At 49.6% G+C, this 72,089-nt stretch overlaps 1 protein-coding gene, 1 non-coding gene and 1 pseudogene across 2 annotated transcripts in view; all 3 read right to left on the bottom strand.

Moving 5' to 3' along the window:
• Positions 1 to 21,076: 21,076 nt before the first annotated feature.
• LOC124039068 lies at positions 21,077 to 47,240 on the bottom strand (annotated as a pseudogene).
• Positions 47,241 to 47,897: 657 nt separating this feature from the next.
• On the bottom strand, positions 47,898 to 47,969 carry trnah-gug. The gene has a single exon. It is a non-coding gene; the product is annotated as a tRNA-His (tRNA).
• Positions 47,970 to 59,999: 12,030 nt separating this feature from the next.
• The window catches only part of LOC124039067 (striatin-like), an 84,788-nt gene continuing 72,698 nt past the window's right edge, over positions 60,000 to 72,089 (bottom strand). Inside the window, exons 12-19 of the mRNA XM_046354948.1 lie at positions 70,689 to 70,825; positions 67,378 to 67,553; positions 66,205 to 66,374; positions 65,372 to 65,536; positions 65,124 to 65,264; positions 64,383 to 64,484; positions 63,595 to 63,681; positions 60,000 to 61,277 (exon numbers count right to left, since the gene is read on the bottom strand). Coding sequence (XP_046210904.1) covers positions 61,108 to 61,277; positions 63,595 to 63,681; positions 64,383 to 64,484; positions 65,124 to 65,264; positions 65,372 to 65,536; positions 66,205 to 66,374; positions 67,378 to 67,553; positions 70,689 to 70,825 — 1,148 coding nt within the window. The 3' untranslated portion in view covers positions 60,000 to 61,107. The remainder of the gene's footprint in view (positions 61,278 to 63,594; positions 63,682 to 64,382; positions 64,485 to 65,123; positions 65,265 to 65,371; positions 65,537 to 66,204; positions 66,375 to 67,377; positions 67,554 to 70,688; positions 70,826 to 72,089) is intronic.

Here is a 72,089-nt window from a genome sequence, read left to right as displayed (position 1 = left end):
TGGCTTCGCTCTCATCCTTACTCGAAAGCTGAACAATTATTCTCGGCCAAGCTCGCTCCTAAATGGCAAGGACCATATAGGATTGTGGAGCAGATGGGCCCTTTGAACTACCGAGTGGTGAAAGAGGACACAGGTGAAGATATGCGCGTTGTTCATGTCTCACGCCTTAAGGCCTGTTACCCCTCGGCTGAGGAAATGGAGGCGATTGAGCGCCGCAAGGTCCTGGATATCTTTGAAGAGGAAAGTGAGGAGACTTTTCTCGGATTCCCAGACCCAGAAGTCTCGCACCTTAAGGCCTGTGACCCCTCAGCTGAGGAGCGTGAGCTCCAAAAAGTAATGAATATTTTTGTAGAGGAAAGCGATGAGGAGACCTTTCTCGGTTTCCCCGACCAAGATGTGCCTTCCAGGGCAATGGTCGGCTTTTTCCAGGGGAGGGGGTGTGTGACGGCCCTGAATTTTTCTGAACCGTCTCAGTGCAGCTCCTTCCAATAGGGCGCTTTCCCTTTAATTCCCAATTAAATAGCCAGTATCAGCTGCGCAAAAGTGGGGGTTGTGATGGAGACGTGACTGAGGATGTGTGCAACCCTCAGTTCCCGAAGCTTCTCTATTCCGTTTGTTTTGTTGCCGTTAAACGTGTGTTTTGTAGCCTAAGAGAGTTTACCCAGGATCGGATCCACTCTTTGCGTCCCTGGACTACACCTCTCCGTTCTTCGTGGCCTTTCTCCGCTGGAGATCTATTGGCGGATTGGATTGTCTGACTGACCGACTGACTACCACCTTTTTGTATACGGTATTTCATTTGTTTGGATGTGATGTATACTGTGATTTGTGTAGTTAGTGGTAGTTGAGGACTTAATTAAGAGTTGATCCGCTTTAAGGTTCTGTGGTAAAGTAATTGTTATATTGATTGTATGTTTAATACTGGGTTTACGCTACACTGAACGAACGGACAAACATCGCGTGACAAAAGTCACTTGAGTTCACTGAACTCCTTTACCGGGCTGGACTCTTTTTAGGCCCGAGGTACAGGACATTTCTGGAGGAACCAGAACTCATTGTGATATTATTATATATGTGTGTAATCATTGTTGTTGCTAATACAACCCACGCAACAGAATATAATTGTTTTTGAAGTTCTTTTCAATGTTTTAAGGGTTTATGAAAAGTTTATTTCCATCCTGACTTTTACATACGTCCTTTGTATTGGTGTAGACTTGACGGACCAGATGGGACTCATTCCCACCCAAACTAAAAGGAGAAACTAATGTTTTCTCTGGTAGGCACAACCTACCTGGCACCCCTATAAATAATAACCTCAAGTCAAAACCGTTACAATAGTGTCAGGAATAGTAGAGTGGTAACATAGTGTCTGGAATAGTAGAGTGGTAGCATAGTGTCTGGAATAGTAGAGTGGTAACATAGTGTCTGGAATAGTAGAGTGGTAGCATAGTGTCTGGAATAGTAGAGTGGTAGCATAGTGTCTGGAATAGTAGAGTGGTAACATAGTGTCTGGAATAGTAGAGTGGTAACATAGTGTCTGGAATAGTAGAGTGGTAACATAGTGTCTGGAATAGTAGAGTGGTAGCATAGTGTCTGGGTCAGGAATAGTAGAGTGGTAACATAGTGTCTGGGTCAGGAATAGTAGAGTGGTAACATAGTGTCTGGAATAGTAGAGTGGTAGCATAGTGTCTGGGTCAGGAATAGTAGTGGTAGCATAGTGTCTGGAATAGTAGAGTGGTAGCATAGTGTCTGGAATAGTAGAGAGGTAACATAGTGTCTGGAATAGTAGAGTGGTAACATAGTGTCTGGAATAGTAGAGTGGTAACATAGTGTCTGGAATAGTAGAGTGGTAACATAGTGTCTGGAATAGTAGAGTGGTAACATAGTGTCTGGAATAGTAGAGTGGTAACATAGTGTCTGGAATAGTAGAGTGGTAACATAGTGTCTGGAATAGTAGAGTGGTAACATAGTGTCTGGAATAGTAGAGTGGTAACATAGTGTCTGGGTCAGGAATAGTAGAGTGGTAGCATAGTGTCTGGGTCAGGAATAGTAGAGTGGTAACATAGTGTCTGGGTCAGGAATAGTAGAGTGGTAGCATAGTGTCTGGGTCAGGAATAGTAGAGTGGTAACATAGTGTCTGGGTCAGGAATAGTAGAGTGGTAACATAGTGTCTGGAATAGTAGAGTGGTAACATAGTGTCTGGGAATAGTAGAGTGGTAACATAGTGTCTGGAATAGTAGAGTGGTAGCATAGTGTCTGGAATAGTAGAGTGGTAGCATAGTGTCTGGAATAGTAGAGTGGTAGCATAGTGTCTGGAATAGTAGAGTGGTAGCATAGTGTCTGGAATAGTAGAGTGGTAACATAGTGTCTGGAATAGTAGAGTGGTAACATAGTGTCTGGAATAGTAGAGTGGTAACATAGTGTCTGGAATAGTAGAGCGGTAACATAGTGTCTGGAATAGTAGAGTGGTAACATAGTGTCTGGAATAGTAGAGTGGTAACATAGTGTCTGGAATAGTAGAGTGGTAACATAGTGTCTGGAATAGTAGAGTGGGAACATAGTGTCTGGAATAGTAGAGTGGTAGCATAGTGTCTGGAATAGTAGAGTGGTAACATAGTGTCTGGGTCAGGAATAGTAGAGTGGTAACATAGTGTCTGGAATAGTAGAGTGGTAACATAGTGTCTGGAATAGTAGAGTGGTAACATAGTGTCTGGAATAGTAGAGTGGTAGCATAGTGTCTGGGTCTGGAATAGTAGAGTGGTAACATAGTGTCTGGAATAGTAGAGTGGTAGCATAGTGTCTGGGTCAGGAATAGTAGAGTGGTAACATAGTGTCTGGAATAGTAGAGTGGTAACATAGTGTCTGGAATAGTAGAGTGGTAACATAGTGTCTGGAATAGTAGAGTGGTAACATAGTGTCTGGAATAGTAGAGTGGTAGCATAGTGTCTGGAATAGTAGAGTGGTAACATAGTGTCTGGAATAGTAGAGTGGTAACATAGTGTCTGGAATAGTAGAGTGGTAGCATAGTGTCTGGGTCAGGAATAGTAGAGTGGTAACATAGTGTCTGGAATAGTAGAGTGGTAGCATAGTGTCTGGGTCAGGAATAGTAGAGTGGTAACATAGTGTCTGGAATAGTAGAGTGGTAGCATAGTGTCTGGGTCAGGAATAGTAGAGTGGTAGCATAGTGTCTGGGTCAGGAACATAGTGTCTGGAATAGTAGAGTGGTAGCATAGTGTCTGGGTCAGGAATAGTAGAGTGGTAACATAGTGTCTGGAATAGTAGAGTGGTAGCATAGTGTCTGGGTCTGGAATAGTAGAGTGGTAGCATAGTGTCTGGAATAGTAGAGTGGTAACATAGTGTCTGGAATAGTAGAGTGGTAACATAGTGTCTGGAATAGTAGAGTGGTAGCATAGTGTCTGGGTCAGGAATAGTAGAGTGGTAGCATAGTGTCTGGAATAGTAGAGTGGTAGCATAGTGTCTGGAATAGAATAGTGGTGAGATTGAGCGTGGTTATATGGGGGAGAAGTCTGTCTCAGTCTGGGCCTGGTGCTGCTGCTATAGGCTATCAAGGGTAGTTTGTAGGCAGGCAGGCCCGGCGGTGTTTCTGCTGGTGCCAAGCTTCAGACTGACCGACCGCCTGACTGACCGACAGACACTGATGCCAGTGTGGAATCACAGAGCCTTCCACGAGCTAGCTGGGGTAGGAACAGCATAACACCCTCAGCTGTTGGCACGTCAAATGAGCCATCAACAGCTTCAAACTTTCCCCAGACCCGCCTGTGTGTGTGTCTAGCACCCAGTGAACGTGTCAGACAGGGCAATGTCTCCTGCCAACATAAACACCAACCAGGGGTGCGTCCCCTAGGGTACCCTGTTCCCTATGTAGTGCACTACTTTATACCAGAGCCCTATATAAACACTACTTTAGACCAGAGCCCTATATAGTGCACTACTTTAGACCAGAGCCCTATATAACACACTACTTTAGACCAGAGCCCTGTATCGTACACTACTTTAGACCCGAGCCCTATATAGTGCACTACTTTAGACCAGAGCCATATATAGTGCACTACTGTCACGCTTTGGTCATTGTATTTTGTGTTTTCGTTATATATTTGGTCAGGCCAGGGTGTGACATGGGTTTATGTTGTTGTATTTCGTATTGGGGTTTTTGTATTATTGGGATTGCGGCTGAGTAGGGGTGTTGTATGGGTTTGGCTGCCTGAGGTGTTTCTCAATCAGAGTCAGGTGATTCTCGTTGTCTCTGATTGGGAACCGTATTTAGGTAGCCTGTTTTCGCTTTGTATTTTGTGGGTGATATTTTTGTTCCTGTCTCTGTGTAGTTTCACCAGATAGGCTGTAATAGGTTTCACGTTCCGTTTGTTGTTTTTGTATTTATTAGTTATTTCATGTATCGTTCAGTTTTTTCTTCATTAAAGTCATGAGTAACCACCACGCTGCATTTTCTTTCTACAAACGAAGAACGCCGTTACAACTACTTTAGACCAGAGCCATATATAGTGCACTACTTTAGACCAGAGCCATATATAGTGCACTACTTTAGACCAGAGCCATATATAGTGCACTACTTTAGACCAGAGCCATATATAGTGCACTACTTTAGACCAGAGCCCTATATAGTACACTACTTTAGACCAGAGCCCTATATAGTGCACTACTTTAGACCAGAGCCATATAGAGTGCACTACTTTAGACCAGAGCCCTATATAGTGCACTACTTTAGACCAGAGCCATATATAGTGCACTACTTTAGACCAGAGCCATATATAGTGCACTACTTTAGACCAGAGTCATATATAGTGCACTACTTTAGACCAGAGCCATATATAGTGCACTACTTTAGACCAGAGCCATATATAGTGCACTACTTTAGACCAGAGCCCTATATAGTACACTACTTTAGACCAGAGCCCTATATAGTGCACTACTTTAGACCAGAGCCATATAGAGTGCACTACTTTAGACCAGAGCCCTATATAGTGCACTACTTTAGACCAGAGCCATATATAGTGCACTACTTTAGACCAGAGCCATATATAGTGCACTACTTTAGACCAGAGCCATATATAGTGCACTACTTTAGACCAGAGCCATATATAGTGCACTACTTTAGACCAGAGCCATATATAGTGCACTACATTTACATTTACATTTAAGTCATTTAGCAGACGCTCTTATCCAGAGCGACATACAAATTGGTGCATTCACCTTATGACATCCAGTGGAACAGTCACTTTACAATAGTGCATCTAAATCTTAAGGGGGGGGGGTGAGAGGGATTACTTATCCTATCCTAGGTATTCCTTAAAGAGGTGGGGTTTCAGGTGTCTGTACTTCCTCAGTGGTAGGGAGGTGAGCAGGCCAGAGGTGGATGAACGCAGTGCCCTTGTTTGGGTGTAGGGCCTGATCAGAGCCTGGAGGTACTGAGGTGCCGTTCCCCTCACAGCTCCGTAGGCAAGCACCATGGTCTTGTAGCGGATGCGAGCTTTAGACCAGAGCCATATATAGTGCACTACTTTAGACCAGAGCCCTATATAGTACACTACTTTAGACCAGAGCCCTATATAGTACACTACTTTAGACCAAAGCCATATATAGTGCACTACTTTAGACCAGAGCCATATATAGTGCACTACTTTAGACCAGAGCCATATAGAGTGCACTACTTTAGACCAGAGCCCTATATAGTGCACTACTTTAGACCAGAGCCATATATAGTGCACTACTTTAGACCAGAGCCCTATATAGTGCACTACTTTAGACCAGAGCCCTATATAGTGCACTACTTTAGACCAGAGCCCTATATAGTACACTACTTTAGACCAGAGCCATATATAGTACACTACTTTAGACCAGAGCACTATATAGTACACTACTTTAGACCAGAGACCTATATAGTACACTACTTTAGACCAGAGCCATATATAGTACACTACTTTAGACCAGAGCCCTATATAGTACACTACTTTAGACCAAAGCCATATATAGTGCACTACTTTAGACCAGAGCCCTATATAGTACACTACTTTAGACCAGAGCCATATATAGTGCACTACTTTAGACCAGAGCCCTATATAGTACACTACTTTAGACCAGAGCCCTATATAGTACACTACTTTAGACCAGAGCCCTATATAGTACACTACTTTAGACCAGAGCCATATATAGTACACTACTTTAGACCAGAGCCATATATAGTGCACTACTTTAGACCAGAGCCCTATATAGTACACTACTTTAGACCAGAGCCATATATAGTGCACTACTTTAGACCAGAGCCATATGTAGTGCACTACTTTAGACCAGAGCCCTATATAGTACACTACTTTAGACCAGAGCCATATATAGTACACTACTTTAGACCAGAGCCATATATAGTGCACTACTTTAGACCAGAGTCATATATAGTGCACTACTTTAGACCAGAGCCCTATATAGTACACTACTTTAGACCAGAGCCATATATAGTGCACTACTTTAGACCAGAGCCCTATATAGTACACTACTTTAGACCAGAGCCCTATATAGTACACTACTTTAGACCAGAGCCATATATAGTGCACTATTTTAGACCAGAGCCCTATATAGTACACTACTTTAGACCAGAGCCCTATATAGTACACTACTTTAGACCAGAGACCTATATAGTACACTACTTTAGACCAGAGCCATATATAGTACACTACTTTAGACCAGAGCCCTATATAGTACACTACTTTAGACCAGAGCCATATATAGTGCACTACTTTAGACCAGAGCCCTATATAGTACACTACTTTAGACCAGAGCCCTATATAGTACACTACTTTAGACCAGAGCCATATGTAGTGCACTACTTTAGACCAGAGCCCTATGGAACATTCCAGATCTCAGGATCTCAGCCTCTTTCTCAGTTGCAGGGCCCATTTTCCAGTTCCTCCCCTTTTCTAGTCTCTTTTTCCTCTATCAAACTACTTGAGAATTCACCATTAGCTCATAACCTCATATCCATGGGATTAATCTCTGTTATTGAGAAGGCTGGACAAAAGAAACTTTTCCCACCAAACATCTTGGCTCTGCTACGAGGTATGGGCAACAGACACGTCAAGCTGGAGAGAAGGAAGGAGAGAGAAAGAGACCATTGTAAATACACCCATGTTAACATTGATTTATTTTCCCTTTTATACATGAATGATTTGCACATCGTTACAACACTGTATATAGACATAATATGACATTTGTAATGTCTTTATTCTTTTAGAACTTCCGTGAGGGTAATGTTTACTGTTCCTTTTTATTGTTGATTTACATTTCATTTATTATCTACTTCACTTTATTTGTCAATGTTAACACGTTTCCCATGCCAATAAAGCCCTTTGAATGTAATTGAGAGAGAGGCATGTTCCCAGGCTCCACAAATGAATGATCATTAATAGCCAAGGGAGATGGCATTGGACAGAGCAAGAGCAGGGACAGGTCCCCAGGTACACTGTGCAGTCTCAGCCCCGGTCTCAGTCTCAGCCCCAGTCTCCGTCTCAGCCCCAGTCTCAGCCCCAGTCTCAGCCCCAGTCTCAGTCCCAGCCCCAGCCCCAGTCTCAGCCCCAGTCTCAGTCTCAGCCCCAGTCTCCGTCTCAGCCCCAGTCTCAGCCCCAGCCCCAGTCTCAGCCCCGGTCTCAGCCCCGGTCTCAGCCCCAGTCTCAGTCTCAACCCCAGCCCCAGGCTCAGCCCCAGTCTCAGCCTCAGTCTCAGCCCCAGTCTCAGCCTCAGTCTCAGCCCCAGTCTCAGTCTCAGTTTCAGTCTCAGCCCCAGTCTCAGTCCCAGCCCCAGTCTCAGCCCCGGTCTCAGCCCCGGTCTCAGCCCGTCTCAGTCTCAGCCCCAGCCCCAGCCCCAGTCTCAGTCCCAGCCTCAGCCTCAGCCCCAGCCTCAGCCCCAGCCTCAGCCCCAGCCTCAGCCCCAGCCTCAGCCCCAGTCTCAGCCCCAGCCTCAGCCTCAGCCCCAGCCCCGGCCTCAGCCCCAGTCTCAGCCCCGGCCTCAGCCCCAGTCTCAGCCCCAGCCCCAGCCCCAGCCCCAGCCCCAGTCTCAGCCCCAGTCTCAGCCCCAGTCTCAGCCCCAGTCTCAGCCCCAGTCTCAGCCCCAGTCTCAGCCCCAGTCTCAGCCCCAGTCTCAGCCCCAGTCTCAGCCCCAGCCTCAGCCTCAGCCTCAGCCTCAGCCCCAGTCTCAGTCTCAGTCTCAGCCCCAGCCTCAGCCTCAGCCCCAGCCTCAGCCCCAGTCTCAGCCCCAGCCTCAGCCCCAGTCTCAGCCCCAGCCTCAGCCTCAGCCCCAGACTCAGCCCCAGTCTCAGCCCCGGCCTCAGCCCCAGTCTCAGCCCCAGCCCCAGTCTCAGTCTCAGCCCCAGTCTCAGCCCCAGTCTCAGCCCCAGTCTCAGCCCCAGTCTCAGCCCCAGTCTCAGCCCCAGTCTCAGCCCCAGTCTCAGCCCCAGTCTCAGCCCCAGTCTCAGCCTCAGCCCCAGTCTCAGTCTCAGCCCCAGTCTCAGTCTCAGCCCCAGTCTCAGTCTCAGCCCCAGTCTCAGTCTCAGCCCCAGTCTCAGCCCCAGTTTCAGCCCCAGTCTCAGCCTCAGCCTCAGGCTCAGCCCCAGTCTCAGCCCCGGTCCAGTCTCAGTCTCAGCCCCAGTTTCAGCCCCAGTCTCAGTCTTAGTCTCAACTCCTGTCTCAGTCTCAGTCTCGGTCTCAACCCCAGTCTCAACCCCAGTCTCAGCCCCAGTCTCAGTCCCAGGCTCAACACCAGTCTCAGTCCCAGCCCCAGTCTCAGTCTCATCCCCAGTCTCAGCCCCAGTCTCAGTCTCAGCCCCAGGCTCAGCCCCAGTCTCAGCCCCGGTCCAGTTTCAGTCTCAGCCCCAGTTTCAGCCCCAGTCTCAGTCTCAGTCTCAACTCCAGTCTAAGTCTCGGTCTCAACCCAAGGCTCAACCCCAGTCTCAGTCCCAGCCCCAGCCTCAGTCTCAGTCTCAGTCTCAGCCCCAGTCTCTGTCTGTCTCAACTCCAGTCTCAGTCTCAACCCCAGTCTCAGCCCCAGTCTCAGCCCCAGTCTCAGCCCCAGTCTCAGCCCCAGTCTCAGCCCCAGTCTCAACCCCAGTCTCAGTCTCAACCCCAGTCTCAGTCTCAACCCCAGTCTCAGTCTCAGTCTCAGTCTCAGCCCCAGTCTCAGCCCCAGTCTCAGCCCCAGTCTCATCCCCAGTCTCAGCCCCAGTCTCAGCCCCAGTCTCAGCCCCAGTCTCATCCCCAGTCTCATCCCCAGTCTCAGCCCCAGTCTCAGCCCCAGTCTCAGCCCCAGCCCCAGTCTCAGTCCCAGTCTCAGCCCCGGTCCAGTTTCAGTCTCAGCCCCAGTCTCAGTCTCAACTTCAGTCTAAGTCTCGGTCTCAACCCAAGGCTCAACCCCAGTCTCAGTCCCAGCCCCAGTCTCTGTCTGTCTCAGTCTCAGCCCCATTCTCAGCCCCAGTCTCAGCCCCAGTCTCAGCCCCAGTCTCAACCCCAGTCTCAGTCCCAGCCCCAGTCTCAGACTCAGTCTCAGCCCCAGCCTCAGCCCCAGTCTCAGCCCCAGTCTCAGCCCCAGTCTCAGTCCCAGCCCCAGTCTCAGACTCAGTCTCAGCCCCAGTCTCAGCCCCAGTCTCAGCTCCAGTCTCAGTCTCAGCCCCAGTCTCAGCCCCAGTCTCAGTCTCTGTCTCAGTCTCAACTCCAGTCTCAGCCCCAGTCTCAGCCCCAGTCTCAGTCTCAACTCCAGTCTCAGCCCCAGTCTGTCCCCCCCAGTCTCAGCCCCAGTCGCAGCCCTAGTCTCAGTCTCAACTCCGGTCTCAGCCCCAGTCTCAGCTTCAGTCTCAGCTTCAGCCCAGTCTCAGCCCCTTCTCAGTCCCAGCCCCAGTCTCAGACTCAGTCTCAGTCTCAACTCCAGTCTCAGCCCCAGTCTGTCCCCCCCAGTCTCAGCCCCAGTCGCAGCCCTAGTCTCAGTCTCAACTCCGGTCTCAGCCCCAGTCTCAGCTTCAGCCCAGTCTCAGCCCCTTCTCAGTCCCAGCCCCAGTCTCAGACTCAGTCTCAGTCTCAGCCCCAGTCTCTGTCTGTCTCAACTCCAGTCTCAGTCTCAGCCCCATTCTCAGCCCCAGTCTCAACCCCAGTCTCAACCCCAGTCTCAGCCCCAGTCTCAACCCAAGGCTCAACCCAACCCCAGCCCCAGTCCCAGCCCCAGTCCCAGCCCCAGTCCCAGCCCCAGTCCCAGTCCCAGCCCCAGTCCCAGCCCCAGTCCCAGACTCAGCCCCAGACTCAGCCCCAGTCTCAGCTCCAGTCTCAGTCTCAGCCCCAGTCTCAGCCCCAGTCTCAGCCCCAGTCTCAGCCCCAGTCTCAGCCCCAGTCTCAGTCTCTGTCTCAGTCTCAACTCCAGTCTCAGCCCCAGTCTCAGCCCCAGTCTCAGTCTCAACTCCAGTCTCAGCCCCAATCTGTCCCCCCCAGTCTCAGCCCCAGTCGCAGACCTAGTCTCAGTCTCAACTCCGGTCTCAGCCCCAGTCTCAGCTTCAGTCTCAGCTTCAGCCCAGTCTCAGCCCCTTCTCAGTCCCAGCCCCAGTCTCAGCTTCAGTCTCAGCTTCAGCCCAGTCTCAGCCCCTTCTCAGTCCCAGCCCCAGTCTCAGACTCAGTCTCAGTCTCAACTCCAGTCTAAGTCTCGGTCTCAACCCAAGGCTCAACCCCAGTCTCAGTCTCAGTCTCAGCCCCAGTCTCTGTCTGTCTCAACTCCAGTCTCAGTCTCTGCCCCAGTCTCAGCCCCAGTCTCAGCCCCAGTCTCAGCCCCAGTCTCAGCCCCAGTCTCAACCCAAGGCTCAACCCCAGTCTCAGTCCCAACCCCAGTCTCAGACTCAGTCTCAGTCTCAGCCCCAGTCTCAGCCCCAGTCTCAGCCCCAGTCTCAGCCCCATTCTCTGCCCCAGTCTCAGTCCCAGTCTCAGTCCCAGTCTCAGCCCCAGTCTCAGCCCCAATCTCAGCCCCAATCTCAGCCCCAATCTCAGCCCCAGTCTCAGCCCCAGTTTCAGCCCCAGTCTCAGCCCCAGTCTCAGCCCCAGTCTCAGCCTCAGCCCCAGTCTCAGTCTCAGTCTCGGCCCCAGTTTCAGCCCCAGGCTCAGCCCCAATCTCAGTCTCAACTCCAGTCCCAGTCTCAACCCCAGTCTCAGCCCCAGTCTCTGTCTCAGTCTCAACTCCAGTCTCAGTCTCAACCCCAGTCTCAACCCCAGTCTCAACCCCAGTCTCAGCCCCAGTCTCAACCCCAGTCTCAGCCTCAGTCTCAGCCCAAGTCTCAGCCCAAGTCTCAGCCCAAGTCTCAGCCCAAGTCTCAGCCCAGGCTCAGCCCCAGTCTCAGCCCCAGTCTCAGCCCCAGGTCTCAACCCCAGTCTCAGTCTCAGACTCAGTCTCAGCCCCAGTCTCAGTCTCAGTCTCAACTCAGTCTCAGTCCCAATCTCAGCTTCAGTCTCAGCCCCAGTCACAGCCCCAGTCTCAGTCTCTGTCTCAGTCTCAACTCCAGTCTCAGCCCCAGTCTCAGTCTCAACTCCAGTCTCAGCCCCAGTCTGTCCCCCCCCAGTCTCAGCCCCAGTCGCAGCCCTAGTCTCAGTCTCAACTCCGGTCTCAGCTCCAGTCTCAGCTTCAGCCCAGTCTCAGCCCCTTCTCAGTCCCAGCCCCAGTCTCTGTCTGTCTCAACTCCAGTCTCAGTCTCAGCCCCATTCTCAGCCCCAGTCTCAACCCCAGTCTCAACCCCAGTCTCAACCCCAGTCTCAACCCCAGTCTCAGCCCCAGTCTCAACCCCAGTCTCAACCCCAGTCTCAACCCAAGGCTCAACCCCAGTCTCAGTCCCAGTCTCAGTCCCAGCCCCAGTCTCAGACCCAGTCTCAGCCCCAGTCTCAGCCCCAGTCTCAGCCCCAGTCTCAGCCCCAGTCTCAGCCCCAGTCTCAGCCCCATTCTCTGCCCCAGTCTCAGTCTCAGTCCCACTCAACTCAGTCTCAGCCCCAGTCTCAGCCCCAATCTCAGCTTCAGTCTCAGCCCGTTTCAGCCCCAGTCTCAGCCCCAGTCTCACAGCCCCAGTTTCAGCCCCAGTCTCATTGATTGTTGAAGAATAGAACTTATAAATGAATGATTGAAGAATAGAACTTATTCTATATATATATATATATATATATAGTATATACTATAATAGTAGTGTATCTCCATTGATTGTTGAAGAATAGAACTTATTTTATATACATATATATAGTATATACTATAATAGTAGTGTATCTCCATTGATTGTTGAAGAATAGAACTCATAAATAAATGATTGAAGAATAGAACTCATAAATGAATGATTGAAGAATAGAACTTATAAATAAATGATTGAAGAATAGAACTTATAAATAAATGATTGAAGAATAGAACTCATAAATGCCTCATGAGTTTAGTTCAACTGTTACACTCCATCAGAAACCAAAATATAAACTTGTTTTACTCCATGTTTGTAAACATTGGTTATAACATGGTTATAACTATAATGTTGATAGCATGGATGGTCAGTCCTGTATAGTCTCATAACATGGTTATAACTATAATGTTGATATCATGGATGGTCAGCCCTGTATAGCCTCATAACATGGTTATAACTATAATGTTGATATCATGGATGGTCAGTCCTGTATAGCCTCATAACATGGTTATAACTATAATGTTGATATCATGGATGGTGAGTCCTGTATAGCCTCATAACATGGTTATAACTATAATGGTGATATCATGGATGGTCAGTCCTTGCGTCCATAGCTCTGTCTATTAATCTGAGAGTGGTTACATTTCTCCAGGCCCCATCCCTCAGGTTTTTACCAAAACAGAGGTCAGGCGACCATCTTGTTATTGTTTCTTCTGTGGATTTGCCCTGTAAACAGCTGTATATTATCAAGATATCAAAGTGTCACCAACCAAAAGGTAAACAATAGGCTGATAGCAAATGCAGCATATGGCCACAGATGGAGCAATGAGCCAGATATTTCACCGACGTATAAATGTGAAGCATCCGGTTGGCATTTCCTCTCACTACCAAATATGGTGCAGAGAGGAAGCCCAGTGGCCGGCAGTGGGAGAAGATGAAGCTACACAGATTTTGGCTAAAATTATGCACATTGTCTCATCAATGAAACATTTGATCTCCATACAGTCTTCTGTTTCCAAAACTAGAATCTATAACAAACATAGTGCACTAAGTTTGGTAGACTTGACTTACCTAAGTGTTTATAGAGATGAATTTGTTTAGGACGAGTGCACTAGAAAGTGGGCGTTTTCCTAATGAACTTCATGCATATTCAATAAGGCACAAATCGTCTTCATCCTCTTCTTGGCGGTAGCTGGCTAGCTGATTCCAAATAGATATCTAGCTGGCTAGCTGATTCCAAATAGATATCTAGCTGGCTAGCTGATTCCAAATAGATATCTAGCTGGCTAGCTGATTCCAAGTAGATATCTAGCTGGCTAGCTGATTCCAAGTAGATATCTAGCTGGCTAGCTGATTCCAAGTAGATATCTAGCTGGCTAGCTTGTCCCAAGTAGATATCTAGCTAGCTAGCTTGTCCCAAGTATGTCCCAAGTAGATATCTAGCTGGCTAGCTTGTCCCAAGTAGATATCTAGCTGGCTAGCTTGTCCCAAGTAGATATCTAGCTGGCTAGCTTGTCCCAAGTAGATATCTAGCTGGCTAGCTTGTCCCAAGTAGATATCTAGCTGGCTAGCTTGTCCCAAGTAGATATCTAGCTAGCTAGCTTGTCCCAAGTAGATATCTAGCTAGCTAGCTAGCTTGTCCCACATAGATATCTAGCTAGCTAGCTGGTCCCAAGTAGATATCTAGCTAGCTAGCTTGTCCCAAATAGATATCTAGCTGGCTAGCTTGTCCCAAGTAGATATCTAGCTGGCTAGCTTGTCCCAAGTAGATATCTAGCTAGCTAGCTTGTCCCAAGTAGATATCTAGCTAGCTAGCTTGTCCCAAGTAGATATCTAGCTAGCTAGCTTGTCCCAAGTAGATATCTAGCTGGCTAGCTTGTCCCAAATAGATATCTAGCTAGCTAGCTAGCTAGCTTGTCCCACATAGATATCTAGCTAGCTAGCTGGTCCCAAGTAGATATCTAGCTGGCTAGCTTGTCCCAAGTAGATATCTAGCTGGCTAGCTTGTCCCAAGTAGATATCTAGCTGGCTAGCTTGTCCCAAGTAGATATCTAGCTGGCTAGCTTGTCCCAAGTAGATATCTAGCTGGCTAGCTTGTCCCAAGTAGATATCTAGCTGGCTAGCTTGTCCCAAGTAGATATCTAGCTGGCTAGCTTGTCCCAAGTAGATATCTAGCTAGCTAGCTTGTCCCAAGTAGATATCTAGCTAGCTAGCTTGTCCCAAGTAGATATCTAGCTAGCTCACTAATTCACAACTCACACAGAAAAAGCGTACTTGTCTTAAATAGCTATACATCGATGTCTTTGTAAGTTTTGTACACTACAAGTACTCCTTCTGTGAATCAACTTTTTTTCACGATAAGAAACATTTGTCATCAATAAATACCGTGTTTTTCTGTAAAATGTCAAATGTTCTCTGTGATTTTGTTTAGGGGAGGGGTAGCAATATAAATAATACAAAAATAATTATTCTTCATTAATTTCCCGCTTGATTATGAAATTGTTGAGCTGGAATGTCATGTGTTTGTTGTCAAAGGATAACTACTGTGATTACTGAAATACTGTCCAGAGGAGGAAAATCATTGTTCCAGTTTCCAACAGACGTTGAAAGGTATGTAATAAATAATGGCTGTTTATTCAGAATCAAATCAAATCAAATTTATTTATATAGCCCTTCGTACATCAGCTGATATCTCAAAGTGCTGTACAGAAACCCAGCCTAAAACCCCAAACAGCAAACAATGCAGGTGTAAAAGCACGGTGGCTAGGAAAAACTCCCTATAAAGGCCAAAACCTAGGAAGAAACCTAGAGAAGAACCGGGCTATGTGGGGTGGCCAGTCCTCTTCTGGCTGTGCCGGGTAGAGATTATAACAGAACATGACCAAGATGTTCAAATGTTCATAAATGACCAGCATGGTCAAATAATAATAAGGCAGAACAGTTGAAACTGGAGCAGCAGCACAGTCAGGTGGACTGGGGACAGCAAGGAGCCATCATGTCAGGTAGTCCTGGGGCACGGTCCTAGGGCTCAGGTCCTCCGAGAGAGAGAAAGAAAGAGAGAATTAGAGAGAGCATATGTGGGGTGGCCAGTCCTCTTCTGGCTGTGCCGGGTGGAGATTATAACAGAACGTGGCCAAGATGTTCAAATGTTCATAAATGACCAGCATGGTTGAATAATAGTAAGGCAGAACAGTTGAAACTGGAGCAGGAGCATGGCCAGGTGGACTGGGGACAGCAAGGAGTCCTCATGTCAGGTAGTCCTGGGACATGGTCCTAGGGCCCAGGCCAGTTGAAACTGGAGCAGCAGCATGGCCAGGTGGACTGGGGACAGCAAGGAGTCATCATGTCAGGTAGTCCTGGGGCATGGTCCTAGGGCTCAGGTCCTCCGAGAGAGAGAAAGAAAGAGAGAAGGAGAGAATTAGAGAACGCACACTTAGATTCACACAGGACACCTGAATAGGACAGGAGAAGTACTCCAGATAAACAAACTGACCCTAGCCCCCCGACACATAAACTACTGCAGCATAAATACTGGAGGCTGATTCAGGAGGGTGCTGTATCCATGACAACCCATCTAATCAATCACCAAAGCAAGGATCACTGAAAGACACAAAAAGCTAGCACCCAGTAATGAAACAAAACTATAGCTGGGTTTAACAAAACTAGCATGAGGCAGCATGGCTAACTAACTATAGTTCACCAGGAGACCTTAAGCATAGACCAACATTCAGCAGTAATGTTGGATGTTAAGGGGAGAAAGGCAACAGGAGACCATGAGACCCAACTCCAGCAGATGATGCCGAGTTCAGGCGGAGGCTCAGGTGACAGGAAGAGGTTTAGGTGGTCTGTCAGGTGACCGAGGTGACAGGATGCTCCTTCACAACCATACACGCGGAGGCTCAGGTGACAGAAGTAGGTTCAGGTACAACAGTACAACAGGGAGAAGCCACCTCTAGCCTGCCTTCTAAAGTACAACAGGGAGCAGCCACCTCTATCCTGCCTTCTAAAGTACAACAGGGAGCAGCCACCTCTACCCTGCCTTCTAAAGTACAACAGGGGGCAGCCACCTCTAGCCTGCCTTCTAAAGTACAACAGGGAGCAGCCACCTCTAGTCTGCCTTCTAAAGTACAACAGGGAGCAGCCACCTCTAGTCTGCCTTCTAAAGTACAACAGGGAGCAGCCACCTCTACCCTGCCTTCTAAAGTACAACAGGGAGCAGCCACCTCTAGTCTGCCTTCTAAAGTACAACAGGGAGCAGCCACCTCTAGTCTGCCTTCTAAAGTACAACAGGGAGCAGCCACCTCTAGTCTGCCTTCTAAAGTACAACAGGGAGCAGCCACCTCTAGTCTGCCTTCTAAAGTACAACAGGGAGCAGCCACCTCTAGTCTGCCTTCTAAAGTACAACAGGGAGCAGCCACCTCTAGTCTGCCTTCTAAAGTACAACAGGGAGCAGCCACCTCTAGTCTGCCTTCTAAAGTACAACAGGGAGCAGCCAACTCTAGTCTGCCTTCTAAAGTACAACAGGGAGCAGCCACCTCTAGTCTGCCTTCTAAAGTACAACAGGGAGCAGCAGGGAGCAGCTACCTCTACCCTGCCTTCTAAAGTACAACAGGGAGCAGCCACCTCTACCCTGCCTTCTAAAGTACAACAGGGAGCAGCCACCTCTACCCTGCCTTCTAAAGTACAACAGGGAGCAGCCACCTCTACCCTGCCTTCTAAAGTACAACAGGGAGCAGCCACCTCTACCCTGCCTTCTAAAGTACAACAGGGAGCAGCCACCTCTACCCTGTCTTCTAAAGTACAACAGGGAGCAGCCACCTCTACCCTGCCTTCTAAATTACAACAGGGAGCAGCCACCTCTAGTCTGCCTTCTAAAGTACAACAGGGAGCAGCCACCTCTAGTCTGCCTTCTAAAGTACAACAGGGAGCAGCCACCTCTACCCTGCCTTCTAAAGTACAACAGGGAAAGTAAATAAACATAAATATGGTCTCTCTCTCTCCCCCTCTCTATTCCCCCTCTCTCTCTGTCTCTTTCTCTCTACCCCCTCTCTCTTTCTCTCTACCCCCTCTCTCTCCCTCTCTCTACCCCCTCTCTCTCTATCCCTCTCTCTTTCTCTCTACCCCCTCTCCCTTTCTCTCTGCCCCCTCTCTCTCTCTCTTCCCCCTCTCTGTCTCTCTCCCTCTCTCCCTCTCTATCTCACTCTACCCCCTGTCACTCTACCCCCTATTTGGTCACCTACAAACAAGCAAGATTTCTGGCTCTCACAGACCTGTAACTTCTTCTTTAAGAGGCTCCTCTGTCCTCCACTCGTTACCTGTATAAATGGCACCTGTTTGAACATGTTATCAGTATAAAAGACACCTGCCCACAACCTCAAACAGTCACACTCCTCCGCAAGCTCCGGCCCCCCTTCAGCAGTGAGGTAATGGGAGCCGCCACCTGACCAAAACCCCGGATAAACCTCCGGTAGTAATTGGCAAACCCACTGCACCTCCTTTACCGTGGTCGGAGTCGGCCAATTACACACGGCTGTAACGCGGTCACACTCCATCAACACCCCAGAGGTGGAAATGCGATAACCCAGGAAGGAAATGGCTTGTTTGGAGAACACACATTACTCAGCCTTGATGTACAGGTCATGCTCCAGCAGTCGCCCAAGTACCTTAAGCACCAGAGACACATGCGCGGCGCGTGTGGCAGAATAGATCAGTACATCATCCATATACACTACCACACCCTGCCCGTGCAGGCCTCTGAGAATCTTGTCTACGAAAGATTGGAAAATGGCTGTAGCACTTTTCAACCCATATGGCAAGACGAGGTACTCATAATGACCAGATGTGGTACTAAACACGGTCTTCCACTCATCTCCCTCCCGGATACGCACCAAATTATACGCACTCCTAAGGTCCAGTTTTGTGAAAAAACTCACCCCGTGAAATGATTCCACCGCCGTGACGATGGGAGGTAGTGGGTAGTGGGTACATTATCAAAGCTTGTAAAGCAGTCAGTCAAAAGTCATTTCATTGTCATCATTTCAGTAAAATATGCATTTACACCTGCAGTTGTTTATTATTCCTTTAGTGAGATCACATGAGGTCTGCAGAGTGCACATGTAAAGATTACTTCATGCTTATACCTTATTTGAAAGTCTTGTTCAGGAAAACAACAGGGTCATAAGGAACAAGTCGAGTCCCTAAATGAACCGTAAATACTCCCCCATTACCGTCTTCCACCTCAGATGAAAATATCCAAAAACACCCCTTCCCTTCTAACCCAAAAATCTTTAAAAAACATTTTTTAAAGGCAACCGCACATCAAGCAAAAGTTTCAACCCCAAAAAATCTCTGACACTTAAAACTCAGAAGGAGAAGGGTGAGGAGAGGAGGGTGAGGAGAGATGGAGGGTGAGGAGAGGAGGTGGGTGAGGAGAGGAGGAGGGTGAGGAGAGGAGGCGGGTGAGGAGAGGAGGAGGGTGAGGAGAGGGGGTGAGGAGAGGAAGGAGTGTGAGGAGAGGAGGAGTGTGAGGAGAGGAGGAGGGTGAGGGTGAGGAGTGGAGGAGGAGAGGAGGAGGGTGAGCAGAGGAGGGGGGTGAGGAGAGGACGAGGGTGAGGAGAGGACGAGGGTGAGGAGAGGACGAGGGTGAGGAGAGGACGAGGGTGAGGAGAGGACGAGGGTGAGGAGAGGACGAGGGTGAGGAGAGGACGAGGGTGAGGGAGGGGAGGATGGGGAGGAGAGGGGGAGGATGGGGAGGAGAGGAGGAGGGTGAGGAGAGGGTGAGGGTGAGGAGGGGAGGGTGAGGAGAGGAGGAAGGTGAGGAAAGGAGGAGGAGGGTGAGGAGAGGAGGAGGGAGGAGGAGAGGAGGAGGGTGAGGAGGAGGAGGAGGGTGAGGAGGAGGAGAGGAGGAGGAGGGGAGGAGAGGAGGAGGGTGAGGAGAGGAGGGTGAGGGGAGGAGGGTGAGGAGAGGAGGAGGGTGAGGAGGAGAGGAGGAGGGTGAGGAGAGGAGGAGGGTGAGGAGAGAAGGAGGGTGAGGAGAGAAGGAGGGTGAGGAGGAGGAGAGGAGGAGGGTGAGGAGGAGGGTGAGGAGAGGGGGAGGGTGAGGAGAGGAGGAGGGTGAGGAGAGGAGGAGGGTGAGGAGGAGAGTGAGGAGGAGGAGGGTGAGGGGGAGGGTGAGGAGAGGGGAGGGTGAGGAGAGGAGGAGGGTGAGGAGGAGGGTGAGGAGAGGAGGAGGGTGAGGGGGAGGGTGAGGAGGAGGATGAGGGTGAGGAGAGGAGGAGGGTGAGGAGGAGGGTGAGGGAGAGGAGGAGGGAGAGGAGGAGGGTGAGGAGAGGAGGAGGGTGAGGAGAGGAGGAGGGTGAGGAGAGGAGGAGGGTGAGAAGAGGGGGAGGGTGAGGAGAGGAGGAGGGTGAGGAGAGGAGGAGGGTGAGGAGGAGGGGTGAGGAGAGGAGGAGGGTGAGGAGGAGGAGGAGGGGAGGGGAGGAGGGGAGGGAGGAGGGTGAGAGGAGGAGGGTGAGGAGAGGAGGAGGGGAGGAGGGGGAGGGTGAGGGAGGAGGAGGGTGAGGAGAGGAGGAGGGTGAGGAGGAGGGTGAGGAGGAGGGTGAGAAGAGGGGGGAGGGTGAGGAGAGGGGGAGGGTGAGGAGAGGAGGAGGGTGAGGAGGAGGGTGAGAGAGGAGGAGGGTGAGGAGAGGAGGAGGGTGAGGAGGAGGGTGAGGGAGAGGGGAGGGTGAGGAGAGGAGGAGGGTGAGGAGAGGAGGAGGGTGAGGAGAGGAGGAGGGTGAGGGAGGGAGGGGAGGAGGAGGGGAGGAGAGGGGGAGGGGAGGGAGGAGGGGAGGGGAGGAGGAGGGTGAGGAGAGGAGGAGGGTGAGGAGGAGGAGGAGGAGGAGGGTGAGGAGAGGAGGAGGAGGAGGAGGGGAGGAGGAGGGTGAGGGAGAGGAGGAGGGTGAGGAGGAGGGTGAGGAGAGGGGGAGGGTGAGGAGAGAAGGAGGGTGAGGAGAGGAGGAGGGTGAGGAGGAGGGGAGGGAGAGGAGGAGGGTGAGGAGGAGGGTGAGGGAGAGGAGGAGGGTGAGGGAGGAGGAGGGTGAGGAGAGGGGAGGGTGAGGAGGAGAGGAGGAGGAGGGTGAGGAGAGGAGGGAGTGAGGAGAGGAGGAGGGTGAGGAGAGGAGGGTGAGGGAGAGGAGGAGGGTGAGGAGAGGAGGAGGGTGAGGAGGAGGGTGAGGAGAGGGGGAGGGTGAGGAGAGGAGGAGGGTGAGGAGAGGAGGAGGGTGAGGAGAGGGAGGGGTGGGAGAGGAGGAGGGTGAGGAGAGGAGGAGGGTGAGGAGAGGAGGAGGGTGAGGAGGAGGGTGAGGAGGAGGGTGAGGAGAGGAGGAGGGTGGGAGAGGAGGAGGGTGAGGAGAGGAGGAGGGTGAGGAGAGGAGGAGGGTGAGGGAGAGGAGGAGGGTGAGGAGAGAGGAGGAGGGTGAGGAGAGGGGGAGGGTGAGGAGAGGAGGAGGGTGAGGAGAGGAGGAGGGTGAGGAGGAGGGTGAGGAGAGGAGGAGGGTGAGGAGAGGAGGAGGGTGAGGAGAGGAGGAGGGTGAGGAGAGGAGGAGGGTGAGGAGAGGAGGAGGGTGAGGAGGAGGTGAGGAGGAGGTGAGGAGAGGAGGGGGAGGAGAGAGGAGGAGGGTGAGGAGAGGAGGAGGGTGAGGAGAGGAGGAGGGTGAGGAGGAGGGTGAGGAGGAGGGTGAGGAGAGGAAGAGGGTGAGGAGAGGAGGAGGGTGAGGAGGAGGGTGTGGAGAGGAGGAGGGTGAGGAGGGTGAGGAGAGGAGGAGGGTGAGGAGGAGGGTGTGGAGAGGAGGAGGGTGAGGAGGAGGGTGTGGAGAGGAAGAGGGTGCCATGTGGGAATGTCCGAGGTGAACCACATCAATGTACAATGAGGGCCCCGGTTGCTTAGCTAACAGAGCTGTCCTGCCAGTTCCTGCACTGGGAAGACTGGGCATAGTTCAGGAAGGAGAAGTTCATCTCTGTTCCACTCTTCCTCAGCTCAAACACGGCCTGGAAAACAAAATCAATCAAGTAGGAAGAAACCAAGAAACAGTCAGATGTACACTACCGTTCAAAAGTTTAGTGTCACTTTGTCCTTGTTTTTGAAAGAAAAGCAATTTTTTTGTCCATTTGTCCAAATAACATCAAATTGATCAGAAATACAGTGTAGACATTGTTATTGTTGTGAATGACTATTGTAGCTGGAAATGGCAGATTTTTTATGGAATATCTACATAGGCGTCCAGAGACACCAGAGATGTACTTGTCCTCTTGCTCAGTTGTGCACCGGGGCCTCCAACTTTTTCGTTTCTGGTTAGGGCCAGTTTGCCCTGTTCTGTGGAAGGAGTTGTACACAGCGTTGTACGAGATCTTCAGTTTCTTGGCAATTTCTTTCATGGAATAGCCTTCATTTCTCAGAACAAGAATAGATTGACGAGTTTCAGATGAAAGGTCTTTGTTTCTGGCCATTTTCAGCCTGTAATCAAAACCACAAATGCTGATGCTCCAGATACTCAACTAGTCTGAAGGCCAGTGCTATTGCTTCTTTAAATCAGAACAGTTTTCAGCTGTGCTAACATAATTGCAAAAGGGTTTTCTAATGATCAATTAGCCTTTTAAAAGTATAAACTTGGATTAGCTAACACAATGTGCCATTGGAACACAGGAGTGATGGTTGCTGATAATGGGCCTCTGGACGCCTATGTAGATATTCCATCCATTTCCAGCTACAATATTCATTTACAACATTAACAATGTCTACAATGTATAATTTATCAATTTGATGTTATTTTAAATGGACAAAAAAATATATATTTAAAATACAATGACATTTTTAAGTGCCCCCAAATGTTTTGAACAGTAGTGACACAGGAACAGTCAGATACACAGACCTTCTGGCACACAGGAACAGTCAAATACACAGACCTTCTGGCACACAGGAACAGTCAGATACACAGACCTTCTGGCACACAGGAACAGTCAGATACACAGACCTTCTGGCACACAGGAACAGTCAGATACACAGACCTTCTGGCACACAGGAACAGTCAGATACACAGACCTTCTGGCACACAGGAACAGTCAGATACACAGACCTTCTGGCACACAGGGCTGTGTCATGTGATGTATAACTAACAACGGTGTACTGTCGATGTCAGACTATAACATGGTTGTTGTTGTACTTGTTATGACTCACGTTTAGCAGCACTCCAATAGGATGACGGCCACAGATGGTGTTGTGGTATTTCTTCAAGTAGTTGATGAAGGACATGGGGTCCAGTGTTTCTATAACGCCCATACCCTGGACAGACAAGAGAGAGGGGTTTAGAACCCAGTCTGACACTGTTAACTAAATAACCCTAACCCTGGAGACAAGAGAGAGGGGTTTAGAACCCAGTCTGACACTGTTAACTATATAACCCTAACCCCGGAGAGACAAGAGAGAGTGGTTTAGAACCCAGTCTGATACCCCTAACAGTTACCTATATAACCCTAACCCTGGAGAGACAAGAGAGAGGGGTTTAGAACCCAGTCTGATACCCCTAACAGTTAACTATATAACCCTAACCCTGGAGAGACAAGGGAGAGGGGTTTAGAACCCAGTCTGATACCCCTAACAGTTAACTATATAACCCTAACCCCGGAGAGACAAGAGAGAGGGGTTTAGAACCCAGTCTGACACTGTTAACTAAATAACCCTAACCCTGGAGAGACAAGAGAGAGGGGTTTAGAACCCAGTCTGACACTGTTAACTAAATAACCCTAACCCTGGAGACAAGAGAGAGGGGTTTAGAACCCAGTCTGATACTGTTAACTATATAACCCTAACCCTGGAGAGACAAGAGAGAGGGGTTTAGAACCCAGTCTGACACTGTTAACTAAATAACCCTAACCCTGGAGAGACAAGAGAGAGTGGTTTAGAACCCAGTCTGATACCCCTAACAGTTAACTATATCGATAATAAACCCCAGGAAGAGTTGCTGCTGCCTTGACAGGAACTAATAGGGATCCATAATAAACCCCAGGAAGAGTTGCTGCTGCCTTGACAGGAACTAGTGGTGATCCATAATAAACCCCAGGAAGAGTAGCTGCTGCCTTGGCAGGAACTAATGGGGATCCATAATAAACCCCAGGAAGAATAGCTGCTGCTTTAACAGGAACTAATGGGGATCCATAATAAACCCCAGGAAGAGTAGCTGCTGCCTTGTCGGGAACTAATGGGGATCCATAATAAACCCCAGGAAGAGTTGCTGCTGCCTTGACAGGAACTAGTGGTGATCCATAATAAACCCCAGGAAGAGTAGCTGCTGCCTTGGAAGGAACTAATGGGGATCCATAATAAACCCCAGGAAGAATAGCTGCTGCTTTAACAGGAACTAATGGGGATCTATAATAAACCCCAGGAAGAGTAGCTGCTGCCTTGTCGGGAACTAATGGGGATCCATAATAAACCCCAGGAAGATTAGCTGCTGCCTTGACAGGAAGGAACTCATGGGGATTATTAACCCAAATTACAACAAAAAATGAGTTTGCCCGAAATTGAGCAACTCGGCTGTTTCCTTATAGAACCCCAAGGAGACAGAACCACTGTTTCCTTATAGAACCCCAAGGAGACAGAACCAATGTTTCCTTATAGAACAAGGAGACAGAACCACTGTTTCCTTATAGAACCCCAAATTAGAAACACTGTTTCCTTATAGAACCCCAAGGAGACAGAACCACTGTTTCCTTATAGAACCCCAAGGAGACAGAACCACTGTTTCCTTATAGAACCCCAAGGAGACAGAACCACTGTTTCCTTATAGAACCCCAAGGAGACAGAACCACTGTTTCCTTATAGAACCCCAAGGAGACAGAAACACTGTTTCCTTATAGAACCCCAAGGAGACAGAACCACTGTTTCCTTATAGAACCCAAGGAGACAGAAACACTGTTTCCTTATAGAACCCCAAGGAGACAGAACCACTGTTTCCTTATAGAACCCCAAGGAGACAGAACCAATGTTTCCTTATAGAACCCCAAGGAGACAGAAACACTGTTTCCTTATAGAACCCCAAGGAGACAGAAACACTGTTTCCTTATAGAACCCCAAGGAGACAGAACCACTGTTTCCTTATAGAACCCCAAGGAGACAGAAATACTGTTTCTTTGTAGAACCCCAAGGAGACAGAACCACTGTTTCCTTATAGAACCCCAAGGAGCCAGAAGCACTGTTTCCTTGTAGAACCCCAAGGAGCCAGAAGCACTGTTTCCTTGTAGAACCCCAAGGAGCCAGAAACACTGTTTCCTTATAGAACCCCAAGGAGACAGAAACACTGTTTCCTTATAGAACCCCAAGGAGACAGAAACACTGTTTCCTTATAGAACCCCAAGGAGACAGAAACACTGTTTCCTTATAGAACCCCAAGGAGACAGAAACACTGTTTCCCTATAGAACCCCAAGGAGACAGAAACACTGTTTCCTTATAGAACCCCAAGGAGCCAGAACCACTGTTTCCTTATAGAACCCCAAGGAGACAGAAACACTGTTTCCTTATAGAACCCCAAGGAGACAGAAACACTGTTTCCTTATAGAACCCCAAGGAGACAGAAACACTGTTTCCCTATAGAACCCTTTTCACCGACCTGGCTTTTCTTTCCAGCAACTACAGCGAATGGATGTTTAACCAGACTAGCTATTATATTATTATATTAACCCAACCTGATTAAAAGGTGTGGGTATTAACCCAACCTGATTAAAAGGAAGGTGTGGGTATTAATACAACCTGATTAAAAGGAAGGTGTGGGTATTAACCCAACCTGATTAAAAGGAAGGTGTGGGTATTAACCCAACCTGATTAAAAGGAAGGTGTGGGTATTAACCCAACCTGATTAAAAGGAAGGTGTGGGTATTAACCCAACCTGATTAAAAGGAAGGTGTGGGTATTAACCCAACCTGATTAAAAGGAAGGTGTGGGTATTAACCCAACCTGATTAAAAGGAAGGTGTGGGTATTAATACAACCTGATTGAAAGGAAGGTGTGGGTATTAACCCAACCTGATTAAAAGGAAGGTGTGGGTATTAACCCAAACTGATTAAAAGGAAGGTGTGGGTATTAACCCAACCTGATTGAACGGTGTGGGTATTAACCCAACCTGATTGAAAGGAAGGTGTGGGTATTAACCCAACCTGATTAAAAGGAAGGTGTGGGTATTAACCCAACCTGATTAAAAGGAAGGTGTGGGTATTAATACAACCTGATTGAAAGGAAGGTGTGGGTATTAACCCAACCTGATTAAAAGGAAGGTGTGGGTATTAACCCAACCTGATTAAAAGGTGTGGGTATTAACCCAACCTGATTGAAAGGAAGGTGTGGGTATTAACCCAACCTGATTAAAAGGAAGGTGTGGGTATTAACCCAACCTGATTGAAAGGAAGGTGTGGGTATTAACCCAACCTGATTAAAAGGTGTGCATGCTTATTGAGTGGGTTCATGCAGGCTTTAATTAGATTAGATTCTTGATTTATAATGACTCTCCATTAAAAGGAAGTCTTAGTGGGTATTAACCCAACCTGATTAAAACAACCAATCATTAGTAAAACAACCAATCATTAGTAAAACAACCAATATTAAAACAACCAATCATTAGTAAACAACCAATCATTAGTAAACAACCAATCATTAGTAAACAACCAATCATTAGTAAACAACCAATCATTAGTAAACAACCAATCATTAGTAAAACAACATGGGGCTTGGGGATGACAGAACTACACATCATGGGGCTTGGGGATGACAGAACTGATTGAATCAGGGGCTTGGGGATGACAGAACCACATCATGGGGCTTGGGGATGACAGAACTACACATCATGGGGCTTGGGGATGACAGAACTTTAACACATCATGATTCTTGGGGATTTATAATGACTCTCCATCATGGGGCTTAGGGGATGACAGAACAACCAATCTTGGGGATAAAAGAACCAATCATTGGGGAAAACAGAACCAATCATTAGTAAACAACCAATCACAGTAAACAACCAATTATTGGGGATGAAAGAACCAATCATTATGGGGCAACCAATCATTAGTAAACAACACAATGGGGCTTGGGGATAAAGAACCAATCATTAGTAAACAACCAATCATTAGTAAAACAACATGGGGCTTGGGGATGACAGAACTACACATCATGGGGCTTGGGGATGACAGAACTACACATCATGGGGCTTGGGGATGACAGAACTTCACATTATGGGGCTTGGGGATGACAGAACTACACATTATGGGGCTTGGGGATGACAGATCTACACATCATGGGGCTTGGGGATGACAGAACTACACATCATGGGGCTTGGGGATGACAGAACTACACATTATGGGGCTTGGGGATGACAGAACTACACAAAATGTCAAGGCAAACCAGTCATTAGACCCACAGCTCTCCTCCATTAGTCATGAGGCCCTGCTGGCTCCCACAACCAGGCAGACAGGTCAGGTCTGTATCGTGGCTCTCTAGTCTCTTAATCACTGTACTCTACACTGATGGATGTGATGAATGAAGCAGACAACATGTCCTGACAGACTGTACTCTGTCTTACCTCTCCATGGCTTTAGCAGTGTAAGGCAGGTGCATTTCAATGCTGTGCTCCTCCTCGTCTGTCTGAAGACTCATCCTCTGAAACATCCCAGTCTTCCAGAGGTCAACATCTCAGCCCAGTCAAAACTGTTCGCTGCTCTCGCCCCCCAATGGTGGAACAAACTCCCTCACGACAAACTCCCTCACGACGCCTTCCGGAGACACCTGAAACCCCACCTCTTTAAGGAATACCTAGGATAGGATAAGTAATCCTTCTCACCCCCCTTTAAGATTTAGATGCACTATTGTAAAGTGACTGTTCCACTGGATGTCATAAGGTGAATGCACCAATTTGTAAGTCGCTCTGGATAAGAGCGTCTGCTAAATGACTTAAATGTAAATGTAAATGTAAACATAGACTAGAGGGAGGTGAGGGTTCAATATACAGGAGGTCAACATAGACTAGAGGGAGGTGAGGGTTCAATATACAGGAGGTCAACATAGACTAGAGGGAGGTGAGGATTCAATATACAGGAGGTCAACATAGACTAGAGGGAGGTGAGGGTTCAATATACAGGAGGTCAACATAGACTAGAGGGAGGTGAGGGTTCAATATACAGGAGTCAACATAGACTAGAGGGAGGTGAGGGTTCAATATACAGGAGGTCATAGACTAGAGGGAGGTGAGGGTTCAATATACAGGAGGTCAACATAGACTAGAGGGGGAGTCAACATAGACTGAGGGTTCAATATACAGGAGGTCAACATAGACTAGAGGGAGGTGAGGGTTCAATATACAGGAGGTCAACATAGACTAGAGGGAGGTGAGGGTTCAATATACAGGAGGTCAACATCAAGGGTTCAATATACAGGAGGTCAACATAGACTAGAGGGAGGTGAGGGTTCAATATACAGGAGGTCAACATAGACTAGAGGGAGGTGAGGGTTCAATATACAGGAGGTCAACATAGACTAGAGGGAGGTGAGGGTTCAATATACAGGAGGTCAACATAGACTAGAGGGAGGTGAGGGTTCAATATACAGGAGGTCAACATAGACTAGAGGGAGGTGAGGATTCAATATACAGGAGGTCAACATAGACTAGAGGGAGATGAGGATTCAATATACAGGAGGTCAACATAGACTAGAGGGAGGTGAGGGTTCAATATACAGGAGGTCAACATAGACTAGAGGGAGATGAGGATTCAACATCCACATTATTACTGGTGAACAGAGGCTCGTATTGGCATTAACCCAACCTGATTAAAAGGAAGGTGTGTGTATTAATACAAGGAGGAGGTCTGTAGGTCAGCATAGACTAGAGGGAGATGAGGATTCAACATCCACATTATTACTGGTGAACAGAGGCTTGTATTGCATTGGACTGCGAGTCATTAGTTCAGACGCACTGATATGTGTTTGTCAGCGTCAGTGAGAATGTCTCTTTTCCAGTCAGATGATTGGTCCCCTGAGGACAACTCAGGTTTTGTCAGCGTCAGTGAGAATGTCTCTTTTCCAGTATCAGTCAGATGATTGGTCCCCTGAGGACAACTCAGGTTTTTGTTTGTGTCAAGCTTTTAAAAAAGGCACAATAAACACTGGATTAGGGCTGTGGTTGTCATGGAATTTAGGATGACTGTAATTGGCCAGCCAAATGACCATGGTCTCAGTAATAACTAATAATGAGGCACTCCTCTCCTTCACTCCGGACTGCATGTGCTGCCATATAAAGAGGATAGAAGGGGCATCCCCATTCAAGTCAATGGTAGCGTAATGGTTGGACTGGAGGCCCATGGTGAGTGTACCAATAGGAGCAAAGCAGGAAGTGTAGCCATTAATATGTGCTATGATTTGTTGGTGCAGCTCAACTGACATTACAATAAAAAATACATTGCATGAGCCACATCAGTTAACATCATTTGAATGAACATTCTATACTAAACCAAAAGAAATGCAACATGTGAAGTGTTGGTCCCATTGGTCTATGAGCTGAAATAAAAGATCCCAGAAATGTTCCATAAGCACAAAAAGCTCATTTCTCTCAAATTTGATGCACAAATTTGTTTACATCCCTGTTTGTGAGAATTTCTCCTCTGCCAAGATATAATACATGCCATTTAGCAGACGCTTTTATCCAAAGCGACTTACAGTCATGTGTGCATACATTCTACGTATGGGTGGTCCCGGGGATCGAATAATCCATCTACCTGAGAGGTGTGGCATATCAAGAAGCTGATTAAACAGCATGATCATTACACTGGTGCACGTTGAGCTGGAGACAATAAAAGGCCACTAAAATGTGCAGTTTTGTCACAACACAATGCCACAGATGTCTCAAGATGAGGGAGAGTGCAATTGGCATGCTGACTGCTGGAATGTCCACCAGAGTTGTTGCAAGATCATTTAGTTAATTTCTCTTCCATAAGCCGCCTCCAACGTCGTTTTAAAGAATTTGGCAGTATGTCCAACCGGCCTCATATCCGCAGACCACGTGTTACCACGCCAGCCCAGGACCTCCACATTCGGCTTCTTCACCTGAGGCATCGTCTAGGAACAGCCACAAGGACAACTGATAAAACTGGGTTTGCACAAACTAAGATTTTCTGCACAAACTGTCAGAAACCGTCTCAGGGAAGCTTATTTGTGTGCTCGTCGTCCTCACCAGGGTCTTAGCCTGACTGCACTTTGGCGTCGAGACCGACATCAGTGGGCAAATGCTCACCTTCGATGACCAATGGCACACTGGCCCAGACCAGTTATGAAGAGGCCTTGGCCCAGACCAGTTATGAAGAGGCCTTGGCCCAGACCAGCTATGAAGAGGTCTTGGCCCAGACCAGTTATGAAGAGGTCTTGGCCCAGACCAGTTATGAAGAGGTCTTGGCCCAGACCAGTTATGAAGAGGCCTTGGCCCAGACCAGTTATGAAGAGGCCTTGGCCCAGACCAGTTATGAAGAGGTCTTGGCCCAGACCAGTTATGAAGAGGCCTTGGCCCAGACCAGTTATGAAGAGGTCTTGGCCCAGACCAGTTATGAAGAGGTCTTGGCCCAGACCAGTTATGAAGAGGCCTTGGCCCAGACCAGTTATGAAGAGGCCTTGGCCCAGACCAGTTATGAAGAGGTCTTGGCCCAGACCAGTTATGAAGAGGTCTTGGCCCAGACCAGTTATGAAGAGGCCTTGGCCCAGACCAGTTATGAAGAGGTCTTGGCCCAGACCAGTTATGAAGAGGTCTTGGCCCAGACCAGTTATGAAGAGGCCTTGGCCCAGACCAGTTATGAAGAGGTTGTCATGTTTTGTCTTATATTGTCTTGTCATTTTGCTTTTCCTTCTGTTCGTTTTCCCCCTGCTGGTCTTTTTAGGTTCGTTCCCCTTTTTCTCTCTCCCTCTCTCTCTCTCTTCTCTCTATCGTTCCGTTCCTGCTCCCAGCTGTTCCTATTCCCCTAATCAATCATTTAGTCTTCCCACACCTGTTCCCTATCTTTTCCCCTGATTAGAGTCCCTATTTCTCCCCTTGTTTTCCGTTCCTGTCCTGTCGGATCCTTGTATATTGTTCACCGTGCTGTGTCTTTGTATCGCCCTGTCGTGTCGTGTTTCCCTCAGATGCTGCGTGGTGAGCAGGTGTCTGAGTCTGCTACGGTCAAGTGCCTTCCCGAGGCAACCTACAGTTTATGATCGAGTCTCCAGTCTGTTCTCGTCATTACGAGTGGAATTGTTTTTTATGCTTTATTTACCGCTCCGATTTGTCTAGGAGTATTGTATATTTCCTTTACTGGATTAAAGACTCTGTTTTCGCCAAGTCGCTTTTGGGTCCTCATTCACCTGCATAACAGAAGGATCCGACCAAGAATGGACCCAGCGACTATGGATTCTCTCTACTCTACTCTCGAGTTCCAGGGAGCGATGCTCGGCAGACACGAGCAGGAATTGTCTGCTGCTCGGCATGCCGTTGAGACCCTGGCCGCTCAGGTCTCCGACCTCTCAGGACAGTATCAGAGTCTTCGTCTCGTGCCACCAGCTACTTCCGGGTCTTCCGAGCCTCCGGAACCTAGGGTTAATAACCCACCATGTTATTCTGGGCAGCCCACTGAGTGCCGCTCCTTTCTCACCCAGTGTGATATAGTGTTCTCTCTCCAACCCAACACATACTCAAGAGAGAGAGCTCGGATTGCCTACGTCATATCACTCCTTACTGGTCAGGCTCGGCAGTGGGGCACAGCTATCTGGGAGGCAAGCGCTGAGTGTACTAACAATTATCTGAACTTTAAAGAGGAGATGATAAGAGTTTTTGATCGTTCAGTTTTTGGGAAAGAAGCTTCCTGGTCCCTGTCTTCCCTATGTCAAGGTAATCGATCCATAACGGATTACTCTATAGAGTTTCGCACTCTTGCTGCCTCCAGTAACTGGAACGAGCAGGCGTTGCTCGCTCGTTTTCTGGAGGGACTCCACGCTAAGGTTAAGGATGAGATTCTCTCTCGGGAGGTTCCATCCAGCGTGGATTCTTTGATTGAACTCGCTATTCGCATTGAACGACGGGTAGATCTTCGTCACCGAGCTCATAGAAGAGAGCTCGCGTTAACTGTGTCTCCCCTCTCTCCGACACTACCATCTGTCCCCACTGACTCTGGTGTTGAGCCCATGCAGCTGGGGGGTATTCGCATTTCGACTAAGGAGAGGGAACGGAGAATCACCAACCGCCTCTGTCTCTATTGCGGTTCCGCTGGTCATTTTGTCATTTCATGTCCAGTTAAAGGCCAGAGCTCATCAGTAAGCGGAGGGCGACTGATAAGCGCTACTAGACGGTCCTCTCCGTCAAGTACCTGTACTACTTTACCGGTCCATCTACGCTGGACCGGATCGGCAGCTTCCTGCAGTGCATTAATAGACTCTGGGGCGGAGGGCTGTTTTATGGACGAAGCCTGGGCTCGAGAACATGACGTTCCTCTCAGACAGTTAGGGGAGCCCACGGTCATGTTCGCCTTGGATGGTAGTCCTCTCCCCAGTATATTATGTGAAACACTACCTTTAACCCTCACTGTATCTGGTAACCATAGTGAGACCATTTCTTTTTGATTTTTTGTTCACCTTTTACACCTGTTGTTTTGGGTCATCCCTGGCTAGTGTGTCATAATCCTTCTTTTGATTGGTCTAGTAATTCTATCCTTTCCTGGAACGTTTCTTGTCATGTGAAGTGTTTAATGTCTGCTATTTCTCCTGTTTGTTCTGTCCCCTCTTCTCAGGAGGAACCTGGTGATTTGACAGGAGTGCCGGAGGAATATCATGGTCTGCGCACGGTCTTCAGTCGGTCCAGAACCAACTCCCTTCCTCCTCACCGGTCGTATGATTGTTGTTCTGATCTCTTCAAGAAGCGTTTTGCATCCGCTCCTATCCTTGTTGCACCTGACGTCACTAAACAGTTTATTGTTGAGGTTGACGCGTCGGGGGTGGGCGTGGGAGCCATTCTGTCCCAGCGCTCCGATACTGACGATGGGGTCCACCCTTGTGCGTATTTTTCTCATCGCCTGTCACCGTCGGAACGTAACTATGATGTGGCTAACCGCGAACTGCTCGCCATCCGTTTAGCCCTAGGCAAATGGCGACAGTGGTTGGAGGGGGCGACCGTTCCTTTTGTCGTTTGGACTGACCAAAGGAACCTTGAGTACATCCGTTCTGCCAAACGACTGAATGCGCGTCATGCTCGTTGGGCGTTGTTTTTCGCTCGTTTCGAGTTCGTTATTTCTTATTGCCCCGGTACTAAGAACACCAAGCCTCATGCTTTATCCCGTCTCTTTAGTTCTTCTGTGGCTTCTACCGATCCCGAGGGGATCCTTCCTGTTGGGCGTGTTGTCGGGTTGACAGTCTGGGGAATTGAAAGACAGGTTAAGCAAGCACTCACGCACACTGCGTCGCCGCGCGCTTGTCCTAGTAACCTTCTTTTCGTTCCTGTTTCTACTCGTCTGGCTGTTCTTCAGTGGGCTCACTCTGCCAAGTTAGCTGGCCATCCCGGCGTTCGAGGTACTCTTGCTTCTATTCGCCAGCGGTTTTGGTGGCCTACTCAGGAGCGTGACACGCGCCGTTTCGTGGCTGCGTGTTTGGACTGCGCGCAGAATAAGTCTGGTAATTTTTTTTCTGCTTCTGCCCTGGTCTTGCTGGGTCTCAGTCTGTTCCCTGCCATCGCATCTCTCCTGTTCTTGTTCCTGCCCTTGCTGTGTCTCAGTCTGTCCCTAGTTGTTACTCTCCTGGCCTGTTTGGTCCTGTTTGCTCTAAAGCTTTCAGTTCTCTACCCGTGTCTCATTTTTTTTTAGAGTAGTACCCTAGTTTCCCTTTTTATCATTTTCCGTTACGGTCCTGAGGAGAGGAGTTGGGTTCTTTCTCGGGACGTGCTGGACCGTTTGTGATCTATGATTTCCTCCGTTGCCGCCAGTGTTCCTCCTCGAGAGCGCCAGGAGGCGCTCGGTGAGTGGGGGGGTACTGTCATGTTTTGTCTTATATTGTCTTGTCATTTTGCTTTTCCTTCTGTTCGTTTTCCCCCTGCTGGTCTTTTTAGGTTCGTTCCCCTTTTCTCTCTCCTCTCTCTCTCTCTCTCTTCTCTCTATCGTTCCGTTCCTGCTCCCAGCTGTTCCTATTCCCCTAATCAATCATTTAGTCTTCCCACACCTGTTCCCTATCTTTTCCCCTGATTAGAGTCCCTATTTCTCCCCTTGTTTTCCGTTCCTGTCCTGTCGGATCCTTGTATATTGTTCACCGTGCTGTGTCTTTGTATCGCCCTGTCGTGTCGTGTTTCCCTCAGATGCTGCGTGGTGAGCAGGTGTCTGAGTCTGCTACGGTCAAGTGCCTTCCCGAGGCAACCTACAGTTTATGATCGAGTCTCCAGTCTGTTCTCGTCATTACGAGTGGAATTGTTTTTTATGCTTTATTTACCGCTCCGATTTGTCTAGGAGTATTGTATATTTCCTTTACTGGATTAAAGACTCTGTTTTCGCCAAGTCGCTTTTGGGTCCTCATTCACCTGCATAACAGAGGTCTTGGCCCAGACCAGTTATGAAGAGGCCTTGGCCCAGACCAGTTATGAAGAGGTCTTGGCCCAGACCAGTTATGAAGAGGCCTTGGCCCAGACCAGCTATGAAGAGGTCTTGGCCCAGACCAGTTATGAAGAGGCCTTGGCCCAGACCAGCTATGAAGAGGCCTTGGCCCAGACCAGCTATGAAGAGGCCTTGGCCCAGATCAGCTATGAAGAGGCCTTGGCCCAGACCAGTTATGAAGAGGCCTTGGCCCAGACTAGCTATGAAGAGGGTTGTAACGGTACACATCTCAAGGCCCCTCCTCCTCCTGCTCTCCACCTCAAGGCCCCTCTTCCGCCATCCCTCTCAAGGTCCCTGCTCTCCCTCTCAAGGCCCCTCCTCCCCCTCTCAAGGCCCCTCCTCTGCCTGCTGCCCCTCTCAAGGCCCCTCCTCCGCCTGCATCAGATCTGGTTAATAAAGTTACTTTCAAATGGACTTTTCTGACAAATGGACTCGGATCTAGCTAGCCAGCTAGCCCCCGAATAGCAGCACTGCAGAAACTATTACACTCAACGGAACGACTTGATTAGTGTAGTGTCAACAACGCACCCACTGCCAGCTAGCCTACTTCAGCAGTACTGTATCATTTTAATCATTTTAGTCAATAAGATTCTTGCTACGTAGCTTAACTTTCTGAACATTCGAGACGTGTAGTCCACTTGTCATTCCAATCTCCTTTGCATTAGCGTAGCCTCTTCTGTAGCCTGTCAACTATGTGTCTGTTTATCCCTGTTCTCTCCTCTCTGCACAGACCATACAAACGCTCCACACCACGTGGCCGCGGCCACCCTAATCTGGTGGTCCCAGCGCGCATGACCCACGTGGAGTTCCAGGTCTCCGGTAGCCTCTGGAACTGCCAATCTGCGGTCAACAAGGCAGAGTTCATCTCAGCCTATGCCTCCCTCCAGTCCCTCGACTTCTTGGCACTGACGGAAACATGGATCACCACAGACAACACTGCTACTCCTACTGCTCTCTCTTCGTCCGCCCACGTGTTCTCGCACACCCCGAGAGCTTCTGGTCAGCGGGGTGGTGGCACCGGGATCCTCATCTCTCCCAAGTGGTCATTCTCTCTTTCTCCCCTTACCCATCTGTCTATCGCCTCCTTTGAATTCCATGCTGTCACAGTTACCAGCCCTTTCAAGCTTAACATCCTTATCATTTATCGCCCTCCAGGTTCCCTCGGAGAGTTCATCAATGAGCTTGATGCCTTGATAAGCTCCTTTCCTGAGGACGGCTCACCTCTCACAGTTCTGGGCGACTTTAACCTCCCCACGTCTACCTTTGACTCATTCCTCTCTGCCTCCTTCTTTCCACTCCTCTCCTCTTTTGACCTCACCCTCTCACCTTCCCCCTACTCACAAGGCAGGCAATACGCTCGACCTCATCTTTACTAGATGCTGTTCTTCCACTAACCTCATTGCAACTCCCCTCCAAGTCTCCGACCACTACCTTGTATCCTTTTCCCTCTCGCTCTCATCCAACACCTCCCACACTGCCCCTACTCGGATGGTATCGCGCCGTCCCAACCTTCGCTCTCTCTCCCCCGCTACTCTCTCCTCTTCCATCCTATCATCTCTTCCCTCCGCTCAAACCTTCTCCAACCTATCTCCTGATTCTGCCTCCTCAACCCTCCTCTCCTCCCTCTCTGCATCCTTTGACTCTCTATGTCCCCTATCCTCCAGGCCGGCTCGGTCCTCCCCTCCCGCTCCGTGGCTCGATGACTCATTGCGAGCTCACAGAACAGGGCTCCGGGCAGCCGAGCGGAAATGGAGGAAAACTCGCCTCCCTGCGGACCTGGCATCCTTTCACTCCCTCCTCTCTACATTTTCCTCCTCTGTCTCTGCTGCTAAAGCCACTTTCTACCACGCTAAATTCCAAGCATCTGCCTCTAACCCTAGGAAGCTCTTTGCCACCTTCTCCTCCCTCCTGAATCCTCCTCCCCCCTCCTCCCTCTCTGCAGATGATTTCGTCAACCATTTTGAAAAGAAGGTCGACGACATCCGATCCCTTTTGCTAAGTCAAACGACACCGCTGGTTCTGCTCACACTGCCCTACCCTGTGCTCTGACCTCTTTCTCCCTCTCTCTCCAGATGAAATCTCGCGTCTTGTGACGGCCGGCCGCCCAACAACCTGCCCGCTTGACCCTATCCCCTCCTCTCTTCTCCAGACCATTTCCGGAGACCTTCTCCCTTACCTCACCTCGCTCATCAACTCATCCCTGACCGCTGGCTACGTCCCTTCCGTCTTCAAGAGAGCGAGAGTTGCACCCCTTCTGAAAAAACCTACACTCGATCCCTCCGATGTCAACAATTACAGACCAGTATCCCTTCTTTCTTTTCTCTCCAAAACTCTTGAACGTGCCGTCCTTGGCCAGCTCTCCCGCTATCTCTCTCTGAATGACCTTCTTGATCCAAATCAGTCAGGTTTCAAGACTAGTCATTCAACTGAGACTGCTCTCCTCTGTATCACGGAGGCGCTCCGCACTGCTAAAGCTAACTCTCTCTCCTCTGCTCTCATCCTTCTAGATCTATCGGCTGCCTTCGATACTGTGAACCATCAGATCCTCCTCTCCACCCTCTCCGAGTTGGGCATCTCCGGCGCGGCCCACGCTTGGATTGCGTCCTACCTGACAGGTCACTCCTACCAGGTGGCGTGGCGAGAATCTGTCTCCTCACCACGCGCTCTCACCACTGGTGTCCCCCAGGGCTCTGTTCTAGGCCCTCTCCTATTCTCGCTATACACCAAGTCACTTGGCTCTGTCATAACCTCACATGGTCTCTCCTATCATTGCTATGCAGACGACACACAACTAATCTTCTCCTTTCCCCCTTCTGATGACCAGGTGGCGAATCGCATCTCTGCATGTCTGGCAGACATATCAGTGTGGATGACGGATCACCACCTCAAGCTGAACCTCGGCCAGACGGAGCTGCTCTTCCTCCCGGGAAGGACTGCCCGTTCCATGATCTCGCCATCACGGTTGACAACTCCATTGTGTCCTCCTCCCAGAGCGCTAAGAACCTTGGCGTGATCCTGGACAACACCCTGTCGTTCTCAACCAACATCAAGGCGGTGGCCCGTTCCTGTAGGTTCATGCTCTACAACATCCGCAGAGTACGACCCTGCCTCACACAGGAAGCGGCGCAGGTCCTAATCCAGGCACTTGTCATCTCCCGTCTGGATTACTGCAACTCGCTGTTGGCTGGGCTCCCTGCCTGTGCCATTAAACCCCTTCAACTCATCCAGAACGCCGCAGCCCGTCTGGTGTTCAACCTTCCCAAGTTCTCTCACGTCACCCCGCTCCTCCGTTCTCTCCACTGGCTTCCAGTTGAAGCTGGCATCCGCTACAAGACCACGGTGCTTGCCTACGGAGCTGTGAGGGGAACGGCACCTCAGTACCTCCAGGCTCTGATCAGGCCCTACACCCAAACAAGGGCACTGCGTTCATCCACATCTGGCCTGCTCGCCTCCCTACCACTGAGGAAGTACAGCTCCCGCTCAGCCCAGTCAAAACTGTTCGCTGCTCTGGCCCCCCAATGGTGGAACAAACTCCCTCACGACGCCAGGACAGCGGAGTCAATCACCACCTTCCGGAGACACCTGAAACCCCACCTCTTCAAGGAATACCTAGGATAGGATAAGTAATCCCTCTCACCCCCCCCTTTAAGATTTAGATGCACTATTGTAAAGTGACTGTTCCACTGGATGTTATAAGGTGAATGCACCAATTTGTAAGTCGCTCTGGATAAGAGCGTCTGCTAAATGACTTAAATGTAATGTAAATGTAAACACGGACCTGGTCATCATCAGGTCCGTTTGGAAAGAGTCTCCATACTGAAACATTTATTTATGCGTATTTGTTTGGGTGGGAAAGCCCCAGGTCCATTTCAGAATGTGTTCAACTTCTTAGACCGCTACTTGAGGCCCAACAACAGACAACGCCAGGGATATTGTAAACAATGTCACAGAAACTGGACTTGGGGCCTGGAATAGGGTGGTTTGTTTTTGCCAAATAAACAAAAATGGACTACAGTAAGTATCTGAATTTAATTTCTCCTCTGTACCGTAACCCTGAAACCCCAATACATTCTGAAACATGGGTTTGGTGAACTGTTACACCCTTAGTTATGAATATAACTACTGTTCCCTAAAGGAGGGAACGAGGTACAACATATTTTGGACCAAACCACCGGCAGAGTTTGGGCTCACTGAAGAGTGGTGCTGAATGGAGAAAATGAATGTGAGGCCCGCTATTATAGCAGGGAGGCGGGGACAACGAGAGGGAGGCGGGGACAACTAGAGGGAGGTGGGGACAACTAGAGGGAGGCGGGGACAACTAGAGGGAGGCAGGGACAACTAGAGGGAGGCGGGGACAACTAGAGGGAGGCGGGGACAACTAGAGGGAGGCGGGGACAACTAGAGGGAGGCGGGGACAACTAGAGGGAGGCGGGGACAACTAGAGGGAGGCGGGGACAACTAGAGGGAGGCGGGGACAACTAGAGGGAGGTGGGGACAACTAGAGGGAGGCAGGGACAACTAGAGGGAGGCGGGGACAACTAGAGGGAGACGGGGACAACTATAAATTATCCATAGCCTCCTGGTCAATCCTGAGGTAATATATAAACCTCAGCAGAGGACAGGGCACAGTGTGTGTGTGTGTGTACCTACCTGCCTGGTCAACCCTGAGGTCGTAGAGAGGTGATTTATAAACCTCAGCAGAGGACAGGGCACAGTGTGTGTGTGTACCTACCTGCCTGGTCAACCCTGAGGTCGTAGAGAGGTGATTTATAAACCTCAGCAGAGGACAGGGCACAGTGTGTGTGTGTACCTACCTGCCTGGTCGTAGAGAAGTGATTTATAAACCTCTGCAGAGGACAGGGCACAGCGGGACAGAGGAACATGGTGAGACGGACCCAAGATGAACACCCTGCGACTACAGGGGAAAGAGAGGACTCAGTCACCTCACTGTCCTCAGTAGGACTCAGTTCAGCATCTCAGTGGACCAGTCATCATGGACCAGTCATCAGGCCACTAGCAGCGTCGGCCGACCAGGCTTCGCTCTTGTGGCTCCAAGGTGAGGCTGTGACAGAGGCTATACTGCTCCCTACTGTCTGTCTGAGGTAACTACAGGCTGATAGTTCCTTCATGGTGAAACAGAGCAGGCTAAGGATTTGATAAGGAGGGACAATGTAGAAAAAGCCATTTAAAAACCTCTCATTTCGAATTGATGATACTTAAATTGTCGATGAAAATGTATTTTGCAACTAAAAAAATTTGTGTAATTTATAAAACTCACTGAACATAAGTAATAGACATGATAAATGACTTACGTAACAGAAGGGTCTATTTGTTTGTAGGCGTGTGCAGCACAAGCACCACAGTAGGAATATCCTGCATGGCTGAAAACACATGACAAGACACCATTACAACCTGCCTGACAACACATTACAACCTGCCTGGCTGACAACACATTACAACCTGCCTGAAAACACATTACAACCTGCCTGAAAACACATTACAACCTGCCTGACTGAAAACACATTACAACCTGCCTGAAAACACATTACAACCTGCCTGGCTGACAACACATTACAACCTGCCTGACTGAAAACACATTACAACCTGCCTGAAAACACATTACAACCTGCCTGACTGAAAACACATTACAACCTGCCTGAAAACACATTACAACCTGCCTGAAAACACATTACAACCTGCCTGAAAACACATTACAACCTGCCTGCCTGAAAACACATTACAACCTGCCTGAAAACACATTACAACCTGCCTGGCTGAAAACACATTTCAACCTGCCTGTCTGAAAACACATTACAACCTGCCTGGCTGAAAACACATTACAACCTGCCTGAAAACACATTACAACCTGCCTGGCTGAAAACACATTACAACCTGCCTGAAAACACATTACAACTTGCCTGGCTGAAAACACATTACAACCTGCCTGTCTGATAACACATTACAACCTGCCTGAAAACACATTACAACATGCCTGACTGAAAACACATTACAACCTGCCTGAAAACACATTACAACCTGCCTGGCTGAAAACACATTACAACCTGCCTGAAAACACATTACAACCTGCCTGGCTGAAAACACATTACAACCTGCCTGAAAACACATTACAACCTGCCTGGCTGACAACACATTACAACCTGCCTGAAAACACATTACAACCTGCCTGAAAACACATTACAACCTGCCTGAAAACACATTACAACCTGCCTGGCTGACAACACATTACAACCTGCCTGAAAACACATTACAACCTGCCTGAAAACACATTACAACCTGCCTGGCTGAAAACACATTACAACCTGCCTGGCTGAAAACACATTACAACCTGCCTGAAAACACATTACAACCAGCCTGCCTGAAAACACATTACAACGTGCCTGGCTGACAACACATTACAACCTGCCTGAAAACACATTACAACCTGCTTGGCTGAAAACACATTACAACCTGCCTGGCTGACAACACATTACAACCTGCCTGAAAACACATTACAACCTGCCTGGCTGAAAACACATTACAACCTGCCTGAAAACACATTACAACCTGCCTGGCTGACAACACATTACAACCTGCCTGCCTGAAAACACATTACAACCTGCCTGGCTGAAAACACATTACAACCTGCCTGAAAACACATTACAACCTGCCTGGCTGAAAACACATTACAACCTGCCTGAAAACACATTACAACCTGCCTGGCTGACAACACATTACAACCTGCCTGAAAACACATTACAACCTGCCTGACTGAAAACACATTACAACCTGCCTGAAAACACATTACAACCTGCCTGCCTGAAAACACATTACAACCTGCCTGAAAACACATTAAAACCTGCCTGGCTGACAACACATTACAACCTGCCTGAAAACACATTACAACCTGCCTGAAAACGCATTACAACCTGCCTGAAAACACATTACAACCTGCCTGAAAACACATTACAACCTGCCTGGCTGAAAACACATTACAACCTGCCTGAAAACACATTACAACCTGCCTGAAAACACATTACAACCTGCCTGCCTGAAAACACATTACAACCTGCCTGAAAACACATTACAACCTGCCTGAAAACACATTACAACCTGCCTGGCTGACAACACATTACAACCTGCCTGGCTGAAAACACATTACAACCTGCCTGAAAACACATTACAACCTGCCTGAAAACACATTACAACCTGCCTGCCTGAAAACACATTACAACCTGCCTGAAAACACATTACAACCTGCCTGGCTGACAACACATTACAACCTGCCTGAAAACACATTACAACCTGCCTGAAAACGCATTACAACCTGCCTGAAAACACATTACAACCTGCCTGAAAACACATTACAACATGCCTGGCTGAAAACACATTACAACCTGCCTGGCTGAAAACACATTACAACCTGCCTGAAAACACATTACAACCTGCCTGGCTGAAAACACATTACAACCTGCCTGGCTGACAACACATTACAACCTGCCTGAAAACACATTACAACCTGCCTGGCTGAAAACACATTACAACCTGCCTGACAACACATTACAACCTGCCTGAAAACACATTACAACCTGCCTGGCTGACTGAAAACACATTACAACTTGCCTGAAAACACATTACAACCTGCCTGGCTGAAAACACATTACAACCTGCCTGAAAACACATTACAACCTGCCTGGCTGACAACACATTACAACCTACAACCTGCCTGAAAACACATTACAACCTGCCTGGCTGAAAACACATTACAACCTGCCTGAAAACACATTACAACCTGCCTGACTGGCCTGAAAACACATTACAACCTGCCTGGCTGAAAACACATTACAACCTGCCTGGCTGAAAACACATTACAACCTGCCTGAAAACACATTACAACCTGCCTGGCTGAAAACACAATACAACCTGCCTGCCTGAAAACACATTACAACCTGCCTGGCTGACAACACATTACAACCTGCCTGAAAACACATTACAACCTGCCTGGCTGACAACACATTACAACCTGCCTGCCTGAAAACACATTACAACCTGCCTGAAAACACATTACAACCTGCCTGACTGAAAACACATTACAACCTGCCTGAAAACACATTACAACCTGCCTGAAAACACATAACAAGACACCATTACAACCAATAGAAGACATGACCCCCACCGCCCCAATCACTACATTCACATTTCAGTCATTCATATGCTGTGATCAAATAATATTCAGAATGACAAGATGAGGCCTTTTCCTCGACTTATCAGAACACCAAGCAGTGGAGCTTACGGTGCTATGATGGCTCTAGCAGGGCTGACAGTGGATTGTGCTTGAGACAGCCAACCTTCTAGTTGTGTATTCAGCTGGGAGCCTGCAGAGGGAGAAGAACACTTCATTAATCCATACCAAACATAAACGACTCTTCTGCTGAACCCAATGCCTCTTATACACAGGGGAACATAAACGACTCTTCTGCTGAACCCAATGCCTCTTATACACAGGGGAACATAAACGACTCTTCTGCTGAACCCAATGCCTCTTATACACAGGGGAACAGAAACGACTCTTCTGCTGAACCCAATGCCTCTTATACACAGGGGAACATAAACGACTCTTCTGCTGAACCCAATGCCTCTTATACACAGGGGAACATAAACGACTCTTCTGCTGAACCCAATGCCTCTCATACACAGGGGAACAGACTCAGGTCGACATTATTAACTGCAATAGAGAGAGTCAGCGGTTTTTAAGTTTCTTGGCATCCACGTCACAGAGGACTTACCGTCCAGCAGACAGCATCGGAGCACCTCACTCACACATCCCCCTTCCCCAAAACCTACCACTGCACAATGTAAACACTTGTCCCCCAATCCCCCTTCCCCTAAACCTACCACTGCACAATTTAAACACTTGTCCCCCTATCCCCCTTCCCCTAAACCTATCACAATGTAAACACTTGTCCCCCAATCCCCCTTCCCCTAAACCTACCACTGCACAATTTAAACACTTGTCCCCCTATCCCCCTTCCCTAAACCTATCACAATGTAAACACTTGTCCCCCTATCCCCCTTCCCCTAAACCTATCACAATGTAAACACTTGTCCCCCTATCCCCCTTCCCCAAAACCTATCACTGCACAATGTAAACACTTGTCCCCCTATCCCCCTTCCCCAAAACATATCACTGCACAATGTAAACACTTATCCCCCTATCCCCCTTCCCCAAAACCTATCACAATGTAAACACTTATCCCCCTATCCCCTTCCCCAAAACCTATCACAATTTAAACACTTGTCCCCCTATCCCCTTCCCCAAAACCTATCACAATTTAAACACTTGTCCCCCTATCCCCCTTCCCCAAAACCTATCACAATTTAAACACTTGTCCCCCTACCCCCTTCCCCAAAACCTATCACAATTTAAACACTTGTCCCCCTATCCCCTTCCCCAAAACCTATCACAATTTAAACACTTGTCCCCCTATCCCCTTCCCCAAAACCTATCACAATTTAAACACTTGTCCCCCTATCCCTCTTCCCTAAACCTATCACAATTTAAACACTTGTCCCCCTATCCCCTTCCCCAAAACCTATCACAATTTAAACACTTGTCCCCCTATCCCCTTCCCCAAAACCTATCACAATTTAAACACTTGTCCCCCTATCCCCTTCCCCAAAACCTATCACAATTTAAACACTTGTCCCCCTATCCCCCTTCCCCAAAACCTATCACAATGTAAACACTTGTCCCCCTATCCCCCTTCCCCAAAACCTATCACAATTTAAACACTTGTCCCCCTATCCCTCTTCCCCTAAACCTATCACAATTTAAACACTTGTCCCCCTATCCCCCTTCCCCAAAACCTATCACAATTTAAACACTTGTCCCCCTATCCCCCTTCCCCAAAACCTATCACAATTTAAACACTTGTCCCCCTATCCCCTTCCCCAAAACCTATCACAATGTAAACATGTCCCCCTATCCCCTTCCCCAAAACCTATAAACACTTGTCCCCCTATCCCCCTTCCCAAAACCTATCACAATGTAAACACTTGTCCCCCTATCCCCCTTCCCCAAAACCTATCACAATTTAAACACTTGTCCCCCTATCCCCTTCCCCAAAACATATCACTGCACAATGTAAACACTTGTCCCCCTATCCCCCTTCCCCAAAACCTATCACAATTTAAACACTTGTCCCCCTATCCCCCTTCCCCAAAACATATCACTGCACAATGTAAACACTTGTCCCCCTATCCCCCTTCCCCAAAACCTATCACAATTTAAACACTTGTCCCCCTATCCCCCTTCCCCAAAACATATCACTGCACAATGTAAACACTTGTCCCCCTATCCCCCTTCCCCAAAACCTATCACAATTTAAACACTTGTCCCCCTATCCCCTTCCCCAAAACATATCACTGCACAATGTAAACACTTGTCCCCCTATCCCCTTCCACAAAACCTATCACAATTTAAACACTTGTCCCCCTATCCCCTTCCCCAAAACATATCACTGCACAATGTAAACACTTGTCCCCCTATCCCCCTTCCCCAAAACCTATCACAATTTAAACACTTGTCCCCCTATCCCCCTTCCCCAAAACATATCACTGCACAATGTAAACACTTGTCCCCCTATCCCCCTTCCCCAAAACCTATCACAATGTAAACACTTGTCCCCCTATCCCTCTTCCCCAAAACATGTGTAAATACCGGACTATAAATGGTGCATTCCTGTTTTATACACTGAAAGGTTTATTCTATTCTCCTGAGACATTTACTTGATGTTTGTGTTCTTATCTTTTAGTATTTCTTATCGTTTCCAGAAGGAATCTGCAGTCAGCATCTGTCTGGATGGTGTAAACCATGTGTGTCCTGTACAAACAACTAATACAACTAAACACATTTGGTTGGAGTCTGTATGTGAAATAATGCAAGTTCTTGTGATGCTAAACATTGTCTGCATGGTAAGGAGTTTGACAGCACAGAGAGATCTGGGACAAGGTTAATAGAAGCTACTTCCTTGTTATGTGTGACTGACTGGGCTGGAGCAGAGAGATAACAGGGAGATACAGGTCTGTTTAATGTGTTTACATCACAAGTGGCACCTTATTCCCTTTATAGGGCACTAATTTGACCAGGGACCATAGGGCCAGAGAATAGGGTGCCATTGGAGACAAACACCTGTGTATATAGACAAACACTTCTGTTTGTTTGAGTTTGAGTTTATTTTTACAAGGACAGTGCACATTAATCAACGTTTCAGTAAAAGTGCCGGTTTTAGCCAGCCGGCTAATTTTCAACCGTAGTCCCTGGACAGGTTATTAAAAACAATTACAATATAGACAATAGCACCATAGAACAAGCAAGACATAGCAACATAGGACAAGCAAGACATAGCATACAGACAGAGCAACATAGAACAAGCAAGACATAGCCTACAGACAGAGCAACATAGAACAAGCAAGACATAGCATACAGACAGAGCAACATAGAACAAGCAAGACATAGTATACAGACAGAGCAACATAGAACAAGCAAGACATAGCATACAGACAGAGCAACATAGAACAAGCAAGATGTAGCATACAGACAGAGCAACATAGGACAAGCAAGACGTAGCATACAGACAGAGCAACATAGAACAAAAAGCAGCAGGACAAAATTCATAAAAGCAACACACAGCTAGGGACCATGATCACAAATCTGATTGACCTTTAGCCATGTCTTCAAGCATTTTGTGAAGGTGTGAAATGTGCTGCAGTTATGTGTGTCTGATGGCAGTGTATTCCAGACATGGGAAGCTCTCACAGAGAAGAGGGATTTACTAAAGGTGCTTTTCCTTAAGGAAACTATACAGTCACCTCTCATGGCAGACCTTGAGGATCTGCTGCCATATGTCTGGGTTTTCTGTTTAACAAAAATACTGAGTGGAGGGGGAGGAGCCAGGCCATTTAGGATCTTGAATACAAGACATGCGTCGGTGTATTGGGCAAGATTTTCCCAACTCAGGAGCTCATGCTTGTCCTCCTCACTATTACTGTATGCAAAGCAAACTGCCAAGCATCTAGCTGAGGTTACTAATCAATAGGCCCATGTGCAGCTAGTTATCTTGAACCTATTAGCTAATGTTAAAACTAGTTAACCCTGGTCTCTGACCCGTTCCCCGGTCCAGTTCTATACCTGAGGCGGTGTACCCTGGTCTCTGACCCGTTCCCCGGTCCAGTTCTATACCTGAGGCGGTGTACCCTGGTCTCTGACCCGTTCCCCGGTCCAGTTCTATACCTGAGGCGGTCCAGTTCTATACCTGGTCTCTGACCCGTTCCAGTTCTATACCTGAGGCGGTGTACCCTGGTCTCTGACCCGTTCCCCGGTCCAGTTCTATACCTGAGGCGGTGTACCCTGGTCTCTGACCCGTTCCCCGGTCCAGTTCTATACCTGAGGCGGTGTCCCCTGGTCTCTGACCCGTTCCCCGGTCCAGTTCTATACCTGAGGCGGTGTCCCCTGGTCTCTGACCCGTTCCCCGGTCCAGTTCTATACCTGAGGCGGTGTACCCTGGTCTCTGACCCGTTCCCCGGTCCAGTTCTATACCTGAGGCGGTGTACACTGGTCTCTGACCCGTTCCCCGGTCCAGTTCTATACCTGAGGCGGTGTCCCCTGGTCTCTGACCCGTTCCCCGGTCCAGTTCTATACCTGAGGCGGTGTACCCTGGTCTCTGACCCGTTCCCCGGTCCAGTTCTATACCTGAGGCGGTGTACACTGGTCTCTGACCCGTTCCCGGTCCAGTACCCAGTTCTATACCTGAGGCGGTGTACCTGGTCTCTGACCCGTTCCCCGGTCCAGTTCTATACCTGAGGCGGTGTCCCCTGGTCTCTGACCCGTTCCCCGGTCCAGTTCTATACCTGAGGCGGTGTACCAACTGCCGGCGTGACTTGCTTCTCTGCAAACGGTTCGGTTCGACATCTTAGCTCCCGAACTGCCTATCTTGGTAAGATGTCCGGTAGAAATAAACATAAATTAAAAACTCGGGAGAAAAACAACTACCTAAATAGAATCGACCAATAAAAACAAAAAGGTGGCTAGACAAAGAAAGAATATAAAAATAGTTATCCAGATGGCGAAGTTGACATGTTGAGAAAAGTGTGCGTTTGATAGCAGGCTAACATTACTTCAAAATAAGATCTTAAAACGAGGGTTTTAGTTACGGATGAACAAAACCCTCAATGCAGTGTGTCTGCTGTTTGCCAAAGTGGCACTATTGGTTTGTCATAAATCGGGCTCGATGTTAGCAACAGTACATCATAATAGACTAAAACTGAGATGTCTGGTTTGGCAGAGGTCCAGTTCATAGGATATATTAATCCCAGTGGGCAGAAGATTCATCACCGCACCAAGCAGACCGTCGACTAAACGCATTTATACGTTGTCCTGCTGCGTCACCCGGTTGCTGAGATAATCGTCACGCAATTACATCTTAAATTGAGGGTATAAATCGAGCGGTCGAGTAAATCAATCGAGCAAACTATTATTATTATTTTTGTATTAACAAATCAATGCAAAAAGTACATGGGACACACAAGTATATATAAAGAATATGCAAATTACATTTGGGCTACTGGGTACAATATCACATTAAACAAGGACCCTTAAGAGGCATACACACATTTATATTTATAACAGCTTTTTTGTTGGCTGAGTATTTCATTGTCTTAAAATATAAATGTAATGTTCAATCTTTGCATAGAGTCAGAGCAAGTCAAAGCTGCTGCGTTGAACACGCAAGTCGGAACTAAGTAACTCGGGAATTTTCGACGTGCTGATTTGTTGAGCTACAACCAGATCGCCTGTCGGATACGACCGAGTTTCCTAGTTCCGAAAAGCGTGTATGAATCGATTCGATTCAGTTCACGCATATATTCTATATTTCCTGATTTCTCTCATGAAAAACTGTAATAGATATGATTACAAGGCATAGTTATTATTTTTAGAACACATTTTCTAAAAAAAAAATAACCCTTTTGCCGTGACATTGTGTATCGCAATGCCGTGACCCGGATTCGAACCGGGGTTGCTGCGGCCACAACGCAGAGTACTAACCACTATACGATCACGGCGAGCTACCAGGGCTTAAACTCACTTGGGAGATATTCGCCGAATAGTGTTCATCGAAAGATCAAGCAATTGCTCATGGTGATATTAACGCATGGTACGGGGCTGATTTTGCCCAATGCAGACTAATAAACGAAACCAGGCCACATGGAATAATCCACAGAGTGTATTTACTATGGTTGCAGCGGCAGTTTATGTAAAGTTACCATAGTTAGCGACACTAACAACATGAACCCGACAGGTATTCACACAACTGTCAACTACGTACTTAAAAAAACAATATGAATACTGTACAATGGAAATGAAACCATCTATTTGGTGTATTGTAGGCATCACATAGCACATGATGCGAGTGTATTGTCTCACTAACAATGATTTAGCTGATAGTTGCTTTATTGAAGTTTCCATTATAATGATTGTGATACGTGTTTTTTTTAAGAATACAAAATGTCGCTGAAAATAACAGACTTTTGATATAACACATGTCAAGTCGAATGTGTTCATATGGCTGAAGAAACACTCCATAACATGTAGTCAATTACAGAAACATTTGTTGTTTTGTTCAACAAAAATATATCATATAAAATAACGGAATCAGTACACACCAGCTGGTACACCTACACTATATATAGTGGTATATATTATAGGTCCACCAGTGTCGTTTCTTCAGAGGTGTTTGATACAGTCCTCATCTTGAGACTTGTTTTGGAGGAGATGTACAGCGAGAAACACAATGGGATTATGAGTCCTGGAAGAGAAGAAAAGCTAGGATTAATAAAAATCAGTCATCAAATAAAACCAATAAAACAATTAGGGATTTCATCAATGTGGGAATAACTATTCTTTATTTCAGTGCCCAGCTTCACAACACAGGCTGATGTGAGACTGGGAAAGGAAATGTATAGGAGCCTGGTTCATTACATTTACATTACATTTAAGTCATTTAGCAGACGCTCTTATCCAGAGCGACTTACAAATTGGTGCATTCACCTTATGACATCCAGTGGAACAGTCACTTTACAATAGTGCATCTAAAACTTAAGGGGGGGGGGTGAGAGGGATTACTTATCCTATCCTAGGTATTCCTTAAAGAGGTGGGGTTTCAGGTGTCTCCGGAAGGTGGTGATTGACTCCGCTGTCCTGGCGTCGTGAGGGAGTTTGTTCCACCATTGGGGGGGCCAGGGCAGCGAACAGTTTTGACTGGAAGCTGTACTTCCTCAGTGGTAGGGAGGCGAGCAGGCCAGAGGTGGATGAACGCAGTGCCCTTGTTTGGGTGTAGGGCCTGATCAGAGCCTGGAGGTACTGAGGTGCCGTTCCCCTCACAGCTCCGTAGGCAAGCACCATGGTCTTGTAGCGGATGCGAGCTTCAACTGGAAGCCAGTGGAGAGAACGGAGGAGCGGGGTGACGTGAGAGAACTTGGGAAGGTTGAACACCAGACGGGCTGCGGCGTTCTGGATGAGTTGAAGGGGTTTAATGGCACAGGCAGGGAGCCCAGCCAACAGCGAGTTGCAGTAATCCAGACGGGAGATGACAAGTGCCTGGATTAGGACCTGCGCCGCTTCCTGTGTGAGGCAGGGTCGTACTCTGCGGATGTTGTAGAGCATGAACCTACAGGAACGGGCCACCGCCTTGATGTTGGCTGAGAACGACAGGGTGTTGTCCAGGATCACGCCAAGGTTCTTGGAGCTCTGGGAGGAGGACACAATGGAGTTGTCAACCGTGATGGCGAAATCATGGAACGGGCAGTCCTTCCCCGGGAGGAAGAGCAGCTCCGTCTTGCCGAGGTTCAGCTTGAGGTGGTGATCCGTCATCCACACTGATATGTCTGCCAGACATGCAGAGATGCGATTCGCCACCTGGTCATCAGAAGGGGGAAAGGAGAAGATTAACTGTGTGTCGTCTGCATAGCAATGATAAGAGAGACCATGTGAGGTTATGACAGAGCCAAGTGACTTGGTGTATAGCGAGAATAGGAGAGGGCCAAGAACAGACCCCTGGGGGACACCAGTGGTGAGAGCGCGTGGTGAGGAGACAGATTCTCGCCACGCCACCTGGTAGGAGCGACCTGTCAGGTAGGACGCAATCCAAGCGTGGGCCGCGCCAGAGATGCCCAACTCGGAGAGGGTGGAGAGGAGGATCTGATGGTTCACAGTATCGAAGGCAGCCGATAGATCTAGAAGGATGAGAGCAGAGGAGAGAGAGTTAGCTTTAGCAGTGCGGAGCGCCTCCGTGATACAGAGGAGAGCAGTCTCAGTTGAATGACTAGTCTTGAAACCTGACTGATTTGGATCAAGAAGGTCATTCAGAGAGAGATAGCGGGAGAGCTGGCCAAGGACGGCACGTTCAAGAGTTTTGGAGAGAAAAGAAAGAAGGGATACTGGTCTGTAATTGTTGACATCGGAGGGATCGAGTGTAGGTTTTTTCAGAAGGGGTGCAACTCTCGCTCTCTTGAAGACGGAAGGGACGTAGCCAGCGGTCAGGGATGAGTTGATGAGCGAGGTGAGGTAAGGGAGAAGGTCTCCGGAAATGGTCTGGAGAAGAGAGGAGGGGATAGGGTCAAGCGGGCAGGTTGTTGGGCGGCCGGCCGTCACAAGACGCGAGATTTCATCTGGAGAGAGAGGGGAGAAAGAGGTCAGAGCACAGGGTAGGGCAGTGTGAGCAGAACCAGCGGTGTCGTTTGACTTAGCAAACGAGGATCGGATGTCGTCGACCTTCTTTTCAAAATGGTTGACGAAGTCATCTGCAGAGAGGGAGGAGGGGGGGAGGGGGAGGAGGATTCAGGAGGGAGGAGAAGGTGGCAAAGAGCTTCCTAGGGTTAGAGGCAGATGCTTGGAATTTAGCGTGGTAGAAAGTGGCTTTAGCAGCAGAGACAGAGGAGGAAAATGTAGAGAGGAGGGAGTGAAAGGATGCCAGGTCCGCAGGGAGGCGAGTTTTCCTCCATTTCCGCTCGGCTGCCCGGAGCCCTGTTCCTCTCTAGGTTTCTTCTTAGGAGCCTGGTTCCTCTCTAGGTTTCTTCTGAGGTTCCTGGTTTCTCTCTAGGTTTCTTCTTAGGAGCCTGGTTTCTCTCTAGGTTTCTTCTTAGGAGCCTGGTTCCTCTCTAGGGTTCTTCTTAGGAGCCTGGTTTCTCTCTAGGTTTCTTCTTAGGAGCCTGGTTTCTCTCTAGGTTTCTTCTTAGGTTCCTGCCTTTCTAGGGAGGTTTTTCCCAGCCACTGTGCTTCTGCCTCTGCATTGCTTGCTCTTTGGGGTTTTAGGCTGGGTTTCTGTAAAGTACTTTGATATAAAAAGGGCTTTATAAAATAGATTTGATTGATATTGTAGCCCACCTTTCTTTGGCACAGAGAGCACCACAGTCTGGTCCAGATATGCCCGTGTTGGGAGAGACTGAAGATCTACCTTCTGTTTAGAGAGCTCAGAGTTGGACCTCTCGGTATCCTCCATCTTCTGGAGGGGAAGAGTAATGTAGAAGCACATCAGCCTATATTTCCCTGGCCCCACAAGTTCACCATCATGTAGACAGTTAGTAACTTGTAGGTATTATAACAGTAACATCAATGTCTATAACATGGGCTAATAGTTCCCCAACCTCGGCTCAAGGCTTCATTCACGTTGAGGTGATAGCCTGTAGCAGACGCTAATATTTCCCTAAAAACACTCTCACACACAATATAGTATTCTTACTTATCTTATCGTGTTCTTCTTAGTTCTTGTTTTTATAGCTCATGTTTTTGTTCTACCTTGTTATTTTTAGTATTACATTGTTATTGATTAGTGCATTGTTGGTATTATTTGGCTAACATACTGTAGTTGGCTACTTTAGCTAGCTAGCTGGCTAACATACTCTAGTTGCCTACTTTAGCTGGCTAGCATACTGTCGTTGGCTACTTTAGCTAGCAGGCTGGCTAACATACTGTAGTTGGCTACTTTAGCTAGCTAGCTGGCTAACATACTGTAGTTGGCTACTTTAGCTAGCTAGCTGGCTAACATACCGTAGCTGACAACTTCAGCTAGCTAGTCTCTTTACATTGATTTGATGCAATCAAGACAGACACTACCAGATGGTATGATAGAGAACCTATGGCAGCAACTAGCCCGAACACCGGTCCCTACTCCTCTCCCTCCCCTCCCCCACATTCTGCTGAAATAAGCAGCGTAGCACCAGCTCTCTCCCAAGCAGAGCAGCACCAGCTATCTCCCAAGCAGAGCGCAGCACCAGCTCTCTCCCAAGCAGAGCTCAGCACCAGCTCTCTCCCAAGCAGAGCTCAGCACCAGCTCTCTCCCAAGCAGAGCTCAGCACCAGCTCTCTCCCAAGCAGAGCAGCACCAGCTATCTCTGAAGCAGAGCGCAGCACCAGCTCTCTCCCAAGCAGAGCAGCACCAACTCTCTCCCAAGCAGAGCAGCACCAGCTCTCTCCCAAGCAGAGCAGCACCAGCTCTCTCCCAAGCAGAGCAGCACCAGCTCTCTCCCAAGCAGAGCACAGCACCAGCTCTGTCCCAAGCAGAGCAGCACCAGCTCTCTCCCAAGCAGAGCAGCACCAGCTCTCTCCCAAGCAGAGCGCAGCACCAGCTCTCTCCCAAGCAGAGCACAGCACCAGTTCTCTCCCAAGCAGAGCAGCACCAGCTCTCTCCCAAGCAGAGCAGCACCAGCTCTCTCCCAAGCAGAGCAGCACCAGCTCTCTCTGAAGCAGAGCAGCACCAGCTCTCTCCCAAGAAAGACTCCACTGAAGTTTAAAACATTTTTACATTCTTCAAAATACATCTGGATATCCAGAAAAATAAAGAAATACTAATATTATTATTCTAATAGTGAAATTATTTCAAATGTCCATATGGTCCTGCACTGCCTCTACCTCCACCATGGACACAGGACAGTCCTGCACTGCCTCTACCTCCACCATGGACACAGGACATTCCTGCACTGCCTCTACCTCCACCATGGACACAGGACAGTCCTGCACTGCCTCTACCTCCCTCCACCATGGACACAGGACAGTCCTGCACTGCCTCTACCTCCACCATGGACACAGGACAGTCCTGCACTGCCTCTACCTCCCTCCACCATGGACACAGGACAGTCCTGCACTGCCTCTACCTCCCTCCACCATGGACACAGGACAGTCCTGCACTGCCTCTACCTCCACCATGGACACAGGACAGTCCTGCACTGCCTCTACCTCCACCATGGACACAGGACAGTCCTGCACTGCCTCTACCTCCACCAGGGACACAGGACAGTCCTGCACTGCCTCTACCTCCACCATGGACACAGGACAGTCCTGCACTGCCTCTACCTCCACCAGGGACACAGGACAGTCCTGCACTGCCTCTACCTCCACCAGGGACACAGGACAGTCCTGTACTGCCTCTACCTCCACCAGGGACACAGGACAGTCCTGCACTGCCTATACCTCCACCAGGGACACAAGACAGTCCTGCACTGCCTCTACCTCCACCATGGACACAGGACAGTCCTGCACTGCCTCTACCTCCACCAGGGACACAGGACAGTCCTGCACTGCCTCTACCTCCACCAGGGACACAGGACAGTCCTGCACTGCCTCTACCTCCACCAGGGACACAGGACAGTCCTGCACTGCCTCTACCTCCACCATGGACACATGACAGTCCTGCACTGCCTCTACCTCCCTCCACCATGGACACAGGACAGTCCTGCACTGCCTCTACCTCCACCATGGACACAGGACAGTCCTGCACAGCCTCTACCTCCACCATGGACACAGGACAGTCCTGTACTGCCTCTACCTCCCTCCACCATGGACACAGGACAGTCCTGTACTGCCTCTACCTCCCTCCACCATGGACACAGGACAGTCCTGCACTGCCTCTACCTCCCTCCACCATGGACAAAGGACAGTCCTGTACTGCCTCTACCTCCACCATGGACACAGGACAGTCCTGTACTGCCTCTACCTCCCTCCACCATGGACACAGGACATTCCTGCACTGCCTCTACCTCCCTCCACCATGGACACAGGACAGTCCTGTACTGCCTCTACCTCCCTCCACCATGGACACAGGACAGTCCTGCACTGCCTCTACCTCCACCATGGACACAGGACAGTCCTGCACTGCCTCTACCTCCACCATGGACACAGGACAGTCCTGTACTGCCTCTACCTCCCTCCACCATGGACACAGGACAGTCCTGTACTGCCTCTACCTCCCTCCACCATGGACACAGGACATTCCGGCACTGCCTCTACCTCCCTCCACCATGGACACAGGACAGTCCTGTACTGCCTCTACCTCCCTCCACCATGGACACAGGACAGTCCTGCACTGCCTCTACCTCCACCATGGACACAGGACAGTCCTGCACTGCCTCTACCTCCACCAGGGACACAGGACAGTCCTGCACTGCCTCTACCTCCACCAGGGACACAGGACAGTCCTGTACTGCCTCTACCTCCACCAGGGACACAGGACAGTCCTGCACTGCCTATACCTCCACCAGGGACACAAGACAGTCCTGCACTGCCTCTACCTCCACCATGGACACAGGACAGTCCTGCACTGCCTCTACCTCCACCAGGGACACAGGACAGTCCTGCACTGCCTCTACCTCCACCAGGGACACAGGACAGTCCTGCACTGCCTCTACCTCCACCAGGGACACAGGACAGTCCTGCACTGCCTCTACCTCCACCATGGACACATGACAGTCCTGCACTGCCTCTACCTCCCTCCACCATGGACACAGGACAGTCCTGACACCTCCACCATGGACACAGGACAGTCCTGCACAGCCTCTACCTCCACCATGGACACAGGACAGTCCTGTACTGCCTCTACCTCCCTCCACCATGGACACAGGACAGTCCTGTACTGCCTCTACCTCCCTCCACCATGGACACAGGACAGTCCTGCACTGCCTCTACCTCCCTCCACCATGGACAAAGGACAGTCCTGTACTGCCTCTACCTCCACCATGGACACAGGACAGTCCTGTACTGCCTCTACCTCCCTCCACCATGGACACAGGACATTCCTGCACTGCCTCTACCTCCCTCCACCATGGACACAGGACAGTCCTGTACTGCCTCTACCTCCCTCCACCATGGACACAGGACAGTCCTGCACTGCCTCTACCTCCACCATGGACACAGGACAGTCCTGCACTGCCTCTACCTCCACCATGGACACAGGACAGTCCTGTACTGCCTCTACCTCCCTCCACCATGGACACAGGACAGTCCTGTACTGCCTCTACCTCCCTCCACCATGGACACAGGACATTCCGGCACTGCCTCTACCTCCCTCCACCATGGACACAGGACAGTCCTGTACTGCCTCTACCTCCCTCCACCATGGACACAGGACAGTCCTGCACTGCCTCTACCTCCACCATGGACACAGGACAGTCCTGCACTGCCTCTACCTCCACCAGGGACACAGGACAGTCCTGCACTGCCTCTACCTCCACCAGGGACACAGGACAGTCCTGTACTGCCTCTACCTCCACCAGGGACACAGGACAGTCCTGCACTGCCTATACCTCCACCAGGGACACAAGACAGTCCTGCACTGCCTCTACCTCCACCATGGACACAGGACAGTCCTGCACTGCCTCTACCTCCACCAGGGACACAGGACAGTCCTGCACTGCCTCTACCTCCACCAGGGACACAGGACAGTCCTGCACTGCCTCTACCTCCCTCCACCATGGACACAGGACAGTCCTGTACTGCCTCTACCTCCCTCCACCATGGACACAGGACAGTCCTGCACTGCCTCTACCTCCCTCCACCATGGACAAAGGACAGTCCTGTACTGCCTCTACCTCCCTCCACCATGGACACAGGACAGTCCTGCACTGCCTCTACCTCCCTCCACCATGGACAAAGGACAGTCCTGTACTGCCTCTACCTCCACCATGGACACAGGACAGTCCTGTACTGCCTCTACCTCCCTCCACCATGGACACAGGACATTCCTGCACTGCCTCTACCTCCCTCCACCATGGACACAGGACAGTCCTGTACTGCCTCTACCTCCCTCCACCATGGACACAGGACAGTCCTGCACTGCCTCTACCTCCACCATGGACACAGGACAGTCACTGCCTCTACCTCCACCATGGACACAGGACAGTCCTGTACTGCCTCTACCTCCCTCCACCATGGACACAGGACAGTCCTGTACTGCCTCTACCTCCCTCCACCATGGACACAGGACATTCCGGCACTGCCTCTACCTCCCTCCACCATGGACACAGGACAGTCCTGTACTGCCTCTACCTCCCTCCACCATGGACACAGGACAGTCCTGCACTGCCTACCTCCACCATGGACACAGGACTCCACCACCTCCACCAGGGACACAGGACAGTCCTGCACTGCCTCTACCTCCACCAGGGACACAGGACAGTCCTGTACTGCCTCTACCTCCACCAGGGACACAGGACAGTCCTACTGCCTACCTCCACCAGGGACACAAGACAGTCCTGCACTGCCTCTACCTCCACCATGGACACAGGACAGTCCTGCACTGCCTCTACCTCCACCAGGGACACAGGACAGTCCTGCACTGCCTCTACCTCCACCAGGGACACAGGACAGTCCTGCCTCTACTGACACAGGACAGTCCTGCACTGCCTCTACCTCCACCATGGACACATGACAGTCCTGCACTGCCTCTACCTCCACCATGGACACAGGACAGTCCTGTACTGCCTCTACCTCCCTCCACCATGGACACAGGACAGTCCTGTACTGCCTCTACCTCCCTCCACCATGGACACAGGACAGTCCTGCACTGCCTCTACCTCCACCATGGACACAGGACAGTCCTGCACAGCCTCTACCTCCACCATGGACACAGGACAGTCCTGTACTGCCTCTACCTCCCTCCACCATGGACACAGGACAGTCCTGTACTGCCTCTACCTCCCTCCACCATGGACACAGGACAGTCCTGCACTGCCTCTACCTCCCTCCACCATGGACAAAGGACAGTCCTGTACTGCCTCTACCTCCACCATGGACACAGGACAGTCCTGTACTGCCTCTACCTCCCTCCACCATGGACACAGGACATTCCTGCACTGCCTCTACCTCCACCATGGACACAGGACAGTCCTGCACTGCCTCTACCTCCCTCCACCATGGACAAAGGACAGTCCTGTACTGCCTCTACCTCCACCATGGACACAGGACAGTCCTGTACTGCCTCTACCTCCCTCCACCATGGACACAGGACATTCCTGCACTGCCTCTACCTCCACCAGGGACACAGGACAGTCCTGCACTGCCTATACCTCCACCAGGGACACAAGACAGTCCTGCACTGCCTCTACCTCCACCATGGACACAGGACAGTCCTGCACTGCCTCTACCTCCACCAGGGACACAGGACAGTCCTGCACTGCCTCTACCTCCACCAGGGACACAGGACAGTCCTGCACTGCCTCTACCTCCACCAGGGACACAGGACAGTCCTGCACTGCCTCTACCTCCACCATGGACACATGACAGTCCTGCACTGCCTCTACCTCCACCATGGACACAGGACAGTCCTGTACTGCCTCTACCTCCCTCCACCATGGACACAGGACAGTCCTGTACTGCCTCTACCTCCCTCCACCATGGACACAGGACAGTCCTGCACTGCCTCTACCTCCACCATGGACACAGGACAGTCCTGCACAGCCTCTACCTCCACCATGGACATAGGACAGTCCTGTACTGCCTCTACCTCCCTCCACCATGGACACAGGACAGTCCTGTACTGCCTCTACCTCCCTCCACCATGGACACAGGACAGTCCTGCACTGCCTCTACCTCCCTCCACCATGGACAAAGGACAGTCCTGTACTGCCTCTACCTCCACCATGGACACAGGACAGTCCTGTACTGCCTCTACCTCCCTCCACCATGGACACAGGACATTCCTGCACTGCCTCTACCTCCCTCCACCATGGACACAGGACAGTCCTGTACTGCCTCTACCTCCCTCCACCATGGACACAGGACAGTCCTGCACTGCCTCTACCTCCACCATGGACACAGGACAGTCCTGCACTGCCTCTACCTCCACCATGGACACAGGACAGTCCTGTACTGCCTCTACCTCCCTCCACCATGGACACAGGACAGTCCTGTACTGCTTCTACCTCCCTGTGGTCCTGTGTAGCTCAGTTGGTAGAGCATGGCGCTTGTAACGCCAGGGTAGTGGGTTCGATCCCCGGGACCACCCATACGTAGAATGTATGCACACATGACTGTAAGTCGCTTTGGATAAAAGCGTCTGCTAAATGGCATATATTATTATTATTATTTATTATTATTACCTCCCTCCACCATGGACACAGGACAGTCCTGCAGTGCCTCTACCTCCACCATGGACACAGGACAGTCCTGCACTGCCTCTACCTCCACCTTGGACACAGGACAGTCCTGTACTGCCTCTACCTCCCTCCACCTTGGACACAGGACAGTCCTGCACTGCCTCTACCTCCACCTTGGACACATGACAGTCCTGCACTGCCTCTACCTCCACCATGGACACAGGACAGTCCTGCACTGCCTCTACCTCCACCATGGACACAGGACAGTCCTGTACTGCCTCTACCTCCACCAGGGACACAGGACAGTCCTGCACTGCCTCTACCTCCACCATGGACACAGGACAGTCCTGTACTGCCTCTACCTCCACCAGGGACACAGGACAGTCCTGCACTGCCTCTACCTCCACCTTGGACACAGGACAGTCCTGCACTGCCTCTACCTCCACCATGGACACAGGACAGTCCTGCACTGCCTCTACCTCCACCATGGACACAGGACAGTCCTGTACTGCCTCTACCTCCACCATGGACATAGGACAGTCCTGCACTGCCTCTACCTCCACCATGGACACAGGACAGTCCTGCACTGCCTCTACCTCCCTCCACCATGGACACACGACAGTCCTGCACTGCCTCTACCCCAACCATGGACACAGGAGACTGAACCTCTTGTTGTAGAGGCTGTATTGTAAACACAGACCTGTTACAGCAGACTGAACCTCATGTTGTAGAGGCTGTATTGTAAACATAGACCTGTTACAGCAGACTGAACCTCATGTTGTAGAGGCTGTATTGTAAACACAGACCTGTTACAGCAGACTGAACCTCATGTTGTAAACACAGACCTGTTACTGCAGACTGAACCTCGTGTTGTAGAGGCTGTATTGTAAACACAGACCTGTTACAGCAGACTGAACCTCATGTTGTAAACACAGACCTGTTACTGCAGACTGAACCTCATGTTGTAAACACAGACCTGTTACTGCAGACTGAACCTCATGTTGTAAACACAGACCTGTTACTGCAGACTGAACCTCATGTTGTAAACACAGACCTGTTACTGCAGACTGAACCTCATGTTGTAATCACAGACCTGTTACTGCAGACTGAACCTCATGTTGTAAACACAGACCTGTTACTGCAGACTGAACCTCATGTTGTAAACACAGACCTGTTACTGCAGACTGAACCTCATGTTGTAGAGGCTGTATTGTAAACACAGACCTGTTACTGCAGACTGAACCTCATTTTGTAAACACAGACCTGTTACTGCAGACTGAACCTCATGTTGTAGAGGCTGTATTGTAAACACAGACCTGTTACAGCAGACTGAACCTCATGTTGTAAACACAGACCTGTTACTGCAGACTGAACCTCATTTTGTAAACACAGACCTGTTACTGCAGACTGAACCTCATGTTGTAAACACAGACCTGTTTCTGCAGACTGAACCTCATGTTGCAGAACCAGATTTACTTTGGTAACATGACTAATTTGCAGTGTACAATTATAACTAGGAATTCTTCGAACCAACAGGAAACATTTACTTGGTCTGTTTCACTCTGCCAGATTGGCTTTGAAGAAGTGATTCCCCTCTAGCCTGGTCCCAGATCTGTTTATGCTGCCTTACCAACTCCTATATAGTCAATAGTAAAACAGCACAAAGATCTGGGACAAGGCTCATTTCCACACATGCTATTTATCAAAAATTAACACTCAAACATCAACACAGTAAGTTAAGACTTAATATATTATAGGTATTTGCAATTTTACACCCAATGTTTTGTAAAAACGGACACCATCGTGAAAACCTTTCCTCATTAACTCCACCTCCCTCAAAAAAACAGTTCTGTAAAATAACTGATGTTTCAAGACCTTTTTAAAGCAAAGGCACATTTGTCAATAAGTGTTCTTAAAAGGAAAGCAGAGAGAGAGAAAGGCTGGCTGGAGGCAGGCAGAGTAGAAGCAGAAAAGAATAGTGAGATGCCACAGCCAGTCTTCAGGAAGTACTCCACATCTCCATCACAACACAACTCTGAACCTGACATGGAGGAGAAGGAGAGGAGGGACCAGGGAGCAGACAGGGGTCTAAATGGGAGAAGCCTGAGCCTAGAGATTGGGGAAAGGAGAGGCCCGGGGTTCTGGGGAAAGGAGAGGCCCGGGTTCTGGGGAAAGGAGAGGCCCGGGGTTCTGGGGAAAGGAGAGTCCCGGGGTTCTGGGGAAAGGAGAGGCCCGGGGTTCTGGGGAAAGGAGAGGCCCGGGGTTCTGGAGAAAGGAGAGGCCCGGGGTTCTGGGGAAAGGAGAGGCCCGGGGTTCTGGGGAAAGGAGAGGCCCGGGGTTCTGGGGAAAGGAGAGGCCCGGGGTTCTGGGGAAAGGGGGGGTTAGGGCATGGTGCTCCACTTCTCCAGTGAGTCTACACTATAAAACACCTGTCAGTCTGTCTTCAACCACTCGCTAGCTGCAGACAGACCATAAGATTAGTCTGAACCAGTCAGTCTTTGTGGGTGTTCATTGGATGCAGGTTGAGGAGGAGGGTCTCTGTGGCCGTTCACACCCAGGGGCCTGCCTGGATTATAGAGGGAGGAGGAAGCCTTGTGCCCAATAGCAGTTCTCCTAACAGACCTCCCAGTCAACCACAGCCCTGACCCTCTCCCTCTGGAGGAGGGCCTAGTCTAGGGCTTAGTAGAGGCTATTGGCTGCACCATCCACCAGTCAAAACAGGGAACCAGTAGCGCTAGAGGGGATATGTGTGAGATGAAGTCTGCGTAGCACCCCACACGCCCACATCTATTGGTCCCTGGAGCTGGGAAGCTGTGTCAGTGGACTGTGATAGGTCCTCGTCATACGAACACCTTGGCAAGAGCGTCTGCCCCGGCGGAGGCGATGTAGGCCTTAGAGGGGTGGAAGGCCACGTCATGGATAGACTCATCATTCTTCTTCCTGTGAGCTGTAAACTCCTGGATACACGTCTTAGTCTCCAGGTTCCACAGACGAATAGAACAGTCATGACCTGAGGGAGGAGAGGAGAAAGGGATTAGGGAGGGGAAAATGATCAAAGAGGAGAGCAGGAAGAAGTTAGAGGAAAGTGAACAGGAGATGGGCGACAAGGCAGTTCATATAAAGTATACAGCTCTGGTGTCCCACAGGGCTCAGATCTAGACCCTCTCCTATTCTGGTGTCCCCCAGGGCTCAGGTCTAGACCCTCTCCTGTTCTGGTGTCCCCCAGGGCTCAGATCTAGACCCTATCAACTCATCCCTGACCGCTGGCTACGTCCCTTCCGTCTTCAAGAGAGCGAGAGTTGCACCCCTTCTGAAAAAACCTACACTCGATCCCTCCGATGTCAACAACTACAGACCAGTATCCCTTCTTTCTTTTCACTCCAAAACTCTTGAACGCGCCGTCCTTGGCCAGCTCTCCCGCTATCTCTCTCTGAATGACCTTCTTGATCCAAATCAGTCAGGTTTCAAGACTAGTCATTCAACTGAGACTGCTCTTCTCTGTATCACGGAGGCGCTCCGCATTGCTAAAGCTAACTCTCTCTCCTCTGCTCTCATCCTTCTAGACCTATCGGCTGCCTTCGATACTGTGAACCATCAGATCCTCCTCTCCACCCTCTCCGAGTTGGGCATCTCCGGCGCGGCCCACGCTTGGATTGCGTCCTACCTGACAGGTCGCTCCTACCAGGTGGCGTGGCGGGAATCTGTCTCCTCACCACGCGCTCTCACCACTGGTGTCCCCCAGGGCTCTGTTCTAGGCCCTCTCCTATTCTCGCTATACACCAAGTCACTTGGCTCTGTCATAACCTCACATGGTCTCGCCTATCATTGCTATGCAGACTACACACAATTAATCTTCTCCTTTCCCCCTTCTGATGACCAGGTGGCGAATCGCATCTCTGCATGTCTGGCAGACATATCAGTGTGGATGACGGATCACCACCTCAAGCTGAACCTCGGCAAGACGGAGCTGCTCTTCCTCCCGGGGAAGGACTGCCCGTTCCATGATCTCGCCATCACGGTTGACAACTCCATTGTGTCCTCCTCCCAGAGCGCTAAGAACCTTGGCGTGATCCTGGACAACACCCTGTCGTTCTCAACTAACATCAAGGCGGTGGCCCGTTCCTGTAGGTTCATGCTCTACAACATCCGCAGAGTACGACCCTGCCTCACACAGGAAGCGGAGCAGGTCCTAATCCAGGCACTTGTCATCTCCCGTCTGGATTACTGCAACTCGCTGTTGGCTGGGCTCCCTGCCTGTGCCATTAAACCCCTACAACTCATCCAGAACGCCGCAGCCCGTCTGGTGTTCAACCTTCCCAAGTTCTCTCACGTCACCCCGCTCCTCCGCTCTCTCCACTGGCTTCCAGTTGAAGCTCGCATCCGCTACAAGACCATGGTGCTTGCCTATGGAGCTGTGAGGGGAACGGCACCTCAGTACCTCCAGGCTCTGATCAGGCCCTACACCCAAACAAGGGCACTGCGTTCATCCACCTCTGGCCTGCTCGCCTCCCTACCACTGAGGAAGTACAGTTCCCGCTCAGCCCAGTCAAAACTGTTCGCTGCTCTGGCCCCCCAATGGTGGAACAAACTCCCTCACGACGCCAGGACAGCGGAGTCAATCACCACCTTCCGGAGACACCTGAAACCCCACCTCTTTAAGGAATACCTAGGATAGGATAAAGTAATCCTTCTACCCCACCCCCTTAAAAGATTTCGATGCACTATTGTAAAGTGGCTGTTTTCCATTGAATGTCATAAGGTGAATGCACCAATTTGTAAGTCGCTTTGGATAAGAGCGTCTGCTAAATTACTTAAATGTAATGTAAATGTCTCTCCTGTTCTGGTGTACCCCAGGGCTCAGGTCTAGACCCTCTCCTGTTCTGGTGTACCCCAGGGCTCAGGTCTAGACCCTCTCCTGTTCTGGTGTCCCCCAGGGCTCAGGTCTAGACCCTCTCCTGTTCTGGTGTCCCCCAGGGCTTAGGTCTAGACCCTCTCCTGTTCTGGTGTCCCCCATGGCTCAGGTCTAGACCCTCTCCTGTTCTGGTGTCCCCCAGGGCTCAGTTCCAGGCCCTCTCCTGTTTTATAAAGTATACAGCTCTGGTGTACCCCAGGGCTCAGGTCTAGACCCTCTCCTGTTCTGGTGTCCCCCAGGGCTCAGTTCCAGGCCCTCTCCTGTTTTATAAAGTGTACAGCTCTGGTGTCCCCCAGGGCTCAGGTCTAGGCCCTCTCCTGTTTAATAGTCTGTCATATCATCACATGCAGAATGACAAGGTATATATCTAGCTGAGTATGTTAGAAATCATTGTTATGGAGAGTTAGCTACTTACTGCCAGACATCAGATAGAGACCATTGGGGTCGACAGCTAAACTGGTAACAGCATCCAGGTGGGCCACCATCGAGTGGACCAGCTTTCCTGAAGAGTTCAAATGGACAACATTTGTTAATTTAATGTTTCTGCTTTCTGTGTGAAGGTTAAGCTTTCTGTGTGAAGGTTAAGCTGTCTGTGTGAAGGTTAAGCTTTCTGTGTGAAGGTTAAGCTTTCTGTGTGAAGGTTAAGCTTTCTGTGTGAAGGTTAAGCTCTCTGTGTGAAGGTTAAGCTCTCTGTGTGAAGGTTAAGCTTTCTGTGTGAAGGTTAAGCTGTCTGTGTGAAGGTTAAGCTTTCTGTGTGAAGGTTAAGCTTTCTGTGTGAAGGTTAAGCTTTCTGTGTGAAGGTTAAGCTCTCTGTGTGAAGGTTAAGCTGTCTGTGTGAAGGTTAAGCTGTCTGTGTGAAGGCTAAGCTGTCTGTGTGAAGGTTAAGCTGTCTGTGTGAAGGTTAAGCTTTCTGTGTGAAGGTTAAGCTTTCTGTGTGAAGGTTAAGCTTTCTGTGTGAAGGTTAAGCTTTCTGTGTGAAGGTTAAGCTCTCTGTGAATTCATTCCGCTTTTAAAAACATCTATAAAATAAACTGCCATGAGAAACCAAACGGTCAGGTTGAGGTAAAACCTGGAGGACCGCGAGATTCCACATAGTTTCAGATTGATGGAGGACCATGAAGACATTTAGTTCTGTGAGGAAGACACTGTTGGAGTGAAAAACTCATAGAAAGTTTATATGTAGACCAGCAAAATGGCTGTTACCCGTGTTATTGTCGTAGAACTTGATGCGTTTGTCCTCCTCAGCGGTGATGGTGATGGGGAGGGTGGGGTGACTCAGCACCTTGTTGATCTGACAGGGGGTACCTGGGGAGAGGAGAGAGAGCTTGTTAGGTCATATCTGGCTCCAAGGACCATGTACATTAATAATATACCAAGGCTTCCCAAACTGGCTTCAAATAGCTTCCTTTACTTTTTAACAAAAAGGTCTGGAGGCTTCCCAAACTCCCTCCCTCCCTCCCTCCAGACCTACCCGTCTCCGCAGCAGACTCCAGGCTGAGCACCAGTTGCTGTGTTTCTATGTTGAAGAGGCTGATCTGATCTGATCATCCACTCACTCACTCCCTCGCCCCTCCCTCCCTCCAGACCTACCCGTCTCCACAGCAGACTCCAGGCTGAGCACCAGTTGCTGTGTCTCCATGTTGAACAGGCCGATCTGATCACCCCCCCCCCTCCTTCCTCCCTCCCTCCCTCCCCTCCCTCCCTCCATCCCTCCCTCCAGACCTACCCGTCTCCGCAGCAGACTCCAGGCTGAGCACCAGTTGCTGTGTCTCCATGTTGAACAGGCCGATCTGATCATCCCTCCCTCCCTCCCTCCTCCCTCCCTCCAGACCTACCCGTCTCCGCAGCAGACTCCAGGCTGATCACCAGTTGCTGTGTCTCCATGTTGAACAGGCCGATCTGATCATCCCTCCCTCCCTCGCCCCTCCCTCCCTCCAGACCTACCCGTCTCCGCAGCAGACTCCAGGCTGAGCACCAGTTGCTGTGTCTCCATGTTGAACAGGCCGATCTGACCGCTGGTGAAAGATGTCACCATGTGGGCGGGGTCACTGCAGACCACGTCCACTGACGAGGGCACGCCAAACTCTGAAGCAGCGAACCACAGTTGTTGATTTCACCACAGAATTTGAATATGATAAACACACAACACAAATGAATCAGCGTAGGATTCTGTTGACATGAATGAGAATGACCTTTAGTGTGGAAGGTGACCAGGGCAGGCTTGGTATCGGAGGCGTCCCACAGCTTGACCGTGCCGTCTCCAGAGCAAGACAAGAGTCTCTGATGAACACCACTGTACACCAGACCCCACACCGAGTCAGTATGACCACACAGCGCCCCGCGCAGGACAGACGGCTCTATTACACACAGGGAGGAGGACATGTTACAGACAGACAGACACAAACACACAGACGGAAAAACAGGGAGAGCGAGAGAGGGGGCAGTGTGAACAGACAGACACAGACAGACACAGACACAAAGACAGAGACAGACAGACAGCCAGAGCACAGCTAGAGAGAACAGAGAGAGAGATAACAGAGAGAGAGTAGAGAGAGAAAGAGAGAGAGAGAGAACAGAGAGAGAGAACAGAGAGAGAGATAACAGAAAGAGAGAGAGAACAGAGAGAGAGAGCAGAGAGAGAAAGAGAGAACAGAGAGAGAGAACAGAGAGAGAACAGAGAGAGAGAGAGAGAGAACAGAGAGAGAGAGAGAGAACAGAGAGAGAGAGAACAGAGAGAACAGAGAGAGAGAGAACAGAGAGAGAGAACAGAGAGAGAGAGAACAGAGAGAGAGAACAGAGAGAACAGAGAGAAAGAACAGAGAGAACAGAGAGAGAGAACAGAGAGAAAGAACAGAGAGAACAGAGAGAGAGAGACAGAGAGAACAGAGAGAGAGAACAGAGAGAACAGAGAGAGAGAGACAGAGAACAGAGAGAGAGAGATAACAGAGAGAACAGAGAGAGAGACAGAGAGAACAGAGAGAGAGAGAGAGAGAGAGAACAGACACAGCCAGCCCTCTGTTCTTACCGTATGAATCGTATGGGTCTAGGTTAGGGTTCGGTGTGTTCCAGCTCTGAATGGTGCCGTCCAGCCCTCCACTGAAACACTGCTCTCCTGTACTGCTCATCACAACACACAGCACTGGACCCTGGTGGGCCCTGAACGTGTGCATGGGTTCCACATCTACAGAGGCATTCCTGGAGATAAAAAATTTCTACACAATCTAGACTGTATAAAAGGTAACATAGATGTCTTGTGAGAGACATTGGTCTCACCATGTTTGGAGTCAATTCCGGAAGGAAACTGAAATTCCAACTCTCCCCTGGTGAGAGCAAATGTCTCAATGACTTTAGTGAAGTAGACGATGATTTGGTTAGGGTTAACATTATAGTACTATTAGACAGGGAGGTTAACATTATAGTACTGTCAGACAGGGAGGTTAACATTATAGTACTATCAGACAGGGAGGTTAACATTATAGTACTATCAGACAGGGAGGTTAACATTATAGTACTATTAGACAGGGAGGTTAACATTATAGTACTATTAGACAGGGAGGTTAACATTATAGTACTATCAGACAGGGAGGTTAACATTATAGTACTATTAGACAGGGAGGTTAACATTATAGTACTGTCAGACAGGGAGGTTAACATTATAGTACTATTAGACAGGGAGGTTAACATTATAGTACTATTAGACAGGGAGGTTAACATTATAGTACTATTAGACAGGGAGGTTAACATTATAGTACTATTAGACAGGGAGGTTAACATTATAGTACTATTAGACAGGGAGGTTAACATTATAGTACTATTAGACAGGGAGGTTAACATTATAGTACTATCAGACAGGGAGGTTAACATTATAGTACTATTAGACAGGGAGGTTAACATTATAGTACTGTCAGACAGGGAGGTTAACATTATAGTACTATTAGACAGGGAGGTTAACATTATAGTACTATTAGACAGGGAGGTTAACATTATAGTACTATTAGACAGGGAGGTTAACATTATAGTACTATTAGACAGGGAGGTTAACATTATAGTACTATTAGACAGGGAGGTTAACATTATAGTACTATTAGACAGGGAGCTTAACATTATAGTACTATTAGACAGGGAGGTTAACATTATAGTACTATTAGACAGGAAGGTTAACATTATAATACTATTAGACAGGGAGGGTCAGTCTTACTTCTTGGTGGGGGAAGTCTTCTGCAGGTTCCACATCTTCAGCGTGTGGTCCTCTGAGGCGGTGACTAGAACCGCTTCTACGGGGTGGAACGCCAGACCTCGGATCCCGTCAAAGTGGCTCCGTAGGGTAAACTTAGGGTTCCACGTCCTCCTCAGGGCATCCTTGTTGTTGGACATCTGAGGAGGGGAAACACCATGGATTATGGGTAGATAAAGTCTAAGTAAACTGGAATCTTTTGCATCCCCCAGGACAGCAGCAGGGCTGTACATCCCCCAGGACAGCAACAGGGCTGTAGTACTGTACACCCCCCAGGACAGCAGCAGGGCTGTACATCCCCCAGGACAGCAGCAGGGCTGTACATCCCCCAGGACAGCAACAGGGCTGTAGTACTGTACACCCCCCAGGACAGCAGCAGGGCTGTACATCCCCCAGGACAGCAACAGGGCTGTAGTACTGTACACCCCCCAGGACAGCAACAGGGCTGTACATCCCCCAGGACAGCAACAGGGCTGTAGTACTGTACATCCCCCAGGACAGCAACAGGGCTGTACATCCCCCAGGACAGCAACAGGGCTGTAGTACACCCCCAGGACAGCAGCAGGGCTGTACATCCCCCAGACAGCAACAGGGCTGTACATCCCCCACAGGGCTGTACATCCCCCAGACAGTACTGTACATCCCCCAGGACAGCAACAGGGCTGTACATCCCCCAGGACAGCAGCAGGGCTGTACATCCCCCAGGACAGCAACAGGGCTGTAGTACTGTACACCCCCCAGGACAGCAGCAGGGCTGTACATCCCCCAGGACAGCAACAGGGCTGTAGTACTGTACACCCCCCAGGACAGCAACAGGGCTGTACATCCCCCAGGACAGCAACAGGGCTGTAGTACTGTACATCCCCCAGGACAGCAACAGGGCTGTACATCCCCCAGGACAGCAACAGGGCTGTAGTACTGTACATCCCCCAGGACAGCAACAGGGCTGTACATCCCCCAGGACAGCAGCAGGGCTGTACATCCCCCAGGACAGCAACAGGGCTGTAGTACTGTACATCCCCCAGGACAGCAACAGGGCTGTACATCCCCCAGGGCAGCAACAGGGCTGTAGTACTGTACATCCCCCAGGACAGCAACAGGGCTGTACATCCCCCAGGACAGAAACAGGGCTGTAGTACTGTACATCCCCCAGGACAGCAACAGGGCTGTACATCCCCCAGGACAGCAACAGGGCTGTAGTACTGTACATCCCTCAGGACAGCAGCAGGGCTGTAGTACTGTACATCCCCCAGGACAGCAACAGGGCTGTACATCCCTCAGGACAGCAGCAGGGCTGTAGTACTGTACATGCCCCAGGACAGCAACAGGGCTGTACATCCCCCAGGACAGCAACAGGGCTGTACATCCCCCAGGACAGCAACAGGGCTGTAGTACTGTACATCCCCCAGGACAGCAACAGGGCTGTACATCCCCCAGGACAGCAACAGGGCTGTAGTACTGTACATCCCCCAGGACAGCAGCAGGGCTGTAGTACTGTACATCCCCCAGGACAGCAACCGGGCTGTAGAACTGTACATCCCCCAGGACAGCAACAGGGCTGTAGTACTGTACATCCCTCAGGACCTCGGCAAGACGGAGCTGCTCTCTTCCTCCCGGGGAAGGACTGCCCGTTCCATGATCTCGCCATCACGGTCGACAACTCCATTGTGTCCTCCTCCTAGAGCGCCAAGAAAGCAGTCCTAATCCAGGCACTTGTCATCTCCCGTCCTCTTCCTCCCAGGTCACTGTTCTCTCCACTGCTGTACATCCCCCAGGACAGCAACAGGGCTGTAGTACTGTACATCCCCCAGGACAGCTGAAGGGCTGTAGTACTGTACATCCCTCAGGACAGCAACAGGGCTGTAGTACTGTACATCCCCCAGGACAGCAACAGGGCTGTAGTACTGTACATCCCCCAGGACAGCAACAGGGCTGTAGTACTGTACATCCCCCAGGACAGAAACAGGGCTGTAGTACTGTACATCCCCCAGGACAGCAACAGGGCTGTACATCCCCCAGGACAGCAACCGGGCTGTAGTACTGTACATCCCTCAGGACAGCAACAGGGCTGTAGTACTGTGCATCCCCCAGGACAGCAGCAGGGCTGTCCATCCCCCAGGACAGCAACAGGGCTGTAGTACTGTACACCCCCCAGGACAGCAACAGGGCTGTACATCCCCCAGGACAGCAACAGGGCTGTAGTACTGTACATCCCCCAGGACAGCAGCAGGGCTGTACATCCCCCAGGACAGCAGCAGGGCTGTAGTACTGTACATCCCCCAGGACATCAGCAGGGCTGTACATCCCCCAGGACAGCAGCAGGGCTGTAGTACTGTACATCCCCCAGGACAGCAGCAGGGCTGTACATCCCCCAGGACAGCAGCAGGGCTGTACATCCCCCAGGACAGCAGCAGGGCTGTAGTACTGTACATCCCCAGGACAGCAGCAGGGCTGTACATCCCCCAGGACAGCAGCAGGGCTGTACATCCCCCAGCACAGCAGCAGGGCTGTACATCCCCCAGGACAGCAACAGGGCTGTAGTACTGTACATCCCCCAGGACAGCAGCAGGGCTGTACATCCCCCAGGACAGCAGCAGGGCTGTAGTACTGTACATCCCCCAGGACAGCAGCAGGGCTGTACATCGCCCAGGACAGCAGCAGGGCTGTAGTACTGTACATCCCCAGGACAGCAGCAGGGCTGTACATCCCCCAGGACAGCAGCAGGGCTGTACATCCCCCAGCACAGCAGCAGGGCTGTACATCCCCCAGGACAGCAACAGGGCTGTAGTACTGTACATCCCCCAGCACAGCAGCAGGGCTGTACATCCCCCAGGACAGCAGCAGGGCTGTACATCCCCCAGGACAGCAGCAGGGCTGTACATCCCCCAGGACAGCAGCAGGGCTGTACATCCCCCAGGACAGCAGCAGGGCTGTACATCCCCCAGGACAGCAGCAGGGCTGTACATCCCCCAGGACAGCAGCAGGGCTGTTGTACTGTACATCCCCCAGGACAGCAGCAGCACTGTGAGAGCACTATAATACTAACCCTAACCTGAAAGCATATTCATTGAGGAAGGTATTGAGTGGACAGACATCGGAAATGTAAAGCACACAGATCATGTTCTTGGCTAGTGGAGAGTGCAGATTGTATTCCGGGTACCTAAGAGATTCGACTCATGTCGTAGGCCAGACTAACAGCCTCATTAGCTATGCTGAATCCAGCCAGTTCTCCCTCTGCAGTCTTCCTCCTCCCATAGAGGTATATGGATACTTACATCATAGGCCAGACTATCAGCCTCATTAGATACAGTAAGACCAGCCAGCTCTCCCAGGCCCAGTTCAGCCTCCATGTTCACATCAGGACCCAGGATAAAGGCCTTCCCAGAGGAAGGAGGGACCGTCAACACCTCCACTGGAAGAGAAACAGAGACAGTCAATTCATCAATCAACCAATAACCTGCAGGACACTCAAGATGTTAACACTGAGCAAATACATGGTACCATCTAACAGCCCTAGCCCTGGGTCCAACACCTAGTTTAGACTAGCCGTGGGTCCAACACCTAGTTTCGACTAGCCCTGGGTCCAACACCTAGTTTAGACTAGCCCTGGGTCCAACACCTAGTTTAGACTAGCCCTGGGTCCAACACCTAGTTTAGACTAGCCCTGGGTCCAACACCTAGTTTAGACTAGCCCTGGGTCCAACACCTAGTTTAGACTAGCCCTGGGTCCAACACCTAGTTTAGACTAGCCCTGGGTCCAATACCTAGTTTAGACTAGCCCTGGGTCCAACACCTAGTTTAGACTAGCCCTGGGTCCAACACCTAGTTTAGACTAGCCCTGGGTCCAACACCTAGTTTAGACTAGCCCTGGGTCCAACACCTAGTTTAGACTAGCCCTGGGTCCAACACCTAGTTTAGACTAGCCCTGGGTCCAACACCTAGTTTAGACTAGTGGTCCAACAAAGGCAAGGGCAGAGGAGCAGTACCTTTGTCAAAATTCAAGATGTGCACTGGGCAAATTTGTGACCTGTTTCAGGAAACTCGGCGTATGTCGCGGGTCCACTACAGGAGAGACGTTGGAACATCAACTTTTTTTTGGAGGGCAGAAAAGTCTTCCTGAACATGTGAACTTTCATGTGCCTTAATAACAACCATCTATGCCGTCTGTAAATATGAATATAATGGTTAAATAAGGAGCCTAGTTGGTTTAGCCACAGAAAAATACAGCTGCTTTCTCACTCGCCATGATTGGCTGAGATAATGAGTGGGCTGGACATGCCAAGAGATGATTTTGGATTGGTCTGCCATATAGCGTGCTTCTGTCTTTTTGAGTTGGTCAGTATGTGTAGGTAATCCTGTACGAACGCGGTTTAATATACATATATACTGTAAAAAATAAATATAAACATATATATATATTTATTATATATATATATATTTTATCTTGCAGGGTAGTAACGTCATGAGTTGTGATTATGGTTCATTGTTTACCTAGCTAGCTAGCTACATGTCTTAACAAAAGACTCCACCATGCAAGTAACCATTACGGGTGAGTTCATAAATTCAGTCTGGCCATCTACTCCGATTTCAGAGCACTCATGCCAGAGAGAGCAGAATAACTGCTGAATTTAAAAACGCTCTACACCCGTTGAATATGGCCGGTGTCAGTAAACGTC

This window comes from Oncorhynchus gorbuscha, linkage group LG07 (assembly GCF_021184085.1).
Source record: "Oncorhynchus gorbuscha isolate QuinsamMale2020 ecotype Even-year linkage group LG07, OgorEven_v1.0, whole genome shotgun sequence".
Lineage (NCBI taxonomy): Eukaryota > Metazoa > Chordata > Actinopteri > Salmoniformes > Salmonidae > Oncorhynchus > Oncorhynchus gorbuscha.
Note: the sequence above shows the minus strand (reverse complement) of the source record. Positions and strands in the feature narration are given on the sequence as shown.